Source organism: Paramisgurnus dabryanus, chromosome 24 (genome assembly GCF_030506205.2).
Source record: "Paramisgurnus dabryanus chromosome 24, PD_genome_1.1, whole genome shotgun sequence".
Taxonomy (NCBI): Eukaryota; Metazoa; Chordata; class Actinopteri; order Cypriniformes; family Cobitidae; genus Paramisgurnus; species Paramisgurnus dabryanus.
Genome location: NC_133360.1, coordinates 20,172,326 through 20,244,414, shown reverse-complemented (window position 1 = coordinate 20,244,414; position 72,089 = coordinate 20,172,326).

Genomic DNA, 72,089 nt, shown 5'->3' with positions numbered 1-72,089 from the left:
ATTCTATAACATGTAATTATAATTGTATAAACGTTTTATGTTCTAGCACACGTAAAGCTCAAATAATCTCAGCAAACACAATTGAACTGCTGATGAACCTTCGCTGTTTACCGTGCATGCACTTTGAGTCGTTCCTCTGTGTGTTCTCAATTTGACCAGTTTAGACCTAAATGGGCATTAGAAAAAAAGATTTACCCGTTAATATGGTGCGCACATCTGAGTTACAATCAGGCGAGAGCAAAAATGTAATCTCAGTGGGATTTAACATCATCTGCTTTCAAATAAATGGATTACGCGTTTAGGAATGGTGTGGGTCACACAAAAACTCAAAGGCTTAAAACTGAGACTGAATTTGGCATACAGATTTCCATTGCGCAATTTCTATGTGGCACATTAGCTCAGATAAACTTAGATTTTTTAAAGACTCTTCACATGTTTTTCCATATAGCGACACTTCATGTCCACGGACTTTACAGCCTGCATTAAAAAACATAAAGGAATGATGAAATGCTGTGTTTTGAAACATACATTAAATAAATTCAAAGCAGACACATGCACAGACCTGTTGAAGTTTGGCCGTAACGTTTCTGTTTATTTTAAAGATCGCATCTCAAGGTGCTAAGCTCAACGTTCCACTCAAAAGCCCTATTGGGATAAAGAAGCCTCTGCTAAAGTAATGTCTGTCTCATCAGCTCTGAGAAAGCAGCTGTTTTCATTTCCCACACGTCGGCCGGACATAGATCTCATTCACACGTAACCCTTTACAAAAACGCAAAAGTCATGTACGCAGCACTGCCGCAATATACCATTCCTTCACCTGGAAAAGTCATCCTTCTAACCCCACCAGATCTTGTGTCTTGTCCATGTGATTAATGTTTCCTTTCCTCTGCCGTGAATTACTAAAGTCTGTGGAAATGGCTTCAAAAATAGCGCGAGGACTTTTTAGGAAAATGGCCCCTGTTTCGTCTCACATCCGTCGACAACGCCGTCCGCCCACCTTTTACGCTGTCATTAAACGGGTTATTGATGATTATTCTACAGACCCCTGTAGCCCCCTTGCATCTTTCAATGCCTCGAAGCTCTTCTTTAAAAAATTGGATGCCGGTGTCAGAATAAGGTCAGCAGATGAACCCGAGGGACATTGTACAGTTTATGCAATGTGGTCGGAGAACGTGACATCCATAAAACATCTAAAGTGTGAGGTGCTAAGCTACTTGTTAGGCGGAGATAAAAATTAATTGCGTTGACTAGCATAACTCTTAATCTCTAAAGGAATAAATGCGCAAGTAGATGTAGGTAAAGACACCAAAAACTAAGCACAAGGTAAAAAGACAAGTTAGTAAAAAACTCAAGTAAAAGCCATGACTTTAAAATGAACTTGAATAAAACCTTAATATTCATATTTATTAAAATTTATATATATATATATATATATATATATATATATAGAAAAAGTAAATTATCTCGTGAGTTAAAGCAACACTAAAGAGTTTTTTTTACCTTAAAATAACGTTTCCACTCGAAACAAGGTGAACGGAACTTTCACATTCGCTTTGCAGCCCTCTATCGGCCAAAACCACACTAAAGAAGTTTCCAACCATCGGGTCGCGGTCCTGTAGTTCGAGTAAAAACTACAAAAACTTGCTTTACAGCAGACCTGCAATCCAATCAGATCCAGCTATGCTGCAGTAGGCTAAATTATTTACGACAGTGGTAATGAACAATTCCTCTTCCAACCTGTAGGGGGAGCATAGACCAAAAACTCTTTAGTTTTGCTTTAAAGCTCATGTAACACATGCTGTTTCTGCATTTCTGATGTTTATCTGGAGTACTTATAGACCAATTTCGTGTTTGCAAACAGAGATGACGTTTTTTGTGGGCGGAGCCAAACTGGTGGCAGAAAGTGACTGCTCCGCAGTAGGGTTGTGAAGTGTTTTATCATTAAACCGTGATTTTTATGGATCCGGTGTTCGGTCGAAGTCTGATTCCCCTATGTTTCCCTTAAGTGCGCTGTTTCTTATAGCGTTTTAATCACGTTACGTTTATTTTTTAGATAGATAAAAAGTTTAAATGGCTTGGCTACTGATATGCATGTATGTAATGTATATGTATTGTTGTTTTTTGCTAAATCAATTATTTTTACAGTCTGAATCGCTAAAGTACATATAAAAGCAACACTATCATGTATTATATATAATAGCGTTTATTAAATATTTCATAATTTTCCTGTTTTCTATTTCTTCCTTATATTTGTCTTACGTGTTTGTTCTAAAACTATTATAAAAGTATTATGTTTGAACATACATTAAAAAGGCCTGTTTATATATTAATAACACTTTACATAATGTGTGTGTGCTATATTTATATATTTATTAAGTATGTTAACATAATAATTTTAGAACAAACAGGAAGAAGACATAAGCTAAGATATAAGGAAGTAAAATAAATAATAGAAAACGAAAAAATTATGAAATATTAAAAAAAATTGTGATATTATTGCTTTTTCAGTATAAAAAAAAACATTTATTCGGAATAAATTATAATTGTAACGTGATAAAAGCGCTATGAGAGAAACATAGAGGGAACAGACTTCGACAGGACACCGGACATCTTCTCTACTTATTTTCTATTCTAATTATTAAAAGATTTCCAGATGATTTCCTCGCTCCATTCTGTCCGTTTAGGGCTTATTGTAATCATAAACACCTATGTTTATCTTCAAATGATGTCTTCGACGATGGTATTTTATAAAAATGAAAGCCATCTTTTTTGGCATTCTTATTCTGACCCTTAACAGCACAACAGGACATTTTCTAGTGAGTTATCTTGCTCTTTTCACTCGTGTCTAATTCATTTCCACTGTTTTTCTGCAACCGCATTGCGTGCGCAGCTTGCAGTGACATAACTGTGACGTCTACTCTAAATTGGTCTATAGAGTAGTATTACATCCTTTATATCTCCGAAGAGTCTTTAGTTTAATCAGATTTATAAAAGAAAGATTAGCTTTAACGAATCTTTCCGATAACGTAAAAAAAATGAAGAAGGAGGAGTTACTCCTGCAGGACGAGCGAGTACAAGTCATGCAACACTATACAACACTGTTTTAACTTATGATTCACTACATGTTCGTGTCATTTATATAATATGCACTCGCCTATTTCCAACATAAGACAGAGGTCTTACTGACCCCATGCAACTTATGACCCGGTTGGGAAAATCCAGCGTATCAAACACACACGCAAAACTCTACTGCTACCCCTATAAAATAAACTATATCCATTGTTTTCATAAGGCTGGCTTTCTTCTCCTTACATCCAAAACACACCTCTTCATTCGTGCCATTGTTGAGTTTTGAAATTAAACAAAGCTGTGTCCCATGATATGATTTGCAAGTTCTAGCATCTCCCGCTGATTGATGAGTGGGCGGGGTTTTCCAGGGCAAGTGCCCATATAAAGAAGTGATACGTATAGAACAACCCAGTCTCACCCCATTTCGTCAATATTTGACGACACTTGACCATTCGTCATATGTTGACGTGAAGGGTATACCTTTCGCGTCATTTTTTGACGAACTGGGGACTTCAATACTATTACGTCCGTTGCATTCTCTTTCCTATTTTATTACCATTTGCGCGTCGGTTTAGGGTTAGATTTACATAATGACATCCCTACCCAAACCTAACTCTAACCCCAACGCCAGGTGACAACTGTTTCTAACCCCAACGCCAGGTGACAACTGTTTAATTTCGCGTACACTGTTTAATTTCGCGTACACTGTTTAATTTTGCGTAATCTAACCCTAAACCGACGCGCAAATGGTAATAAAATAGGAAAGAGAATGCAACGGACGTAATAGTATTGGAGTCCCCAGTTCGTCAAAAAATGATGCGAAAGGTATACCCTTCACGTCAACATATGACGAATGGTCAAGTGTCGTCAAATATTGACGAAATGGGGTGAGACTGTGTTACATAGAAACCCCTGAAACGTCAGCTGTACCTTCAATGGAAAAAAACTTTCCGAAACTTGTACGAACCCTGGCGAAGTGCATTCGGCACAACACTCTGTAACACACCCAACTGCTTTTTTGACACTTTGCCTACATTTAGCATGAGGAAACCACTCTAAAGCTGTGTTAATAAGTCAGAATGCTTGAAATACCATTGAACCACCCCTTTAAAGTATCCACTTTGTTTTAATTTTTTATTTTTTTATTTTTTTGTAAATATTCTCCAAAATCTAAATATAAGTAAAAAAGCTAAATCTTAGCTATTTGTTTTTATTTTATATAGTTTCTTATGTTTTGTTAATTATCAATGTAAAAAATCAACACATCTCATGGCAATTTGTACACATTTTACGAAGTGGCTAATTTGTATTCATTCATTTGTACAACCACATTTGTACATTTTTGTATGATTTGCTTTTGCCCCTGAGATGTTGGTGATAGGGGTGGGGTTTCGTTATTGTTTCTTTATGATAATTGTATGTTTTTATGTTTAAATTTATACGAATTCGCCAACTCATAAAAAGTATTAATTCTTGTGAGAAACAAACCCTATAAATGTACTTTCCAAGGTCCATCCCTGCACAATTGTTATAGTAGAAAGAAGCGTATGTTTTCCAATCTTGCTATTTAAAATATTTAAAAACCTTTGTCTGACTTTTCATTTTAGCTTACTTAGTTTGATTTCCACAGCCAGGGCAAAAAAATCATCATTGTAGTTTATTTTTTCTATACATTATATTCGTAAACATTCCTGTATTTACCAAAATACTTTCGGGCAAGGTTATGTTTTCTTGTAGGCTACACATCAAAAACTAATTTAACGCTTAAGCAAGCAAAGCGGCATTACTATTACACCCCTATCCAGTTATAATGAACAAAGCCTGACTGACAGTCACTGTGAGATCTGCACTCTTGGAAATTGTCCCGTAATAGTCAATGAAGCTGTCTACACCGCCCAATAAACATCTTATTTACATCATGTCTACACCTTGTTGATTAGAATGGGATGCATTCTGGTTTAGTTGCGTCATTTGCTTGTGGTTTATATAGGGCTTACACTGTTTACCTTGTAAACAAGATGCACAGCATTTACTGAAACCAACATAATTCAAAATAAACCAACATCTTTTTTTACTTGATATACTAACCGGACATTGTGTGCCCAAATGATAACATTGCAACTTAGCAAAATTATAAGTAAAACAGATCGAACTTTTATGGGTTAACCACGGCAGCCTTACATTTTATTTCTTATCCAGCTTTTTTGAAAAGCCCCGCATTATAGCGGTTAAATGGGAGGCAAAGGTCATTTCATGTTTCGTGAACAACCTTTTATTACTACTTTAGATTTTCATACTTCAGATTGTACACTTTACATTTTTGAACCAATTTGTACATTTAAACAAATCGATTAAACTAACCGAAAGCGTCTCTGCCCACCATTTGACCTCTTCATTTTCTTCATTTTTTTCTGTACACAAGCTTTAAAACTTGTCATCAAAGTTCCTTTCAGCCAATAGAGCAGTAGTTAACCTCTGACCCCTCACCCACTATGGCCTTTCGGAAGTGGGCGCTCTTAATTTTTGAAAGCTGACAGTTTTTTGTAAAGGAAGCCCTTCAGAGGGATTGCTACGGAAGGAGGCAAAGTCAACGTGAGGAGAATAGGGTGATTTGAAAGACCCTTAATTTGCAGTGTCCCTCTAGACGCACTCCTATCAATCTTCTTGTACCGGTCAGACCTTTAATATTTGCCAACAATTCATTGCGAGGCCCGGTGTTTACACACCACGGCTTACTTGCCGGTAATTAGAGCCCTAAAATCCTCCCCCACGTTTCTTCTCAGCATCACGGTGCCTTACTTTGCTCGCTCACTATTGGTCAAAATCAGTTTGTCTAATGAAACATGCCAAACGTGTCCTTTGGCCAACCCATTTCCTTGTTTTCTTGTGGCATGTGCTTGCCCTATAATCAGGCCCATTAGCGTTTGCCCAATCTGCAGATGTTTTCCAGATTTTCTTTGCTGATTTTGGTGGGAATTGGATTACTAAATAGATAAATATGTTAAATGGAACCAAGACAGTTAAACTCTTACTAGCAGCTATAAAGAAAATCAAAGTGGCTGGAATATTTGGTAAATGAACATGCAAGGAATGGGGTTGTATAACCAATTCCTGTTTTCCTTTATTACCATAGGTAGGACATTATGTTAGCAGTGCAAAGGTCATGGGGTTCAATCCCAGGGAAGAAATATATACCTTGTAATGCACTGTAAGTTGTTCAAATCACAGTAAGCAATTTTGCATTTAAAAGACATCTAATAGCTGTCCAAACCAGCCCAGTCCTACGAAATTTCGTTCCATAGTCATGTAAATATTTTATTATTTTTTCGTGATATTGTCATGAATTTCCGCGTTTTTTCCTTTTTTTTTTTTTTTTTTTTTTTTTTTTTTATTATTAGAGAACATATGAACATTAATACAGAAAACAGGCATCAAAATAGAAACTTCCAAAGTTGAATAACAAAATAAAAATAAAATAAAATAGAAGACATTCACAGGACGCCAAATACAGACTCATAGACATTAACAATACATGTACCTTTTACATTTTTAACAAGTTTAAGAGACTTCATTAAAAGAGTGATTTCTTTTAAGAAAACCAGGTGTAAAGGATGAGATTTTAACAATCTACATTTGTGAATAAAGAATTTGCCATACAAAATGAAGAAATTTACCAAATTGTAAATGTTTTTATCATCATTCTCAAAGTAACAAATAATATCTTTCATATTAAATGTTATGACTGTGTTAGTTTTAGTTGATAGGACAGAAAAACATTCATTCCAAAATGCCTGAACATTTTGGCAATCAAAAAATAAATGACATAAAGACTCCTCAGTATTATTACAAAATGAACATTCGTTCCCAATGTCCATAAATTTAGAAAGTAGTAAATTAGTTGGGTATATTTTGTGCAATATCTTCAAATGAATTTCTCTCACTTTATTTGAAATACAAAATTTATAGGGCAGCAACCATGCTTTACACCAAATTACATCTCTTAGAATGGAATTCCAATAAAATTTTCCTCTTGGAGTAACTCTCTTCCTTTCATGAAAAACTTGTCTAATATCTTTATTAGTGCATTTTTTTTCAAAAATATTTTTACCATTTATAAGAAAGTTACAATCTTTATTATCAATCTTATAATAAGTCATATGGCTGCTCATTAAATTAATAAGCCCAGAAGGGATAGCTTTGACTACTGCTGAAAATTCTTTAGGTTTTACAGGAAAACAAAATTTCAACAAAAAAGAATCATAAGAATATATTTTAAACGATGAATCAAATAAATCACTTAAATAGATTAAACCATAATTTAACCATTTCTCCAAGAATATACTTTTACCTTTAATTGTGATTAATTCGTTATTCCAAATTTTCATTTTGTGAGGAGAAAAATTGTGTACAAAGCACAATTTCCAGGCTAAGAGTGCTTGCTCATGAAATTTTGATAATTTTAGGGGTAATTTTGAAGGCAAAAAATTACAAGTCAAAAGAAAGTCAAGACCACCCACAATCTTAAAAACATTATGGGGAATAAAAAACCATATAGAGTCAGGAGAAACAACACATTTTTTAACCCAATTGATCTTAATCCGCGTTTTTTCCTGATCATACACAAATTTTTGTTTACGTGTCATTGTCACGTATTGGTTACTCAACTGTTTTGTCCTATTTTCTTACCATTGTCGCTTCATTTAGGGTTAGATTTACATAAAATGACATCCTTACCCAAACCCAACTCTAACCCTAACGCCATGCGACAATGGTTTAAAAATCGGAAAATATAAAAAATAAATCTGATTTTTTTTATAAACCAATACTTATAGTGACATCCTAATGCAAACACCAAATCTAACCCTAAACCGAAGCAACAATGGTTTGAGAAAAGGAAAAAGCAGTTGAGTAACCAATACGTGACAATGACACGTAAACAGAAATTCGTGATACGATCACAAAAAAACGCAGAAATTTGCGACAATAGCACGAAAAAAGAATTAAAAAATGTATGTGACTTTATCACGAAATTTCATGAGACTGGGTTTTCAGTGAAATTTAATAAACGTCTAACCATAGCCTAAAAGTGAATAAAATAAATAAATAAATAAATGAAAGAAAACACCCTGTAATCAATGTTGACTTTGTTTAATGGAATATCATCAATGGTAAAATGACAGCTTTTGCTTGCTGGGTATGTTGCTTTGGTTTAACCATTAATCACTAAGTCTAACTATCTACACTCTCAGAAAAAATGGTACAACAAGGTCCAAAAGTTGTCACTGAAGCGGTTCCTTTTCAAAAAGTACACTTTTGTGCCTAAAGGGTGCATACTGGTTCTTCAAAGGGACACATTGGTACCTTAAAGATTCATACTGGTTCCTCAAAAGTACATATCTGTACCAAAATGGTACATATTCAGACCTTTTAAAAAGGTACCGTCTTAGTGACAACTTTTGTACCTTTTTTTCTGAGAGTGTACTTGTTACCACGTCAAGTTTGCCGCTTTAACATTTTGAGTTAACTCGCTTCATTCTAGTCATTTAGACATTCACGCGGAAATTTGCGTCATTGGAGGTTCTTATGCGATTCTGCTCGCTTCATGTAATCTCATCACTACTAGAGCAAGCTCCTGATTGGTTAACATGGCGCGTTTTTTTGCCAAAGTTACAATTTTTCAACCCGGCCATCAGCCGCAAATTCACGTCAAACGCAAAATGCACAAAAAGCACAATTTGCGTCTACCATGGCAAACGCCTCATTCGTGCCGCGATACCTCCAGACGCGCGTCAAGTCGTCTTTACATTGACTTAACATTGAAATCACTCGCGCTTGACGCCTCTATCGCGGCTGGTCTGAACGCAGCATTAGAGATTTAGATTGATTTTTTTGGTGATATCAGAAAAAAGTCCTGTTTACCATTTGCACCCCAAATCATTATTTTTGTAATGTATCGTGTACTGGCTAAATTCATATGAAATGTTGCTAATGTGGAAAACAAATTGAAGTAAGACTATGTTGGGTTCACAACTAAGACTTTTTCTATTGTAGTGGTGCTCCTGTAGATCAAATGATATAGAATTGCATTAGCAGCAGAAAGTTTGTGGGTTCGATTTTTCGAATTTGCATTAAGTCTTGTAAAATTGTGCTTTCAGAAATCCGATTTGTTTTTTTTTTTCAAACAGATTCTTTCCACACCATCAGAACAGATTTCACACATTTCTATTCATCAAACACTCCATCAGTGTGTGAAACTCGCATAGCGCTACGGTTAAGTAGCAAAGCACTGAAATGAGTCAGCGTCGCAGTCAGCAATGCAAAATTGCATTTGTAGTCCACCAAAATTTGTTGCCACATAAAGGTCAAACTCTTTTACTTTCCTCCCAGGGGAATTAAGTGAGTTAATGCATTTTCTTTATGATAATGAACTGAAGGTAAGATCCTGGGGTGTGGGTCTTTCTGCTTAAAGTGGGTGCTTACCTCAAAACTAGGCTCTGGAAAGCAAAGAGGGTTTGAATCATCAATAAAGTGCTTTGACTGTCAGACACTGCTGGTGTTTAAGTGCTGACTTGCTTTTGAATGCCCTCACCGGTCTTTTATCCATTAATCACGGCAAAGAGATCAGTACCACTTATTCATGGTTATCTAGTAGTGAATAAATCAACAGGAACGGGGACGGTTTGCTGTATGGGTGGCGCACATTCGGGCGAATTAAGCCTCTAACCTCTATTTGCATTGGTAATTAAAACATTTGATGAAGCTGCATATCAGATACTTTGTACATTCACGGGTCAATTTTTTGAGAGTAAATATGATAAAGTATGGTTTACAGAGCGATACGCTTTAATTCAGTGAGGGTTGGAGGTAACCAAGCATAAGGGCAGATGGTACTGAGTGGCCATGTGGTCTCAATTTTCGTTGTGCAGACATTATTTACTGGCTTTGGAGTCAGGAAATAATAGAGTCACGTAAGAGGAAACTCTGTTCTGTAGACATGTTGCACTTTTAATGATACCACGCTAAAGCTCGCGATGGATTTTGCCAACAGCACCTTTTTATTTCTGACAGGATTATTACCTTCTGGTGCTTGACCTCATCAAACGAAAAACATTGCAGTCGGTTGGATTCCTTCTCTGCAAGACTTAAAAGCAGGCCTACAGAGTTTATGCTGACCTTTTAGTTAAGTACTATTATTTTCTCCCATCCTTTCAACCCCAAGAAAGTTTTCTTAGTCGGAGCACATCATGTTTAGTGGGAAGAATAAAGCCGGTTTTTGCATGTGCTTGGCAATAGATGCTTGTACCAAAAAATTGAAGAGGGAACACCATCCTTTCTACCTTTACATAACTTTCTAGATTTACATATCTTTCTAAAAAAAAAAAGAGTAACACTGTTGTCTTTGCTACACTTCAAATGTAATTATTGTGGTAACAACAAAACATCATGCATAATTGCATGCAACTAACTGTCAAGGCCATTATATTTTAATATATTTTTCCATAAACGTGTATTAAATGAATCCCATAATAGTCTATTTTCTTTATTTCATAGTTTTTCTCTTGGTTGCACTGCTTCCAGTAGAGTATATTTATGATTGAGCATTTATCCAATCATATTTAACCCAGCGACAGGTGTAAAATACAGTAATATCTATTTTACTTTGCAATTAAAGGCACACCGCAGAACTTTTTGCACCAGGGGGCGTATAGCACGTCTAGCGCCCCTAGAGGCCACAAGCGCCGCAGCACTGTCGCAAAGGAAAAAAAGACAACTCTTTAGGTCACAAAGTCTGCGGTGTGCCTTCCAGCATTTCATAGCGATTTCATAGCTCACGTTTACAAGCCAGTTGTAGCGGTGGTCACTTGGTTAAAGTGTATATTTTAATTGCCTTAAAGGGGAAATGAACCCGGATTGCCCGTGTCGTAGGTCTGTGACACTAACACAGCACCACAAAGTCACATGATATACTGTAAATCACTCTCTACACTCCCCAATTAGCCTTCAGCTAAATTCACATAAAAAATTGTGTTCGGGTGCCAGACAGGACTTATATATGCAAGCAATATAACATTACTTACTAGTCCAAAAGCATGAAGGCCAAGTCAGCTAGTGAAGAGAGAAACTAAGCTTTTCGAACCCCTCCTCCTCCTTTAGCTCAAGCCAGCGAGCGAACGCTGGCCCAATATTGATCCTCGTCCTTCTTTTATTCTTAGTTTCTATTTCTTAGTTGCTGCTTTGGTCATGACAAAAACATCAGGAAAACAAATAGTTGCTCTCTCATGTTTTTTTGTAGGTTTTTTTTGTGCTCGGGTTACTACCTGAAACCCCAAGTTTAAAAGTATGAGTAAAGGCGATACAGACCCCGTCAGGCTATGGTAGACATGCCATTCAATCTATTTTAAGTCGATGTACGATCACAAGGGTCTTGAAAATATATTATGAAGGTCGAAAAAGTGTCACTTTATACTGTTGATGTGTTTTTTTATTGCCGTGATGTCAAAATAATGGTATTACGAAATTGATTAATTCAGATAGGACACCACTGAAGGCGTAGGTGTGAAATGCACAGACCGGCACTGCCAAAACCAAACCCTAACTCCAACCCTGCATGTTTTTAATTATTATTTCTTAGTACTAATGTATAATTATACTATAACAATGACTTTAACCCCTTCGGACCCTGCATCCACTGGAATGGACATTGCATGTTTTGTTCTTCAAACCAATAAAAATGCTGATCAACCAATTAAAATAAGGCACACTGATTAAACTCTGCATAAAGATGTCTAAAGGGGTTAACATTTAGGTTCATTGCAAAAAAAGCTGCTCTGCTGGCACATTCAGGAGGCTTCCTTAATACTTTTAAATTACAAAAACTTCTTATTCAACTTTTTTACGCTTCTCTTGGTAATGCAACGTCACTTTGGAGTCACGGTAAAATGACATCCTGACAAATGTTAGATCAGCCACTGACCCGAGCGCTTTACCTTAAAATGTGTATTAAAGAAAAATACAGTACTAACTTACCACGTACGCCTTCAGTAGGAATGAAATCAGGGACCTACTGCTAAAACTAACCAGCTTAACATTGATTCCACTGTTTTAGAATGCTATAGACCTCAATACATAACACAATGCACGTACCAGGGGCGTTGCTAGATATAAATCTCTACTGGGGCACAGGCCCCCCATTATTTTTTACTTTTTTCTTGAGAGCCTGCAGTGTCCATAAGTGTGCAACACTTCTATACAATTTCCTTTGCTTAACCCACTATTCCAACACTGCAACAAGTACTGGGAAAGAAAAAAACATGTATTTAAAAATATTTAAGTATTATAAGTATAAGTATCTTCATATGATTAACATTATTATGTTTGGAGGCATAAAATGTTTGAAAAAAATAACAGCAGAAAAAAATATTTTGATGCACATTTGCATTTTACATAACATTGATTAATAACTTATTTTTACAACAATATTTTTCTTTTTATGACTGCTACTAAAATAACCTATCTTAGTTACTGCTAACTGTTTATGTAATGTCTTATAGCTAGTGAACTAAATATTAATTTCATATCTGAAAATACAGAAGTATAACACATTCATTATGTTGATTTTCTCAGCAACAATGCAATTCCATAGACTTGAGTTATGACCTCTAGAATAGACTATTGTAACTCGTTACTCGGGGGATGCCATGCAAATCAGGTAAACAAGCTACAGCTGGTTCAAAACGCCGCTGCAAGAGTGCTTACTCAATCTAAAAAGTATGACCACATTAGTCCAATTCTGGCATCTTTACACTGGCTACCAGTTAAATATCGCATACAATTTAAAATATTACTAATCACCTACAAAGCCTTAAATGACCTAGCGCCCTCATATATTAAATAACTACTATCAGAATACAATCCACCACGTAAACTGCGATCACAAAATTCTGGTCACTTAATTATCCCTAGAATATCAAAGTGTCTAAAGGTGGTAGATCCTTTTCCTACTTGGCCCCTATGCTCTGAAATGATTTACCAAATAATGTTCAAGTTTCAGACACAGTCGAGCAATTTAAATCTAAACTTAAGACATTCTTCTTTAACAAAGCATTCACATAAAATGTCTAGTAAATGTACTTTTCCTGCAGTAGTTATTTTGTCTAGAACAAAGCACTCACATACCTCATATGGGTAATATACTATTGCCGCAATAGTTAGCCTGTCTGAACCCGAGCTGACTTAAACCACTATAATGTATGACACTTGCATTACATGCGAACGGGCCCTACGCTAATAGAACTCTGTTTTTGTTTCCCTGTCTCATCCTCGACCCCGAGGACAATGAGACAAACAGACCCAGCTCCTGTTGCTGTGAAGGTCATCGCACCACTGATCTACTGGCTGTCCTTCAATGTGATGCCCAGCCGATGCGCGATGCGCGACCGGCTGAACCAGTTTAATCCGCTTACCTGCTTCCTATCCCTACCGTGTCTATATATATATATATATATATATATAAATATATATTAATTTCTCCCAAGGGTTTTTGTCCTTCTAGGAGTTTTTCCCACCGGGTTTTCTCCTAGGGGTTTTTTTCATCCCAGGGAGAGTCTTAACTTAGCACTTTACTGTATACGTTACATTATTAATACGCTCGCTTGTACGGTTTAACCTTAGCCGCTATATTCTACGTCTTATATTATCTATTGATTTTCTGTGTTCTCTTCTACATCTACTCATGTAAAGCTGCTTTGCATCAATTAACAATTGTGAAAAGGGCTATATAAATAAAATTGAATTGAATTGAATTGAGTGAGGTTTTCCTGAGATTTTTCCTCTAATGTTTAAGACCTGACTGGGTAAACATGTAATTTACCTTACCTCCTTAAACTCATCATCTTTCATTTAGGCTTCCCTTTGCCTGCTTTGCACAAAACATTTCTGAAGCCCATCACATGAGCCAATAACCATAGAGTCAAAAAAAGATTATTATTATTATTCAGAAACTTACTTTGGTCTCGTCATGTTTTTTATTAATCTCGTCATGTTTTCATAAGTCAACTCAATCGCGTAGCCTTACCTGGACTTTTGTTTGCGGCTGCGCATGTCTGAAAAGACGCGCACGCATGAATTGGTGCGTGCACGCATCAGTGCGACTTCTGCGTCGCTTTTTCAAACGTGAATTGAGTAACTACATTGCATATAGATCCGTTTTGCCTCGATTATATTTGAAAATTAATACACCAGTTAACTGCAAAAATGTAAACTTGAGATTTACATTGGGGCACAGAAGATTTACAGTGGGGCATAGCAACGCCCCTGGCACGTACACAATCTCACTATAATCACAAGAGCATTAGCATGAACTGTCATCTTCTAATGTTAGTTTCAAATTGTAAAAAACTGTATATCCGTATTTTAAACTCTTGTTTAGCTAGCTACATAATAACTAATTAACGGTTCCGCTGTTGTTCCCCTTTAGTACAGAGATCTGTGATCCCCACAATAATGCAACATACACTGTCAGAAAACAATGGTCCAAAATCAGTCCCTAGGTGTCACTGGGATGGTACCCTACCTAAAAGCATTTGCACCATAAAAGTTCATATTGTACCACAAAAGTACTATGTCTATACCTAAATGGTACATATTAGGACCTTTTTTATATGGTACTGCCCCAATGATTAGAAACCATTTGTGGACCTTTTTTTAAGTTGCAGATGAATTCAGTCTGCATCCTTACATAGACTCTATTTCTGGAATTATGCAGTCAATCTCTTTTCCTGAGATTTGTTTTATTATTTTACCTCTAAATGTCATTCTTTTATGATGTTCTTCATTTTCTCATCTCTCTTATTTACATACTGCTGACTCTCTTAAAATACCTCTATCATATCAATAGGGGGCTGTTCGGTTCACACATATATAAGGGATTTGTGTTTTTGGAAAAATCCTTTAAACAATGAAAGTTTGTCTTGTTCATGAGAAATGATTAATGGCAGTGTTGACTTTTAAAAACGTTAAATGTTCTGCATTATTCACATTTAAGATTCATGACACAATTTTGTAACCATAAGAATATATTTTAAGGGATAGTTCACCCAGAAATGAAAATGCATTACTTATTTACCCTCATGTTGTTCTAAAGCTTCGATTTTCTTTATTTTTTTACACGAAGTTGACGACACCCATTGACTTGAGTAAAGTTTTACCTACTTTAGAAATAAGTGAGTGCCTTCAACTGATTTTTTATTTTTGGGTGAACTATCCCTTTAACCGAGCTTGAGTGCTATTAAAAATTAGAAATTTTAAGAATTTTGAAAATTGTCTTATTCAGCCTATATGACAAATTTATGATAAAATGTACCATATCATTGCCTATAAAACATTATTATTTTTTTATTCTTTCCCTGCCATTGATGAGTTATCTCGTCAATTAAGTGAAAAAAATTGCGTAAAAACATGTTCCTGGTGAAGTTTAATGTTAATCTGTAATTCCATGATTATCCACTAGACTTACCCAATTTATAAAAAAACTGAAGCAAAAAAAAAAAAAAATATTAATATTAAACTTTGTATATGTTTTGATACTCATTCTGAATATGAATGATCTCTAACAAAATTCCTTCACAAAAATGCAATTATTTCAGCTATTTTTTTTTTTTTTTAGAAAAAAATATAGATAAAATATAGTTTTGTTTGTTTGAAAGCAGAAGGTCTGTTCTTTCATTTGGTATATTTGTATATTTTAGAATAACATCTTTCTGAAATGCATTTTGTGAAAATTTCGTGAAATTCACAAAAAAAAAATGCTGCAACTTTTTTTTTTAAATGGCTGGCGGAAGAATTAAAATCAATGTTTATTTTAAGGACATTTTTTTATTTTTGCTTATATTTCACAAAAACTGTGTTTATCATTGACTCCCATAGGGCAAAATGTTAAACAGTCCCTCATTTGTAAGCCACTTTGAATAAAACATATGTCAAATTTAAATGTAATGCAAATAGTTTTGTATAACAACTTTAGCAGTTTTTCAAGTAACTCATGCCATCTTTCCTGACATCTCACTTAACAAACAAACTAATAACCATCAAGAACATTTATATTAACGATCCAGTACCTGGCACGACCCTACCGCGATTACTAAAGGTCCAATAAACAGCTTTCATCTTTCCACGTCTGGCACATGCAGCAGGGTGCATCCCAACAGACCTCCAGCCAAAACAGGCCGTCCCGTTTACCATTTGCTTGGCACAGAACAGCTCAAGTGCCATTGTGACTTAATGTGTTTCGTGCCAGCAACCTCTTGATCCGAACGCCGGCCCCTGACACTGACTCCCAGGTACTTACAGCCCACGCCGCAGATGGGGAGCCGTACGCGACACAGACTCAGCTTCCAAGTCAATTATCGCACCGCTGGTCCCGGGTGAGACACCAATCTAGTATATGCCAACGCGATGCTCCTTGTCTCGCTCAGTGCAATTATAGAAACCTATTGGAGTGGGCAGAAAAACTCGAAAGAACATGAACAACAAGAGCGGTTGAATCCGAGCACTTTATGTCTAAACAACTTTAAGCTTTTAGCCTTGACAGCAAGATTCAGAAGTTTCTCAGGAAAAACTAACAAGCTTTGGGACTTTGAGCGAAGCCTCTCTTTTAACCGTATTAAGCGAGCGGTCAAGAACATAATGCAAAAGCCAGCTAAGATTACACAGATAAAAGTTTAAAGAGGCACTTGATCGCTGCAAATTGCTCTGTTTATTTAGTTCCTTCTTCACTTCATTACGCTATATTGATTAACTCTCTTTGTGTGCTTGCATTTTGACACACAGCAATTTGCTGTCATTATCGTTGTTGATGTGTTTTTGCTGCCCGCTTTGTCTCTGAATGCAACATAAAATAAATACCTAAAACATTCAACTGAATGTTTTTCACTTTGTGGAAAATAAAGACTTTAATATTTGCTTTCAGACAAAATGTACATTATCCATAGAAAACCCAACAACAGATTCTGGAACTGGAAATTTTTACATTTTGGCCAATTTTTCGGACTGGTCCATATGTTGGTCTATATTTTCCCAAACACTGCTTTTCCTACCATTTACATTTATGCAATTGGCAGATGCATACCCAGCAAGAAATGTTGCATTTATAGACATCTGGCCTAAAAAAAATGTTGGGCTGTTTAATAATCATATAACTAAAGCCTAAAAAAACGAAATAAGATAAATAAATCAAAGAAACCAAACACCTTGTCATTACTGTTGACTTGGCTTACATAATGGAATATCATGGATCTCACAAGTTATTTTGGCAAACACGTAACCAATTTTATGTTTTAAATTATGGCTAATGCTTGCTGAACAATTTATAATTGTATCAGTACTTGTGTTCACTGGGAATCAACCCACAACATTTTGTACTGCTGAAGCAAAGCTCCACCTGCAGAGCTGCTCATGTTTGGGTATTAGTGATCTTCAGTGGCTCATGTCACAGTGCCAAATGCACTGCTACACTGTAAGTCTTGCATGAATCCATTACAAATAAAGACTGAATGCATTTCTAATGCACTTATGTACAGTTAGCAAGATTACATCGATCTGATTTTTTATGGAGACATTCAAAGGCAATTGAAATGACACCATAATGTTGAGTCCTGGTGCCCGGCAGGATACTCGGCAGCCAACTGCTCCAACTGATGGAGTCCCTGTTCTGTCGCCATAGCATGACAGAAAACTCAATTACCCCTCTTCCCACCCCACCCAACCCGACAGAACAACCTTGTTTATTGGAGATTGATGTTGGCCGGCTTTGTCCAGGGACCAGCTGTCTTACCTTCATAATGGCCTCAGAGGGACTCAACATTCAACATCCAGTCAGGCCAATTGTGTCAATATTCATGGCGCCAATAGTTTATCAGATTAGCTATTTTGATCAATTGAAAGCAGAAAATTGAGTAATGTTTGAGCACAATTAAGCACACTTAACCACGCACCTTTGCTTGTTATTTATCCTCTTCTGAACGTTAATGCATCTGCCGCTGGATCGTTTCGGCAGTTATTGCTTTCGTTCGACTCATTGAAATTGATCATTAGTGTGCTCTCATGAACTGACATCATAATCCTGTGTCAGACGGCTGTTATGTGCACCATAACATTTTTTCTGCCTCATTTTCTACCAAGTAAAGGCGATTCTGCAGTCATTTTGCTCAATTAAAGTCCTTTTACAATTTCAGACATTTTATAATTTCAGAGATCACTGAGGTGTTGCCATTCGTTCGAGTACATTTAAACTACTGTAGACTTTGAAAATGTTCATCTATGTTTTTCAAAATTACCTTCTGTCTATTCAATGTGCACTCGGGTGCCTCAAAACCTGAATCCCAAAATGAAATATCTGTGTTATATTATTGACCTTCACATTTTTCAAACGCTTGTTTTGAAGCTAAAAACTATAAATATTTGAAATCTTTGCAGATCTTTTCATACAGCAATGGGTCACAGTGACCATCTAACTATGAAGCCTCATAAATGTAGTCATGTACCATTATGCAACTCTTCATACAATAATACATTTACATTTATGCATTTGGCAGATGCTTTTTTCCCGAAAGTGGCCCAAATCTGCCTTTTTCCCAAATGTGACTCATATCTGATTTTATTATGACAGTCTGAACAGCACAAATACGATTTTGTTTTATTGCAATGTGATTTCTGTCTGAATGGCCATGTCGCATTTCACATTTTCTTTTGCGCATGTGGGTCACATCAGGGGGGTATCAGTGCCGCGCCGTTCTAAAAAAATCGAACATATTGTTTTCTATGAGTATACGCAGACCGGCGCCGCCAGGTGGCGCCTGTCCGCACCGCCCAGCTGTGACTCAGGAAGTTGCTCAAATCCCTGTTGCGCCACACAGCACCACTCACATAGTTTAACATTAAATAACATCATATTTGTCCCAAATCATTAACGATTAACATTGGCTGCTAACGTATATTTTGCATTTTGAAGTAGACGCTATCTGACGAAGCTCGCGCTGTTTATTGTGCACTTCCGGTTTACAATACCTCCGAGTTGTCCTAGACGCGACTTGACGTGGCCTGACGCTGAGCTGCACGGCTGGTGTGCGATTCCCTTAAGTTGTACACGAGACTGATGGCAGTCGCATTTAAATGATAATTGTTGTTCACAGCGCAAAAAAATCCAAACTGTGCATTAAAGCGGACATATTATGAAAATCAACTTTTGCCATGTTTTAGTGCTATAATTGGGTCCCCAGTGCTTCTATCAACCAAGAAAATGTGAAAAAGAACAACCCATTAACTTAGTTTAGGTAAACTATTCTCTTCAAGCATGTGAAAAAAATTGGTAATTGAAATTTGGCTCCCCCTGTGATGTTAGAAGAGGATAATACCGCCCCTTTATCTGCACTATCCAACCAAAGCACTGCCATTTAGTGCAGAGATCAGCTCATTTGCATATAAGGACACACCTAAAAGCGGCACATTTTTGCTCACACCTACAATAGTGGCAGTTTTAACATGTTATAATAAATTACTTATATGATATTATGAGCTAGAACTTCACATATGTACTCTGGGGACACCAAAGGTTTATTTGACATCTTAAAAATGTCCCCTTTAATGCAGGGTTCACACCAGACGCTGTAGAGGCGGCCGTGTTAACCAATCAGGACCTTGCTGTAGTAAAGACGTGATTACAGGAAGCGAGCGGAGTCTCAGGAGAGTGGCAGAGGCCCCTCCCATGACGCAAATTAGAATTTCACACGCTGCTTTCACGCGCGAATGACGCGAGTAAACTCAAATGTTCTAGCGTCCAACTACGCGGGAATAGCGTGTTTTTGCTGCTTTTACCATGGGTGGTGTGAAAGCACCATAAGAACCTGCAGTGTGAATTGTGCATTTCAGGGTATATTCCGCATGTGTTCACTGGGTTCAACCCATGACGTTTTGCGCTACTAACGCAATGCTCTTCCACTGAGCTGTACAGGAGCACGTAACAGGCCAAAATTCCTAATACCTTATCAAAGCTCAGGATTGAACAAGATGTAAAGTTAAAATAAATAAAAAAATAAAACTCTTATCTTTTTTTGGAGGTGAGCCGCCATGCTCACTATGGACATTGTTGCCATTGTATGAAAAATTAAAAGAGAGTTTTCAAAACCAACATGCAAAAACATCTTAGGGCGAACTCACATTACTGTATACTTAACCAGACCAAAACACACCCGAGTGCGATTGTCCCCCACTGGTCTGTAAACTTTATGATCCATACCAGAGTTTGCTTATGCGATTGTTTTGAAGAAAAAATGGAAGATATTTGTGATGGAGTTCATCGTAATTATGAGTTTGTGGCTTATTAGGTAATAAACTGCTCCTAATATGGTTTTAAATCTCTCTCTCTGTGATTTAATGATATAAACTGATCGGTCTACACAGCACGCATGATGTCAAACACACCTCTGTAACCCGGGGTCATTTGGGATGTGGTGACACGTGGCTGCATGTATCTGTGCTGCACGTTTCAAAATGTTTAACAGTGACTGCTGAAGTTAACGCATGTGAACCAAAGCAAACCGTGCCATAGACTACCTCTGCAACCCTTGTACGGTATCGAGTTATCACACAAGCCAAATTAGCTGTACTTTGGGGGTCAAACGTTACTGGGTACTGTACGCATAGTGTGAGTACACCCTTAGTGTTCTTAGAAAGTCTTTCAGGAAAAAATAGTGATCTCTTTTTGCAACCAAACGAGTTCCACTCAATAGGACTGGATGCACCTCATTTACAACTATCGGCTCTTTGATCTTCAGAAAGTTTAAACTGTCGGAAGTATGTGCAATGTGGAGTTGACAGTCTAATTATCCAAGCAAAAAAAGTTTCCTCATTGCAAAACGTCTGAATCCACAAACCTGCCTCTACACGTTGCTTTATACAATATGTGAGGTGAGCCAAATTTCAGATTTTATCAGTTATCTGATGATTTGTGATTTAAGAGAAATTATTATTTCACATGGAAGAATAAATCAATCGTTGGTTGTTGAATTGTAACTACCAGCTATTCATAATGTAAAGTAATATTTGTAATAACGTAATAGTGACAACAAATATTTACGCACCATCATGTTTTACTAAACCTGTATGATTTTTTTTATTCTGTTAATACAAAATAAAATATTTTAATAAAATAAAACATCTTTAATTTGTTGACTTCCATTGACTTCCAATGTATGTTTGTGTTACAATGGAACTCATTGGGTGCCGCCAACTGTGTGGTTACCATCATTTATGAAAAATATATTTAACAGATTAAAGAAACTCATACCATATCAAAACAAAATGTCAATGGGTGCCGCCAACTGTGTGGTTACCCATCATTTATGAAAAATATATTTAAAAGATTAAATAACTCATATCGTATTAAAACAAAAAGTCAATGATGACAGAATTTTAATTTTGGGGTGAACTATCCCTTTGAAGCAATTGTAAAGGTGTGGTGTTGAAATAAAGTGATATTGAAATAATTTAATCACAAGTGTATTTAATGTAGAAAGAATCAGGTGACAAAAATAGGAATAAGCCACAGCCGAAACCAGTTAAACGTCTAATAGGTAAATGTGTACAATGTTAAAACAAGAGGTGACAAAGGAAAGGGTGGAACTAAAGCGGAGACAGGTGCAGGACAATAAGTTACTATGGAGATCAATGATAGAACAGGAAGAAAAGGTGAACATGACAACAAAGGAACAAAATAGAAAATAAAAGAAAACATACTGGATAAAACAAGATTGAGCACTTTTATTATTATGTAAAGGGGAGACAATGCAACTCTAAACATGGTGACGGATGTCCCGTGCTGGTTAAAAGTCATCAATCTATAAATACAGAAATATGGCAGAATGTGACAGCTATAGTATTTAAATATGTTTTACAAGCAGAGCAGAATGTGATACACTCTTTCACACAGAATTTAGGTAAACTACCATGAATTTACCCGAATTATACTAGCAGTAAATGTGCTGTTCACACACGCGGTGACATTTCATCGTTTTACCAGTAAGATATCATTAAGTACCAAAATACAGGAAAACTTTTTGTGAGAAAGCGGAAGTTAACTCTATGTGATTAGGCCAGAGGCACGAGGCCACAAGCATCAGCGCCGTAATGATATAGACTGATATGAAAAAAATTAGGGAAAAAAAAGGAAACTAAAAAACAACAATTTAGTGATTTTAAAATACTCTTTGTTGGGGAACTACTTTCTTCCACCACAGATTTGAAGGCCAGAATGACAGGTATACAAATCGGCTGTTTGTTTCAAATGTCAAATTATATGTCAATAGACGGAAAAGCCATTTCTCAGTATTACCATTTCTTAGGGCTCTATCATACACCCAGCGCAATGCAGCGCAATGGGTGAACAAGTGTCTTTTGCTATTTTCAACCCGGCGCAATTATCATTTTCACGCTTAGCACCACGTTGTTTAAATAGCAAATGTATTTGCACCCAATTTTGCGCCTATGGGCGTTCTGCTGTGTTCAGGTGCATTGCTTGCTCATTGCTATTTTGAAGCAACTAAAATAGACTACGCCATTGACCAACAAAAACCTGGTCTAAAGTGTAAAGTCAATGTTGTATTTGTTATTTAATGAGCACGTTAGTAATATGCACCTATAAATGGGACGACAATGCGCGTTTGCTTATCACATACATAAATGCGCAGCAGCACATAAATGTTTTAAAATATGAAAATTAAAAGGATTCAAATGTAAAAGATTATTATTGAGTCTCTTAAATCTACAGATTTATTGTATATGATGACTTTGTACCTGTGGATATGATGAGAACCTTTTTTAAGTAAATACTTTTCAAAACACTCTCCACATGTGTAAAAAGAAAATGACATTTAAAGGTTTTAATACCAAAAAGTAACAGTTTCAATACAAATGAAAACAACGAAATGTTTTAAATATCAGTCTTAAACTGGTGGTCTTCTTCCTCCGCTCTACAAATTCCGACATACGGACTCTGGGAACGCCAAAGACTTTTTACAAATTAAATTTTTTTATCATATGACCCCTTTAAGGGCCAGATTTGCTAACAGCTTGTGCAAACCATCATTTTGGCGTTAAATAACGACTGAACTTACTAAAGACACGCAGTAGATATTTAGCTCTGAAAAGGTGTTATTTTTGCGACCTTATTTGTGGAAGTTTTCTTTTTAGAAGCAACATTAATGCGAGGAGAGTATTAAATTAATACAGGGAGTATAACATTTTGCCAGAGGAACATACTTTTAAAAAATATATATAGTTCGCCAAGTTATGCTATGTTTAATTTGATGGAGAAAAGAGGAGGAGAAGTCACAAGGAGAAGTCAAATCAGGTATTTCAAAACTTCTTTTACCCTTCATCTTTCGTCCTCCGGTTCTTTTACTAAGCTGGAATTTCATACCCCGCAGTCCGCATTTTCATTGTGATGCCCTGCCGAGGTCTTTTATTTGCGACCCTGTACTAAATTGCGCTGCTCTTATAGATTGCAATGGTCATTATAGAAATGTGCTTATGTCATTATTGTGCCTGTGTATTTTATTTGCGCCTTTGTAGTAAATCACACGCAAATGTTCCACTACGGCGCTTATTTGGAATTGAGCTCTCACATCCTTTTTAGTAAATGCCCTACTAAAATCTCAATTTAAGTTTCTGATAATTAAAGTGTGCAAATAAGTTAAATTATTCTGTTCAAATATAAAGAGAAACAACATGTGTTAAGACATTCACTATAAATACAGAAGACATCATACGGGACAAAATATGTTAGCCAAAAACAATGCAAAAGTTTTTTCAGCGGGAATGAATATCATTATTTGAAGATTATTTATAGTTAATAAACTTTGTGTCTTTAGAAGCTATTCAGGTTCATTAAAAATAGTCAGATCGTTCTTGAGTTGGAAATATTGCGTTTTGGAGCATGCAGCGCATTTACTTACGACGGCTAATAATTTAATGATAAGATTAAAATAACAAAGTAGTCCTTTTTACAATGTTTTCCTCACAAAAATCAATCTTAGGTAAATGACTGGACAAACAAAAGACATTTTTATTAAAAGTAATTGAGATCAAAGCAAAATCTAAATCATTTCACGTACCCCCTGGAAACTCTTCACGTACCCCCGGTTGGGAATCACTGGTTTAGTGGTTCATGTAGATTGTCTACAAATCGGAAGGTTGGTGGTTCAATCCCTGGCTCCATCTGACCCAGGCTGCTCCCGACAAGCTGGATGGCGCCTTGCATGGAAGCGCTATATAAATGCAGTCCATCCATCCAACCCTTTTTGGCTGTGTGCTTGGCGCACAAACCATTTTTCCCGTCGTTAAATTAGCAAAAGATTAGTTCAGTCGAGAATATATATGTATGTGAGACATAGTTTGTTATTGCAGGGGTAAACGCGTCATCTGTATCAAAACTCTATCAAAATTGGCCCGAATCACATTTTGACGTTGTCCGTTTTAATGCCAATAATCCTTATTCTTTGTTCACACATAGCGCTTACCAGTAAATTACTGATAATCTCACAAACTCTCTTACTGGTAAAATAGGTTGCACTTATTTACCAGAAAGGTTCTGTTCACACATGATCTGTTAACCAAGCATCACAAGCAATACAAAAAGCACCTGCTATAAAAACAGACTTGACTCAACCAGAATTACCAGTGCTACATTGGAGACATAGGTTGTTTGATATTTCAGGAGACCATTTTTGAATGACACCTCAGATTGCTGTGTGGCAAAGCAAAATGTGTTTTGTTACAGACTGCAACTTGTTGCCACATTACTAGAAAAGCAATGCTATTCTGAACAGCAGAGCTTCTTACATATACCTCACAAAAAAAAACATCTTTTTACATCTACAAAGTTGCCTGCGAAATCAACATATGATTAACTACGCATTTTAGCGTTGAACATTTAAAACACATTTTTAGTTGCATCAATTTTTTATTTAAGTTAGTCACGCCCACACTGTCAGACAGGCATTAGATAAATCGTTCACTTCCTGAGGTAACTAGAAATACCAAACACAACATTTGACTCTGAGAAGAGGATGAGGAGGAAGGTGTGGTCAGAGGGACATGATAAAGAGGGGAGGCTGAATCTCATGGACAGTTGGCGGAGGTCACACTCTCTCACCTTGGGAGTTCTTGGCGGAAAATCTCTGACAGGTTTACACATTTCCAGCCTCTTATGCACAAATAAACATGCACACGCTGGACAGCTTGGAGGTTTGGACGCGCTCTGTGGGGAATTCCAGGCTAATGCTAATGCCAGTTCATCATTTTAGCGATGGACCAAACAGCAACAAATCTGCAGAGACTGCATATGGTACAAGGTTAAAAAGTTATTGGCCTAACAGCATTATAAATTGACTCTGGCTGAGATTCACGTTTGCTGTACATATTTGAGCAACGTGGCAGTGACCTTAACAGTCAGGTGCACATGTGTGATGCATACCAGCTTTGCGATTGAGACAATTTGTGACCCTGTCTGTGAAACCCAGCTAAAGTCATTTTTAATGATTTACTCTTTTCTACATAAAATCATTATGGGGTGGTTTCCCAGAAAGGGATTAGCTTAAGCCAGGACTACACCTTAGATGAATTATGAATTATAACTAGTTTGAACAAACATGCCTTATGAAAAACATTACTTGTGTGCATTTTGAGGCAAAACAAAGGGCACTGATGTATTTTAAGATATGTCAGTGCAAGCTTTTTCAGTTTGGACAGCTCTTACATTTATTTTAGTCTTGGACTGGTCTTATACCTGTCTGGGAAACCGCCTCAATGTAAGAACATTCTGTGAAAGTATAACCTTGGTATTTTTAATATTAACGTTATTAATGTTTTTTAAGCAGATAAAAAATAATAACTATTGTATGGTGGAAGAGCACTTGAAAGAAGTGCCATCGTCATTTCTGTTTCATGAATTTTGTTTCATGGTAAATAATACAAATAGTAAAGATGCTAATGTTATTCCACATCAAAGCAAGTAGATTTCGCATTGAATATTAAATGAAATCACCACAGTTTTTTTTATAATTTACTATGTTTTTACCTCAACTTAGACAATTTAATATTTGCCCATCTTTTTTCAATGCATGCACTTCATCTTTGTACAGAGAATGGTGAATGTGTTAGCATTTATCCTAGCCCAATTTATTTATTAGTATCCCAACATAGTAAATAAAAACATAGTTTTTTACCTTTAAATCAAGAACAACTTCGATTCCAGCTGTCATTACAAATCATGTTTGCATATAAACAGAGAGTGTGATTTAAAAACCTCCTAAACATAGAGAATAGAAAACAAACTTAAATACATTTAAAAGCCATGTTTAGACATATAGACCGCATTTACGACATCAAACAATTCAGTTTTACTGTCTTTGACAGAGATTCATATCCATAATTAAAATAGGTAAGTATGGGATTTTCCATTTCTGATTACTGATATTTTTGTCATTGCTTTTTAAGAATTGATGCTCAAACCCAATCTCAAGGCAATGAGTCACAAAATATTTGATTTATTTATTTATGTTCATGGACACGATTTTCATTTTTAATTCATTTTCGATTAACACAAATGTCTTTTTCATGTCCCATTTTATGTTTCTCATTTTTTTTACCATTGTCGCTTGGGTTTAGAATGACTTTCTGTTAAATTTCAGGCCTAACCCAACTCTAACCTCAAACGACAAAAATCTGAAAAAAATTAGAAACCAATCCATATAATAACATGCTAAACCAAACCCCAAATCTAACCCCATCCCCAAGCGACAATGGTTTAAAAATAGAAAGAAAAAATACATAAAATGACATGAAAAGAAACGTCTCGGTTACGGATGTAACCCTCGTTCCCTGAAGGAGGGAACGGAGACGTCACGTCGTGACCGACGAATTGGGAACTCGCTTAGAGAGACCAATCTGCTTCGAATACTACTAAAACGCCAATGAACTTGGCATTGAGATATTTGCATAATGCTGGCGCCGCCCCGCCAGGTGCGTATATAAGCAGCAGGTGCAAATAGGGAAATTAGCTTCTTTTTCGCTGAGAAAGCCGGAAAGTGTGACCGGCCGTAACAGCAGGTGGCAGCACCTGTGGCGACGGGACGTGACGTCTCCGTTCCCTCCTTCAGGGAACGAGGGTTACATCCGTAACCGAGACGTTCCCTTTCAGTCGGTCACTACGACGTCACGTCGTGACCGACGAATTGGGAATCCCTACCAAAACACCACTAGGGGCTGACCTCTTCCAGTGTCTGCGTAAAGCCCTCCGGTTCCACTTAAGGAGGAGGAGATAGGTTTTAAGGCAGAAGGCCGGGCACTAGATGTTCCATAACCCCACAGTAGTGCCAGCGACTGGGAAGCGCCCTACCTGAGCGGGATAGGAACGCTGCGGAAGCCACCGCCCCTCTTAAGGGCTAATGGTGGGCGAAAGTCAACCGTAGTTGAGGAATAAAGACAGCCGTGGCTGTGTAAGCAAAGCAGTGCTCTGCTAAGGGAAACGTGGGCTGGTAGGATTAACCCCACGGAAAAATACTCACAAAGGAACCCGTTGGGACACAATGTGGAGCCCGAGCCAGACACGTAGGTTCGCGAGGATACAGCTAGTGAAAGGCTGACAGCCAATGCTCCGCAACAAAGGCTGCCAAGGCAGCGGAGGAAGAGCAATTCAAACCATTACGCATTTTTGCTCTGAAGGCCTTCCATACTGACACAGTTATGAAGCATCAGTTGGAGGCTGCAAGCCGACCTGCGAGTCTGCTCTCCGTGCCCTCCCTGGTGAGGAAAGAACACGAGAGGATACAGGCTCGATACGAACACTGTAAAATCTAATGAACGTATTAGGTGTCGCCCAACCAGCAGCTCTACAGATGTCTGTTAGCGAGGAACCACGAGCTAGAGCCCAAGATGAGGCAACGCTCCGTGTGGAGTGCGCTCTCAAATTAAAGGGGCAAGGAATACCCTGAAGATTATAAGCCAGGGCGATAGTATCAACTATCCAATGAGACATCCTCTGCTTAGTGACAGCTCTCCCTTTCTGCTGGCCACCATAACAAACAAAGAGCTGGTCTGAGGTCCTGAGGCTTTGCGTGCGATCCACGTAGAGTCGCAGTGCGCGTACGGGGCACAACAAAGCCATGGTTGGGTCTGCGTCCTCCGGGGGCAGCGCTTGCAAGCTCACCACCTTATCTCTGAAGGGAGTGGTGGGAACTTTGGGCACGTAGCCTGGTCTGGGTCTCAGTGAGACAGCAGGACCAAACTAAAAGCACGACTCGTCAACAGAGAATGCATGTAAATCCCCTACTCTCTTCATGGAGGCCAATGCTATCAGGGTCAGAGTTTTCATTGATAAAAACATCAGACTCGTAGACTGCAGAGGCTCAAAAGGGAGACCTGAAGGCTTCAGCACCATGGACAGGTCTCAGGAGGAAAGAGGGAGGGCGCGAGGGGTTTAGCCTGCGAGCGCCTCTTAAATGTAATAATTAAATCATGCTGGCCAACTGATCTGCCGTTGATAAGAGAGTGATGAGCAGAAATAGCGGCGATATCAACTTTAATGGCGGAGGGACAGCCTACCATCTAACCTATGTTAAAGATATAAAAGCACAATGTTAATGGGCATTCTCTGGGGTCCTCGCGTTGCGAAGAGCACCGGGTGACGAAAAAGGTTTCTTTAAGCGCGTAAGCCCGTCTTGTGGACGGTGCTCGAACCGCGTCGATGGTGTTAGATACCGCTTGCGATAAATCACCTAAACCTTGCGCGCGCTCAACGACCATACATGGAAATCCCACAGGTCGGGGCGCGGGTGCCATAATGTGCCCCTTCCTTGAGAAAGAAGTTTTTCCTCAGGGGAAATCGTCAGGGAGGGGCTGTCGCGAGGAGCATTAACTCTGAAAACCAATTCCTGGTAGTCCAGTACGGGGCGACTAATAAAAGGCTCTCCTCGTCCTGCCTGACTTTGCACAGTGTCTGCGCAATAAAGCTCACTGGAAGGAATGCGTATTTACGCACCCCCCGCGGCCAGCTGTGTGCCAACGCATCCACGCCGAGGCTGCCCTCGGTTAGTGAATAAAATAGGCGACAGTGGGTATCGTCCGGCGACGCAAACAGATCTATCTACGCACAACCGAACTTCTTCCAAATTAGCTGGACCGTCTGGAGGTGGAGTCGCCATTCGCCGGGGGCGCAGCTCGGGAAGCGCGTCTGCCGCTGTATTGAGCGAACCCGGGATGTAAATGGCACGAAGGGACCTCAGATGCTTCTGACTCCAAAGGAGGAGATGACGAGCGAGATGCGACAGGTGACGAGAGCGCAAAACCGCCTTAACGGTAAATAACGCAACAGTCGCAATGTTATTGGTGTCGGCTAATACATCCTTCCCTCGCATCTCCATAGCGGAGCGTACAAGTCCCAGATATACAGCGCACCGCTCGCGGCAGTTGGGGTGCTATGCACACCCCTGAGACTGCAAGCCCGTCATACGTGGCTGATCATCCCGTGCTGAGGGCATTGCAATATACAGAATGCCAGGAGACCCCTCAGGGGCATATCTTCTATTGGAAATGCCGGGTCTACCACGGGGAAAAATTTAAATGACACGCAGGTGCAATGTTTACACGGTGTATGTCGGTGTGCCACGCTCTCCTCGAGACTCGATCGTAAGCCAACGCTGAAGCGGTCTCATATGAAGCAGCTCGGGCGGCGTCACAGTCGCAGCATGCTGTCATATGTCCAGGAGCTTCTGAAATTGTTTCAGAGGGACCGCGTACTTCCCTCGAATTAAACCGAGGCAAGTCAGAACTGACTGGTTGCGCGCTCTTGTTAAACACGCCAATTAGTCGATCGAGTCTTATTTCCATACTGAGAAAAAGGATCCTCTGCACGGGGCAAAGTTGCTCTTTCCCAGTCGACCTGAAGACTTAAACGAGCGAGATGCCAAAGCATTAACTCTCTGTGTTCGCTCACGTCTGCCAAGAACGGGCTATTATAAGTCGACGTAGAAAAAAGCAGAATGCGAACAACGCTCTCTCTCTGACATTTTAATGCCGTGACTAGCACATGGAGACACGGAGAGAGAGAGACAGCTCGAATGGTGTACTTCGTATTAATATGCCCACCCCACGACGCAGAGCGAAAAACGGTCTAAAGCGAGGGGAGATGGACACATAAAGTACACGTCTACAGGTCTATGGCTGCAAACCGATCTGAATATTGAAATACGAGCCTCGGCGTTATCATCCAAAAAGAACACCTTCGTAGAGCCGGTGCGTAAATCAAATCGGTCGTAACCCGCCGCGTATTTTGGGTACTATGAGATAAAGGCTGGAAAAACCCTATCATCATCATCTCGGTAAGAGGGACCGGCTCGAACATCCTTCGCCAACAGGATATCGACTTTTGCACGCAGTACATGTGCATCGGACGCTTTCACTACAGTGAAACGAAAGCCCGAATTTTGGGGTGTGCCGGATTCGTAACCGAGGCGGATCGTGCGTAAAACCCAACGAAACGGGCTGGGAACTGAAGCCAAGCACCCAGGCACCGTACGAGGAGAAATAACGACACTACCGAAGTACCCGCGGTGGGGCAGCGAAGCGAGACAGGTGGGACTGCCGGTGCGTCTGCTGTGACAGCATAAACATCTACAGTATGTGTGTGTGACACTGACCTGAGCCCGCTGAGGGTGACGGTCGTCTGGTCTCCTCTGCGGAGAGCGCAGACTCCGATAAGGGTGCTGGTGGTCCGGTCTCCTCAGCGGAGAGCTCGGACTCCTCAGGTCACCCGCTGGCGATAGAGGAGAGGTAGGGTGAGCTGGTGTGTGCCCGCTCACGGCTCTCTCGATCCTCTGGAGACCTGGAGAGGGAAGAGGAATGCACTCTATGTGTGGTTAGTGGGTACCGGCTAAACAGCCGGTGGAACATATGCAAACCAAGGATTTTCCACCCGACCCTCTATCGGGGGAAGGAGCTCCATCTCCTGAAGAGTGATCCTCTGCCAATCCGGGTCGCCCTTCACTGGCCACTTAAACTCCCGATTTTCACGGGAAGCGGCTAAGCGGGCGGGGCGAGCTGCTGACGACCGGTTCCCCTGCGCTGCCGAGATGGGGTCCGAGGAGGGGAACGGAGGTGGTCGCCGCAGGACGCCGACGGCGAGAGGCAGACTGAGGAGCCGGCGTGGTGGACCAAGGGCAGCTCTGTTCCGCCGGGGCATGACCTAGGAGATCGCCTCAGTCTGTGCAGCGGAGCTGTACGACTCCCCTGGCTCGCCGAAGAGGCCGGTCTGTGAGACAGGAGCATTCAAGTTGTTCTCGTCTGCGTCCGTCATGTCAGCCAGACACAGCCAAAGGTGGCGATCTTGAACCACTGAGGTGGACATCGCACGACTGAAGGTCGCGGCCTCCCTGGTAAATCCTTTGTGAGCCTGCAGCAACGTTATTACGTGCAGGGCTGAAGCCGCCTCTCCGGCATGCCTGATGGGCAGCGTCCGTAACCGGACGACTGTCTACAAACACGGGAGGGAAGGGTTGGGTGGTCCCTCCAGGAACGCATCCCGCTCCACTGAAGGGGTCCCCGCCCTTAGCGGCTCCGTTGGTGAGGGAGGTGAGGGGTGAAAGCTGAACGGCCGGACGGCCGCAAATCACGTCAGCTCTTCGTGCCGTCGGGGAAGAAAGGCACAGGAGGAGAGGACTGAGAGGCCCGAGCAGCTCCGAAGTACCAATCATGTGGGCGGGACGGTTCGGGCGGAGAGGGGTTAACCTTTCCAACTCTACCGTCTCCGCCGCTAGCGGGCACGGCCGCCATCTCCGGAACGACTCTGCCTCGGAGGAAAAATGGACACCCCTCTGATGCTGCAGAAGTGACGGGACCAGAAGGAGGTCCAATGGATTCGGCAGACATCGTAGAACACGACTCTGCAGTCTCCACCGGAGCCTCAACCGGCTGAGGATGAGAAGGCCGGTAGGTGGAGGACGCATCCTCCGTCCTACTCAGCGTAGTGACGCGAAGGGCGCCCTGCGAGCGCTTGACAGCCGCACCATGGCGGCGTCAGCACTGCAAAGGCGCGGACAGCGTTCCCGTAGAAACGACAGTCGTCTCCGCAATCCAAGAGGGTTATGCTCTCACAGAGAGAACAGAAACTCTCCACGAACGCAGCCCCGGAGTGCTCAATGCCTGAGCACGAAGACAGCGCTCGTGACCGTCACTGGAACCCTTATACTTCTCGCATCCAAGATCGCACGGGCGAAAAGCTATCCTGAAAAGGACGCTGATCCCCGCATATACGAGAGAGTGGCTGCCTTTAACAAGGCACAAAGCTCTCTCGTATCACTCTTTTAGGGAAATTCACTCAGATGCTTAGTTGATGAGCGCACAGGAAGGCAACGCACACACTAAACTCAAAACAATAAACAGATGTAGAGCCGTGGAATAAGCGAAGCGTCCGCTGTGATACTGCTAGTTCAACCAACTTCAGCAATCAAATCCCAACAGAGTAAAGTAGCTTCTCAGTAGCAGATACTGCAGGCTTTCGAAGCGAATAAAAGCTAATTTCCCTATTTGCACCTGCTGCTTATATACGCACCTGGCGGGGCGGCGCCAGCATTATGCAAATATCTCAATGCCAAGTTCATTGGCGTTTTAGTAGTATTCGAAGCAGATTGGTCTCTCTAAGCGAGTTCCCAATTCGTCGGTCACGACGTGACGTCGTAGTGACCGACTGAAAGGGAACTCATTAACATTAAATAGGAAAACCGTGTCCATGAACACGAATAATAAAATTTCGTGAAATGCTTTGAGATAGGGTTGGGTCAGCCTGATCTCACGTGAATTCGTACATATTTTACGAGTTGGCCAATTCGTATGAATTAGTACGAAGTGAATAGTGCAAAAAATATGATTATCATAAAAAAACTAAAATGAAACCAAGCCCCTAACCCCAACATCACAGGGGTCAAGGCAAATCGTAAAAAAATTACAAATGTGGTTGTTCAAATGAATACAAATTAGCCACCTCGTAAAATGCGTACGAACTGCCCTGAGATATCATTGGTTGGGTGCTCAGATACATGTGAATATTTAGAAATTCTACAATCTTGTGAAATTCTATGTATTTATTGACTTCTTAATACTTACATCAAATTATTTAATTAATGCTTCAAGCTGAACAAACTCAATAAATATGTATCAAAAGTTAGCGCAGCCCTAAAGTCTAAACATGGACTTGCTGAACTATTTTAGCCTTGTAAAAATGGGGATTTTTTTCCCTTTCCTGCCCTGTAGATAATAAAACACTTTAAGATCATTTTTACTCTTGATATCCTTTAATTTATTTTTAAAAGGTTCCACTTGTAAGACCTCATCCGCCTGTTTAAGTAGATCAGCGAGTAGATATACCAGATTGTTATGGCGGCCGTGGAAAATTCTCAGCTCTTAAACATAAAAGACAGGCAATAACAGGCTAATGCGTAAAGGTGATGAATAATTTACAGAGCTGCAGACTTGCAGCTGATATAATGCGACAGTTCATTCAAATTCATGTCAAGGCAAAGCCTCTCCCTCTTAACCTCCAATCAGAAGCAGAGACTCGGCTTGTTCCAGTAGCAAAGGCTAAAAGCAAGAACACGAATCAAAACGCTTAGCTATGCTACGCTAATGGCATTGATCAACGCATACTCTGGCACATGTTTCCAGTAGCACACCCTGATAACTGAGAGACTGTCAAAGTAATGAGTATCGATTAGGATTTGTCACGCTAGAACTCTTTGGAGGGGTTAAAGGAACCGGGAATCATACTCATCTGAGCTGCAAAAACCTGCAGCATGACTGGAGTGCATTTGTGGGAAGCAAAAGCTGTCAGTTAATGTGGTTAGATTGGGCAGTTACATTTACACTAGTGAAGGTTTGCAACTGTTGTATTCTTGTGTGCCTATATTAGCTACAGTTACAATGCTCGTTGGAATGCTTGATTCTGGTTGACCAGTCGCAATATTTGCAGGTATTTTTCTGAGAATAACCAAAGCTATCTCACAAGAATTCGTACATATTTTACAAGTTGGCTAATTCGTATGAATTCATACGAAGGTAATCGTGCAAAAACGTATGATTCTCGTGAAAAACAATAACAACGAAACCAAACCCCCAACCCCGCATCAAACCCCAACGTCACAGGCAAATCGTACAAAAACGTATGAATGTGGTCGTATGAATTAATACAAATTAGCCCACTCATAAAATCTGTACGAATTCTCATGAGATAGCGTTGGTTATTCTCCAAAAAACTACCGGTCAAAACTAATTACACACAATAACCTGGATCCTGCATTCATTCATCATTTTGAAAGGTACAGTTTAATATTACACAAAATTTAATATAAAGATGTATTTTAAAAACATACAAATATAGACATTATATTTACAAATGATTAAACTTAATAGTGTGTTTGTGACATTCAAACGTCTTATCTTATGTTAAAACCGAAAGTAAACATGTTTTCCTCACGGAAGGTCTACTTAAACTGTCTGGGTTATTTCTGTGTTAACAACTGGATACTTATACATTATCCCTTATGGTGCATTCACACCAGACACGGAAAAGGCGGCCACCACGAGTGATACATGTTAAGTCAATGCAAAGACGCAAATAGGCATCCTGTGGCGTGGTAAGCGCGGATGGCGCGAATTAAGCATTGCCACAAGTTAAAAAATCGGAACTTTGGTGAATTTTCAGGCCTCGTTAACCAATCAGGAGTTTGTTCTAGCAGTCACGTAATTACAGGAAGGGAGCGGAGGCAGGAAAACAAAACAACAATGGAAGAAAATCATCATCGCTACACGAGACGTCTTCCTACTTTTACAGGAATTTAAAGGATCTTGTTTGAAAGAAAGTGAGTGAGGAGGTCGAACAATCTGGTAAGTTTATTCAATTTGAGGTATATAAGCCCCTCCCATGAAATTCACATGAAGCAAGTAAACTCAAAATGTTCAAGCATTCAACCACGCGCGAATAGTGCATTTTTGTTGCCTCTTCCGCATCTGGTGTGAACGCACAGTTACTTATCACCACCTTAATAGACTACAGCCCACGTGATCAAATAGCCTCGCGCACGCATTTTGGCAACGGAAGTGGTGTTATTACCCATTGGTTCTAACGTGTTAGCAACTCAGAAAGTTTATCAAAACAGTTTCCCAGCATCAAAATATTTGGTTGTTGCGTTTGGTTGCACTAATATAATATACGTATGTATGTCACGGCTAGGGGCTGGCTACCAAACCTAAAGCCACGCCCCTTCTCAACTTCCACCTCGAGGAGGTCCCCAAAGCCAACCCAATGACCAAACAACACGAGAGCAGGTAAGTATTAAAACAAACTTTATTTAAATATTTAAAATAACTGGGGGAATGGGGAAGGGGCAATTAAAACTAGCTTCCTCTCTCTGCCTTCCGGGCAGACCACAGCACGGGAAAGTGGCAAAAGGGGGAAGAGGGCAACGGGGGTTCCAGGGGCGGGTGACCCAGGTAATGAGCGGAAAGGGACAGGGAACACAGGCTCCTGCCAACTCCGCTATCCGTGGCGCCCTCCTCTTCTCTCTCTGCTCACTCCACTGGGTGTTTCTTTCCACAGGCTTCGACTGGGACACGAAGACTCGTTTGGCCTGGACGGGGATCGTCCTCACCTGTCAGTTTGCTGGTAGCTCTTGGTAAGTATGGTCTTTTTCCACAGGTCACTCTCCTAACATCCACACCCGTCTTATCTCTCTCTGTACAGGCCGCTTGGACACAACGACACAGTTAGTGCAACTTGGATACTTCTCACCTCTCTGCTGCTTACAGCTCGGGCATATGTGACTGTCCACAGTTCGTTCTACTGACGTTCACTCTTGTTCTCTCTCTTCCTTTACAGGCAGCTTGGACACAATAACACAGTTAGTGCAACTTGGATACTTCTCACCTCTCTGCTGTTTACAGCTCGGGCATATGTGACTGTCCACAGTCCGTTCTACTGACGTTCACTCTTGTTCTCTCTCTTCCTTTACAGGCAGCTTGGACACAATAACACAGTTAGTGCAACTTGGACACTTCTCGCCTCTCTGCTGTTTACAGCTCGGGCATATGTGACGGTCCACAGTCCGTTCTACTGACGTTCACTCTTGTTCTCTCTCTTCCTTTACAGGCAGCTTGAACACAACAGCACAGTTAGTGCAACTTGGATACTTCTCACCTCTCTGCTGCTTACAGCTCGGGCATATGTGACTGTCCACAGTTCGTTCTACTGACGTTCACTCTTGTTCTCTCTCTTCCTTTACAGGCAGCTTGGACACAATAACACAGTTAGTGCAACTTGGATACTTCTCACCGCTCTGCTGTTTGCAACTCTGGGTAAGTGCAGCTTTTCCTCAGCTCGCTATGCAGTGTTTTGGTCGACAATGCACGGGGGCGGCTTACGACAGCTGGCCCGCACAGAAGGGCAACGGCGACGATTTCCCCAGGGGGCGCCGGGGGCCAAAACCCTCTCGGCGAATTCGCTGGTCAGCAGGGGGGGTGAACCGTCACACCGTCTCACCGGGCCGAGCGCTGCCCTGTCCTCAATGCCCGTAGGCCGATCGAATACCAGAAAGGGGCGCCCCTTTGTAGAGACCACGGGGCGGCGGAACTCCTTCACCCCTCACTCTGCCACAGATAGAACACACAGGTAAAGTAGCAATATACAGGTTCGTGTTTGTACTCACACACACACACTGCCAGCTTCCAGGTCTTCACTGCCGCACTCTGAAACTGTCAACACACCGACGGGGCAACTTCCAAGGCCCACACCGTCACTGTTCACTTAAATCGCACACAGCATACAATAGTTAATGTTACACACAGCCGTCAGCCTCTCCGTCTCTTCCTCAGTGGAGGGGATGATGCGGGGTACGTCTGACAAGACACACAGCACTTGCACAGCAACCCACAGCAAATACACAGCACCACTTCAACGTGAAAAGGTTTTCAAATGACATGGACTCACCCACCACACTACAGGTGCACACACGAGACGCCCAGCGTCCTCCACTTCGCTAAGGGCAGACGGGGGCGATGACGCTACGGCCGGGACTTTTAGGTCTGCTGCTATGGCGAATGCAATCCACTTACTCCTGCGGCTCACCTACCACGCTCGATCGGGGGTAGGGCCGCTTTCCTCTCCCTGGAGGCGTTCAATAATACACAGGTTAGTAGTATGTTTTCGGATCAACTCCAGAGCCAATACTCACAGCGGTCCTCTTGGTAAATAGTTCACAAACTGCTTCGTTTACTTCCTCCTTGGTTACTCCAAGCGTGTCACAATCTCCATTGTTTTCTTCTACCCACAGGGTTTCTTCTTACAGTAGCATCCACAAAGCGTCCTCGTGGTGCAGTGCTCCTTTAAATATCACAGCTCCGTCCTTTTCGCCTCTCTTGGCTGCCGCACTCTTTCCTCTTGCTATAAGCACTCCGTGGATCAACGGCGCCCTCCGGCTCCTCCAAGGACGGAGCGTGTGAATTTTCTCTGCCCTAGGCAGCAAATGGAGCTTGCGCCCAAAAACAACTCTCCCCTGTGTGCTGCTACAGCTCAATTTATGTGGCCCGTCCTCATTCCTTTCTCTAATCAGAGCTGCTGCATAAATTGGCTGCACCTGTGGCTCGTTGCTTCCTGATTCATGTTGCCGGGGAGACCAGGAAGTAAAGGGTGCGTTTAAAAATTTTGTCCGGGCGGAACCTCTCCTCTCCATTTTCGGTTCCGCCCTAAGTCACCCTGTGACATGTATATGGACACTTTATATTTGGCCATCTGCTAACGTATTTTATCCACTCCACTATAGTACACAGATCTGGTAGCTGTTTTGAAAAAAGTTGATAAAGTCAACTTTTTAAAATAACTTTCTCTGTCTGTGTTGCTTCACTGCTGATTCTCGCCATACTTCCGTTGACAAACGGCATACTTATGTTGCATCATCATTGACAGTAAAAGGGTCTATGGCAGGGTTCCCCAAATCTTCCCCTGGAGGGCCGGAGCACTGAAGAGTTTAGCTCCAACCCTGATCAAACACACCTGAGCAAGCTAATCAATAGGTGTGTTTGAGATCATCCGGCGCTGCGCAGACCAATCGAAAAGGTTTGCCGCTTGCAGTCGAGGGAGGAACTGAAGACGGAGCCGTCAAGCCGGACACCTGCTGCTTGCCGTAGTGAAGTGTGCGCTGTGTTTCCTTGTTTTTAATCGCAAATGAAGTGAATTAGATGCTGAATTTGATAAAAACGAACATTTTAATAAAAAGTTGCAACCAGAAACATTTTATATCGAATATTTTAATTGCTGATTATACTGTATACCCGAAAATAACGGGAAACAAGCCTATATTATTAAAATACCAAGAGAGTTTGTTATTTTCATTTTTATTTCATTACACGACACAATATAACATATTTAAGCATATTAAAGTGATTTTTTCCTGTTTTAAAACATGAATTTATAATTTTTATTAGTGGAACAAAAGATTGGATTAAACTTGAAACGCACGTGATCGGTGTCATCAGTGAGGCGACCAATCACGTAAAGCTGTGTCGTCATCACAACTCCGTGCAGCCGCTCTGGAGAAGCTGCACCGGCTGAGCTAGCCGGCTACTCTCGAAACGCTCTCGCGGTTCTTAAAAACCATATGACACAGTCACGTGCCTGCAGCGCCAGCTTAAGTCGGACAAAGCTACTAACCGGAATGCACTGCTTCAAGTCAGCCGCCGATCGGTCTGCGCAGCGCCGCATGAAGTCGAACACACCTAATGTCTTCATGATCACTAGACAATCACAGGTGGGTAAGTTTGATTAGGGTTGGACTCTGAAACTCTGTAGTGCTCCGGCCCTCCAGGGGAAGATTTGGGGAACCCTGGTCTATAGTAAAAAAACTCACATGACGTGCACCACAAGTGATTGGCACAAAAGATCATGTGTCTTGAACTGATGCCCCATGATTCAAGCCATGTTAAAGTTATCATAATTACAAGATAACCTGTGATGTATAATCAGAGGTGTTCAAATACTTATTATGGATTTCTATAGCAACTGTATTACATTTTTTGTTCATTTTCGCAATTAATTTGTGTTAAGCTATTAGTCTAAATTGACAAAAGTTAAAAAATTATCAATTACTAAATTGAAATCATATAATGTACAGTAACTACTCTGAAATGTACAAGTGTAAAATGAATCATATAATTACGATAAATCTGAAATGACATTATTAACCCTGAGTACTGATGATCAATTACGTATGGAATAATGTATAGGCAGCAGGTTGTTATCAAATATATAAGCCCCGACAGTGTGATAAGGACCCGACGTGAAGCGAAGGATCTTGTATCACACTGAAGGAGCTTATTTTGCGATAACAACCTGCTCCATATACATTATCCTGCTTATTTCATGGCTATTTACCTCATAAGTAAGGTTAGGAAGATTAAATACTAGTTTGAAATATTTTATTTGCTCACTTTTAATGAATGCAGACCTTCTGCGAGGAAAACCTGTTTACTTTTGTTTTTAGATAAGGCAAGACATGAACACAACATTTGGTTTAATCATTTGTAAATATAATGTCATGCTGTATATGTTATTAAAAGACATATTTATATTTTATTTGTGTAATATTAAACTGAACCTGTCAAAATGATTTGCAGCATCCGGGTAACCGTGTGTTTTTAGTTTCAAGTGGTTGTTATCTTGGAATAACATACCTTGGTATGTGTCGCGACTGGCCAATCAGAATCAAGCATTTTAATGTGCTGTGAAATAAAGCTTATTAATGTGTGGCATTATATTTTATGCAAAGCCGTAAGCAGTATAAATACAATTGAACTGTTTAGAGTTCGTTTACAGTTAGTCACTTTACATGTCAGTTTAAGTATATGTTCTTGGCACGCATTGAAGTGGACCAGACATTGTTGCTATAATTACAAGTCTGGTTCTGTGAGTCTAACAATGGATTGGATTTTCATTTGTTTTGTTGGAGAAGCGCTCAAGACAGACTATCTGGTTAACATGGAAGAAAATGATATATACATTCCTTGGAAATGGTCGGCCTGCCAGCTGAATGGGGTAAGGACAAGAGCTGTTGGCAAGCGAACATGATATTCCTCCCTCAGGGAGACAACAGATGTGTTTAATTCATCACCTGGTTTTGCTGAGATGCAACTGATGTCAAGTGGAAATGTATTTGCTCCAGTGTGTATTAACAGGGACAAATAGATGTGAAAAGGAGAGGCAGAGGAAAGAGAAGAACGCTGTTGAATAGAATGTTATCAGCGAGTAAACTCTTTGCGGATCCATAATTTTCCCTGAAATGTTCTGATTTAAATTTGGCAATGGCATATCACAAGAAATCATTTTGACACCACTGTACAAAAGCTTACTGCTTTCATTTTTAAGTATGGTTATTTGCTGCTGGTTGCTTACTGGGAGACTGCTGACATTAGCTCAGCTTAGCTTTGCTTAGGATTTTGTAAATTCTGTTAATAAAGCTTTTATCAAATGGTCCAGCTAATATCTTAAATGGCACCTATTTTGCAAAATCCACTTTTACAAGGTGTTTGAAGAAAAATGTGTGTTGGCAGTATATGAACACAACCACTCTATTATACCATTATACTAAAACAGTCTTATAGACATGCCATTTTGATTCTCTTGTTAATGTGAGGTCACACTGATAAAACCCTGCCTAAAGTCACTGACTGTCAATCCTGCATAACATCTTGGTTACATATGCAACCCTCGTTCCCTGAAGGGAACGAACGGAGACGTCACGTCAATGACCGACATATTTGGAACTCGCTAGAGAGACCTACATGCTTCGAGAAACATTCAAAGAGCCAATGAATGATGTCATGCAGTATTTGCATCTGCTGGCGTCGCTCTGTAGTATAAAACAAGGAGCAGGTGTACTGCATAATCCACTATTTTCGTGGAGAAAGCCGAAAATCTAGTGCACGGCTGGCTCAGCAGTGGTACAACAAGCTGTGGCAATGAGCTGTGATGTCGCCATTCCCTTCCTTAAAGGGATAGTTCGGCCAAAAACGATCTTAAACTCATGATTTCCCCCACCTCAAGCTGTCCGAGTTGCATATGTCCATCGTTTTTCAGACAAACACATTTTCGGATATTTAGAAAATATTTTAGATCTTTCAGTTGATTAAATTTAATGTTACGGGGTCCACCCATAGTCCACGACCTTCAAGTCCAAAAAAAGTGCGTCCATCCTTCACAAATTAAATCCAAACGGCTCCAGGATGATAAACAAAGGTCTTCTGAGGGTAATCCGTGCGGTGTTGTTGTAGAAATATCCATATTTAAAACTTTATTAACGAAAATAAATACCTTCCGGTAGCGCCACCATCTTAGTCGCGTCCGTATTCAGGAGAGAGTATTAGCGTAGTGTACGCACTTTTCTTAGTGACGTATGACAAATTTTGGCCGAACTATCCCTTTAAGGAAACTAGTGGGTTACATACGAAACTAAGACGTTCCCTTTCAGATGGTAACTTTGACATCACGTTGATGAACAACGTATTGGGAATTTCTACATAGCTCCACAGGTGCTGCCCCTTCCAGTGCCCTGCATAAACCTTCCGCCCCTTGTTTTTAGAGTAGGCGGAAAAGGGTGTTATGCAGAGAGGCCAGTCACTACTTGTTCCCACTAGAGTAATCTTAGATAACACTGGGAAGCGTACTCATCTCGGCAGTGGCTGGGACTGCTGCGGAGCCACATCCCTTAGAGATTTCTTAGGTGGTATTTACAATATGGAATAATCACAGAGGGTTTTTCTGCATATCGAGGTCTCAGGTGTGGCTTTCTAATGAGACTACACCGGTACAGAGACCGCAGAGGAAAAAATCATGGGCTTAGTTTTTACTTCACAGACTTTACACATATGGAATCACCTGGGGAGCTCATATGGACACCTAGCCTTAGCACAGGTTTTCAAGAATTCAACTGATGAAAGGTTAGCAGCAGACGCTCCGCCACGTCTGACTGCCAAGGGCATTGGAGGAAGTACCAAATTCTACAATAAAGGATTTTTGGCAGTAATGTAGTGCCATAAGGGTTTGAGGTCAGAACACAGGAGGAAACTGGCTCGACACAAACACTAGAATCTAGTAAATGCGTTAGGTGTCCCCCAGCCTGCAGCTCTACAAATGCCTGTCAACATGGCGCCACAAGCCAATGGCTAAGATGACGCTGTACTCTAAGTAAAGTATGCCCTTACCTTGAGCGGACATGGCATGCGGCATGCCTTGCTTCTAGCTAGAGTAATAGTGTCCACTATTCAGTGTTTTTCGTTCTCTGCTTGGGGACAGCTTTTTCCGGTCTGCTGTTCTCGAAACAGAGAAAGAGCTGGTCTGAGGTTCTGAAGCTTCGCTTTCGGTCCACATACAGTTGCAGAGTGCGTATGGGACACAACAAAGCTAGGGCGGGTAGCACTGCCTCCCAGGGTGCAGTGTTTGCAGGTTCACCACCTAAGCATAAGTCATTGACCAAAGCAGCATTCAGGTCCCCTTCTCTCTTTATCAGGGCAAATGCAACCAGGTTCAACGTTTTCATGGGCTAAAACTTGAACTTGACCTCAACTGACTGCAATGCCCGAAGGGGAGTCCTAGAGTGGTTTCCGTACAAGGGACAAGTCCCAAGAGGGTATAGTGGGGAACAGAGGTGGGTTAAAGCCCCTTGCGCCCCGAAGAAACCTGATGACCAGGATGCTGCGACCTACCTGCTTTAGGGATATGGTGGACAGAGATTGCAGTGATATACTTAAATCGTGCAGGGCAACAGCCTTCGCTCCAACTGATTGCTGCAAGAAATAGCACAACACAAATCGAGGATCTTCTCAGTGAGATCAACACCACTTGACGAACAGGTTTCACTTCCATCTCGCAAAAGGTGTTTCGTGTGCACTACCTACAGTTTCTGTGCAAGTAGGCCCACTTGGGGGACCCAGAAGTCAGCTGTGCACCTGTGCCTTTGTGTAAAGGTCTACATGGAAGACCCGAGGACCCGACCTGGGACCCGTATGGGTCTAATATTTCAACTACAACAAAATCTTAGATGAACTGTCGCATTCATTTTTTCTATGACTGCGTTAAAATTTTATAATTGGTTGCTCCAGCCAGGCAGCTAATGTGATTGTGCTCTTGTAATGTTTCTATGCCTTCCAGTAAGGAGCTGACGCAAATACTTTAACTTTGACAATTAATTGGCTCTTTTATTTAGAAGGCGGAACTTATTCCGTGTTTTGCATTGTACTTTGCACTTTCTCCAATTTTATAATAATATTATAAATTAACCGTCTTGTTATATCCAAAGTTTTCCCCGCAGACTCTGCTCAAAGAGCACAGATATGATAGCAAAGAAGTAAAGCTAAAGTCAGCAGCCATGGCACTGAACAAGCAATCGTAATTATAGTCCAAATGTGCAAACAGCAAAATTATTAAAAGTTTATTCATCGCTGTGACTAAAAGTGGATTTTTAAAGCTGAAATAAGTGGATCAAACTTTTCAATTGGCAAGAGTGGAATAACATGGATGGAACTTTCTTGGAAAGAAGGATTATGCATCACAGGACGTGGGTAAGACAAAAAGTTTAATTTTCACTACTTGTTTATTAACTTATTAATAGCATTTAGCTGAAGATCATTTCCTGGACGGGTTCAGGTCCAGCTTTTTAATAATAGACGGATCCGCGTCGATTCTGGGTCCAACTTTCAAAATAATAGATGGGTCCGGGTCGGTTCAGTGTAGCACATTTACAGGTCTTTTCGGTCCGGGTACAATTTTTTTGGACCCGTGTAGACCTCTACCTCTGTGTCTGAGTTCCCTCAGTCAGGGAGGAATATCGGTGACAATGAAAGGTTTCTAGAAAAGTAAACAGGTTTACATGAGTCACTCTGAACCATCAGCTGGACCACCTGGGGGGTGGAGTCGCCAATTTCCAGGACGTGTTGCCCAGAAGGGCGGGGTGCCTGAGCACTAGGATCCTGTTATTGCATAGCTACTCTCGAGTGGTTGACATATTTTAGAATGCGAATACCGTGTTCTCTCAGGGGATCAATGGCCACCTCTGCACCTTTTGTGAGATGCTGGGTGACAGGGACAGCCAGAGGGCAAGACTGATATGCTTGCCCCTCAAACGCAAGCGGAGAAATAACCATGTTTTGGGGGAAAATCAAGAAATTCTAATTATACGTCCTTCAGGTCAATGGCTGCAAACCATTTTTCATTTTTCTCAAGGAGTTTTGGTTTCATGTAAGTTTTCTTAATTATGCTCATGTCCAAAAGGCATCTGACAATGAACTTGGGTAAGAACCTGAACCCATATTATTGTTTTGTCTCGCAATGTTTTGATAAATGGTGACAGGTGAATCTGACACATTCAGCAATGAACTGTGAAACAGTTATCACGGTTCTTTGGTATGACATGCTCTGACGTCAATGTTTACCAGCAACAAAATTCATTCAAGCACAGTCAGCAGATGACTCCGAGCCGGATCTGCACCAGATCCACACCAAGGTCAGCAGCTCCGGTGCAGATCCATTGCAGATCTGGCCCGGAGATAACAGGAAAATTATGCACAAATATCTCACACTTGGTTGAGATTTCAACCTCATTCATGGGATGCTTTTGTAAGCAGTGTGCCAGCTCATGAAAACAAGCTTTCACAGTTATGTACAATAAAGCACTTATGCTATCAGTACTATGCTATCAATATTCTTCTTTGTTTATACACCTTCATTTTGTAAGTACTCAACCTGTCACAGTTACAGATACAATTGTACATTTCAACAGGATGTAATTAAGCAGCGAGCAACGGCATAAATATTTATGCCATGCACTTTATTACGATATTAAACTCAACCATGTACGATGACAGGAATTTGCAGTCCAACCGGGTATGAAGGCAAGAGATAAGACAACTAAATAGCTGACTACACAGATCACTTAATAGGCAGTATGTTATTGCTGTAAAAGCTGTAGAAATGTTGATAGCATGATTAATGTTGTTTTATCTCGAGTGAACTCTATATTCACATTCCATTTTTATGTCACTTCATGTGTATAATAGTGCAATTATGGTAATTCAGGCAGGTTAAGTGGACGACTGTTAATGTATGATTGTTTTTATATAATTCAACGATAACTTGCAATTGCAGAGACTATTTGTCAGCCTTTACAATTCAGTGCTTTTGCTATGATTTTCAACCTGTGTTGTTCAACTGTGCTTTTTAGACAACAATGCTTTTCTGAGGTATAAAGAAGTCTGCAAACACACAAATAAATATATAAGCTTGCACTATTGTTTGGACAGCTCTTTGAATGGCAAATAGAAATTGTTACAAATGTTGTCTGGATTTGAACCAATGAAACAGCAAAATCATCAGTCTGAACTGTATGCCTGTCTGTTTTGAGAAAACAGTTTGTTTTTCCAGACACAATTTTATCTTATGTTGTTCTTGCATTCAGTTTTTATCTTCTCTCCTTGGCTTTCTTTCCATCTTGAACTTGATTTATTATTTGTTCCCCAGGGACAAACAGGCTGGATATGGACATAGAAACATCTTGTCATATATACACTCACCTAAAGGATTATTAGGAACACCTGTTAAATTTTTATTAATGCGATTATCTAATCAGTTGCTTCAATGCATATAGGGGTGTGGTCCTGGTCAAGACAATCTCCTGAACTGCAAACTAAATGTCAGAATGGGAAAGAAAGGTAATTTAAGCAATTTTGAGCGTGGCATGGTTGTTGGTGCCAGACGGGCCGGTCTGAGTATTACACAATCCGCTCAGTTACTGGGATTTTCACACAGAATCATTTCTTGGGTTTACAAAGAATGCTGTGAAAAGGGAAAAACATCCAGTATGCGGCAGTCCTGTGGGCAAAAATGCCTTGTTGATGCTAGAGGTCAGAGGAGAATGGGCCGACTGATTCAAGCTGATAGAAGAGCAGCTTTGACTGAAATAACCACTCGTTACAACCGAGGTATGCAGCAAAGCATTTGTGAAGCCACAACACGCACAACCTTGAGGCGGATGGGCTACAACAGCAGAAGACCCCACCGGGTACCACTCATCTCCAAATAGGAAAAAGAGGCAACAATTTGCACGAGCTCACCAAAATTTGACAGATGAAGACCGGAAAACTGTTGCCTGGTCTGATGAGTCTCAATTTCTGTTGAGACATTACACATGAAAGGCTTTTTCTGGTACATTCGACATTTTAGCTGGTGAATAGCTTTTTATTATTAGAGTGCATTTTGTTTCTTGTTTTGCTTGCCAAATAATAATGGCCACAAATGATTTCACTCATTGCTGTAATTTATCAATTAAATGTCATGTGGTAGTTCAAGGGCAGAAGAGAATTTTAACTTGATTTTAAGCATTCTTAAAAGATCCTTACAAATTCCAGAATTGGAATGTATGTAAACATCATATTAATGTAACATTAGAAATATCCTTAGAATATAAACAGATAGTTAGGAACGTGTACACTAAAGTGTTTAAATGCTTATGAAAACACCAGACAGATGCCAACTGTGGGCACTTGCCAATGGGTTCTTTGGTTGCTATGATACTTCTGTTCTGTTTAAACGTCGTTGTACGATGCACAGGTTGGTTGTTGTGGTATTTGTCCCGCCCCTCCTCCACTGCGATTGGCCGAATGGTCGAATGAAAAGTGACATTGACGAGCTAAGCGTTTCACCCAAAGTTTAACATTTGTCAACTCTGGCCCCTGAGTGCGGAAAAACGCCTGCTGATGGCGCTTTTGAAAAGCATGGTGCTTCCATTAGAAACCATTAAAAACATATGCCGGCCGCAGACACAAGCGTCTTGGTGTACACACCCCCGTGCTGTATTTATATTTACATATTCACAATGTTTACAGTAATGCATGTCTGTGAAATCCAGGCTAAAATCTCATAATATAATGATGAGATTTGAAGCATCAAAGTTTGATTTCAGTCATTCATTTCACATTGATTTCCATCTTTAAAATGATCTTTCTCAGTTAATATTAAGGTAATTTTTACACAATGTTCTTTACATTATTTAATATGATTGTATGTAGAAAACAGCAAATCACAAATATTTTTTTTTTAGCCAGATGCTCAGATTTGGCAAACGTTTTTTTATCCAAAGCATCTTGCAGTGCATTACAAAGCATGCATTTTATCAGTATGTGGGGCAGCAACAAAAACGGTTTGGCAAGATGAGAAATTCAAAAATCGTGTTTTAAAAGCATGCATCAGGTTCCTTTCACTGCACATAGTGTATTTATGTTAATTTTATGCAATAAAAAATACATTTGCACCATTTTCATTGAAGTTATGACTGAATGGACCTGAAAATGTCAAATGGTGTACAGTTACCGCCAATTGCGCCAAAGAATAAGAAATATTAAATATTTTATCCAACTTGATGCCATGCAAGTGTAATCAAAAAATAAATAAATAAATCATTTTAAAATCTAATTTTAAAAAGTTATTTCTGTTTTTGTAATATTTTATTAATTAATATTTTTTATGCTGCAAACAGCTCTGTTTTCTAAATGATCTTTGTCAAATTATGTAATAATGTATGTAAAAATCATATTACACTAAACTAGATTATTATATTTTATTCCACATTTTTTATGAATATATTTATATTTTCATAAAAAATACTAGTTACACCACATTGAAATTTTTGCAATTATCCCCAAATATTCTTTCAAAATGAAATAAAATCAGAAATTTTAGAATTGGTCGTCAAAAAGAGAATGTATGCAAGTAATCTGCAATTATTTTTATTTTTTTTATATTTTAACCCTTTTACATTTAATTGAACCATACGGACACAAAATAATTAACGTCACGTCATCGACCCACGTGTGTTTTTTGGGATTAAACCCATCAACTTTTGTGCTACTTATGTAATGCTCTACCAGTTGCACCACAGGAACACTAAAACAGCACAGATAAAACCTCTTCATCTAGTTTCAATGTTCCTCTTCATCTATGTATACAGTATTACTGCACAAAATGACTAGTGATCTGTTACAGCTTACATTTCAGGGAAAGATGTGAATCATATTCTATAATTATTTTATTTGTACTTTATGTTTCATCACAACAACGCATTGCTGACATTAGATTTCAGACATAACATTTGAAATATACAATAATGTCTTCCGCATACTAAACCTAATTGTTTCCAAGTAATTTACCAAATGTGATGTGTGGTGTTGCTCCATTGATCATGTATAATGTAGTCATATAAGAGATTACATTTAACACACACAAACCGTTTCTTATAATCAAAAACAAATTTATTCTGTGTAATGAAATTCCAGTTTTGAATGAACCCACAGCCCCTCTGTAATGCAAGACGCAGCCCACACTAAGAAACGCAGCTGGCTTGTTTAACATCATCACGAACCACAAAATCCCTGAATCACTATGGGAGTCACCTTACTCATGATATGAATCACAATACATGAATTCATTTGTACAAAGCTGATATTGTTCAATTTTTACACAATTTTTCACAAACACAAAAGTCTGCATTTCTCATCTATGTATTTTTTCATAGTCAATCTGGTTACCCATGTGCCTGTATACAGTAGCTTGGTGGCATTGTGTTATAGCAGCACAAAAGGTCAAGGGTTAAAACTCATTATGTTTTTTCTTTTTATAAATCACTTTAATTTTCATTTCACCACACCATCTTACTGTCTGTTACCTTTCAAATGTATATTTTAATATGGCATTGCATCATTTGATTTATAACAAAGTGTGTATAAGGCACCCGTTTTATAAAAAGATACAGCTGACAGAACAGAGTACATTGTCTGGGCCTGAGCTCTGTTAATAAGAGACTCTGCAAGCTCAGGCGTAACACCGTCCAGGTAAACGAGTCCCGGGGCGTCACGATTTCCACCGCTTTGGGTTCATCTTGTCGAGGGATTAGCCAGTGTCTGTGATCACAGAGAGTACAGGACATTTCCCTACCCAGCCCCACAGAACGCTGTATTTCTTTGTAGTCATTTCATGCTCAAATAAATAACTCCAAATGTGGGGCAGTGCCCCACAATCCTTCCTCTCTCTTCCTCCTCACATCCTCTGTTTTCCGTCTCCATGTGGATGAGCACGAGCGCTGTCTTTTCAAGGGGTGGGGCGAGGGATTACGTTAAGCCTAAACTCGGAGAGACCGGCCCTTATCTTGCCGGCAGCAGCTCAGAGCACTAGAGAGAAAAGAGGGAGAGAGAGAGTTTTGGAAGATACTGCGGGGTTTCATGCGAAAGACAAAAGCCAGTAAGCGTAGCTAACGGGAATACACAATATATCCATTCGCTTTCTGCTATCTCAGTCGGCTGATTTGCTCATCTTTGGCACTCATTTGCTGTCTGTTTTCTTAGATATATAAGAGTAGTTTTATTACGAATCTATGCATGTTTAGAGACGTGGTTTTGTGTCATGGGCGTTAATCAGGGCGTTAATGTGTCATGGGTAAACGCCATGTTTAATTTGATATTTCAAATAAAAGAAATGTGGTGCTTTTAATATATATATTTTTTTGTATGCATATTCACGGCTACAAATGATTTTCAAGAAAAAAAAAATGTTAGTATTTTTGTCTTGTTTTCAGTAAAAATATCTAAAAATTCTAAATAAAGATGCTTTTTCTTGATGAGCAAAACGACCCAAGAAAATAAGTCTAGTATTCAGACCAAAATTATCAAATTTAATCAATTTTGTGAATAAAACAAGCAAAAAAAATCAAGAAAAATTTTCTTACCCCATTGGCAGATTTTTTTTGCGTGTTTTATGCACAAAATCACTTAAAGTCTAAAAACAACACTTATTTTCTTGCACTGCAAAAAAATAATTTTCAAGAAAAAAATTCTAAGTATTTTTGTCTTGTTTTCAGTAAAAATATCTAAAAATTCTTAAATAAAGATGCTTTTTCTTGATGAGCAAAAATGGGGTAAGCAAATTTTTCTTGGATTTTTCTTGAATTTAGTGTTTAAGAAAAATGTTCAAGATTTTTTTTGCTTCCCCCATTGGCAGATTTTTTTGCTTGTTTTATGAACAAAATCACTTAAATTTGATAATTTTGGTCTCAAAACTAGACTTATATTCTTGGGTCGATTTGCTCATCAAGAAAAAGCATCTCAATTTAAGAAATTTTAAATATTTTTACTATAAAAATAATTTTTTGCAGTGTGGGTGGTTTTGCTCATCAAGAAAAGCACCTTAATTTAAGAATTTTTATATTTTTAATGAAAACAAGACAAAAATAGTAAGAATTGTTTTTCTTGAAAATCATTTTTTGCAGTGTTCAAGATGGTACATATTAAGACCTTTTTAAAATATACATTCCTTGTGAAAACTTTTGTACCTTTATTTCTGAGAATGTACAGCACCAATGTGAGTCACATGAAAGAGTTTTAGATCCATTAGATCCAAGCAGCTTCTACAGAATAAAAACTAGCCATTTTCTTTTGGATTCATATGTGGAACATCCTGTTACAAACTCTCAAACGATTTCCAGTCAGTTGTCATCTCCATCGTAAAAGAAAATAGCCTGACAAAGAAAACCTTACAATCAATATAAAATCCATTTCAACTCTGTAATGTATTATTTCAGAGTGAAAAAGTATATTAAACTAGAAAAACTGTCAATCTAAAAGGCGCTTCTACTGTAGATCCATTGGGTTTCTTTTGGGATTATCCAACAAAAGTAGCAGGTCAGAGACAACCTTATATCTGAGGAGGAAATGCGTGACATCATATTGTATAAGCCAAGAAAATGCACCAGATCCTTTTACTTAGGACACACAACTACTTTGTCCTTTCCTAGTTTTCCAAATCCTCTATTATGTCTACAATATTCATAATTACCGTGTCACTATTACAACCCACCACTTTATTTCTGTTTCCGGAATGAAATCGTCCCTATGGTTGGCCATGACAATAGATGGACAGCCACACGAACAAGGGCCCACTATATCAGACCGCCACCCCATTCACCTGCCCTAATTACTTTGGCCCTTTGGGGCTTGCGATCCTGTGAGAAGCCTGGGCCCCTGGAGCCCTCAAGAAACTCAGATTTCCAAACTGCTTTTATACAAGTACCAGACTCCTAAAAACAGCAGAATGAACCTAGGCACTTTTGGGACTAGTTACGAGTGCTCATGCATTCATATGTATAGTATAAATGTCTCTTATACACCCCAGAACCAAGTGATTTATGATTTAAATAACTTGTAAAAAAAACATTTAAGAGATAGGTCAGTTAAGTTTGGCCGTGTGTACCATAAGTGTACCGTTTCTGGATTGTTACTATTTGTTGTTAAGCCGCATTAACTTTCAGCATTGCTTAAAGCTCAACTCTGAACTTCATAAAATATGAGCTGTGATTTATTGGGCACTCAAAGCGACAAAAATAAGCCACAGTCATCAAACATCACAAGAGGTTTTTTTCTATTACTTGGTCGAACGTGGGTTTTTTGAAGAATTAATCATAAAAGCTTTACCCGGGGCTTTTTGTCTTTGGAGTGGCGACAGTCTTAAAAAAAGACTACTCTGTCAAACAATACAACTCCGCTATACAGTAGAGTGAATTAAAATGAGAAATGAACTGCTAAAACTTGTCCTATTTATTTTCCTCAAAGACCAAATCTTTCTTCTGTACCAGGAAACAGCACATTTTAGTCTAGCGTATATAAACTTATGTTAAAGCCTACCTTTCGAAACCAAACATTTTGACAAACGTAAGTGCATCGGAAGGAAGCATACATTGGCATATAGACATTTAAGGTTTTCCCTTACCTGGTAAATAGGGAGGCGGCAGGGGTAGCATGAATGATCTACAGGACAATGGCTCTTTCTTAGTAACTATCCTGATCCTATCAGGTCATTCCTGGCCATGCAGATGAAAGCATGTCCATAATTGGAGGCAGGAGGGGGGCTGATGGACATAATGAAAGCTAAGAGAGAAAGTAAGAGAAGTGGAACAGAAATGCTTTTAATTCCCTTAAATAAGGCCGATGAAAACAGCAGTTGGGTAAGCCAGGCTCTCCCACCCATTCAATCACAATATGACTTGACTGACAAGACAGCGACACTAGATTCCCATGATAATGACCTGGCATTGTTGCATGCTTTGTCTCGGTATAGTTTAACGCTTTGGCGGCAACCTTGATCCACAACTTAGTCGAAGCAGTTACTTGTCAATCTCATCTCTGGACTTGGATATTTAGGGCTAGATTGTGATTCCATTGGTCCAATAACATCCAATACCAAATGTAACTGTTTCTCATGTGTGATTTGTTTATTTATTTATTTATTTACACCATTCCAACATCCAAGGCTATATTCATGGCAATAACCGGATAAAGTCAGGAAAGAGCAATTTGGGTAAATAATCTAACCTGCATGTTTTTGGACTGTGGTAGGAAATCGGAGTACATGGAGACCCATGCTGACAAAGGGAGAACATGCGAAGTCCTGACCGAGCTGAGGCTCAAACCTGGGACATTCTTGCTGTGGGGTGACAGAGTCACCATGCCACTCTTGTTCTTATATGTGGCACGAATAAGAACATTTTATGGAGAATCTATTCAGACCTGGAGTGAAGGGGATACATTTCATTAAATAACAACATTAATTTTGATCCATTAGCTATTCCTTTCTTGTTTCTATTGTTGGGTTATATTTCACGAGTCAAAGACTACTTTAACTACTAAAATCACTGCTTTTAAGTTACATTTTCCTTAAAAAGGTATATTGAAACAACATGAGGTTAAGTAAATGATCTTGTTTATGTTAAACGTCTAACCCAGAACAAAATCTCTCCCACTTTGGGAGCATACAGTATACGTAAATCCTTAATTCTTCCTTTGTAGTACATAAAACGAGTGTCCTCCATTATCCAATGGAATTCAAGTAGGAATGCAACCATGTTATCTCTTTCTCTAATCTCCAAAAACGTAGTTTCTTGTTTCCTTGTTCTGACTTCATAAAAGTGTGCAGTAAAAGAGCTTTTAACCCCCCTTCTGAGTGCTACACCTGAATCCATCTGAGCTGTAAATCCTAAAGAGATGTTGCATCAAAGGAGCCACAATGAGAATACAGCTACCTTCAATGCCACAGTGGAGAGAGCGGGAGAGAGAGAGAGAGAGAGAGAGAGAGAGAGAGGGAGAAAGAGAGAGAAGGCGGCTGACCAGGTTGAAAATGAAGGATTTTTACATTGACATTCATCTTGAGTGGTTGTGGGCATATCACATGTTTTGTCTTGAATTGTGCATGGTAGAAAAGTCATCCTTATCTTGCTACAAACATTTACTATACTGTTAAAATGTGTGCCAAGTCTATCCCTGTTCTAACTCAACCAACTGTAGGGTTGTGCATGGTAAGTTTTAGTTATTGGGTAGTTTTAACTTTAAAACATAAAGGGACAGTTTCCCGGACAGGGTTTAGATTAATCCAGGATTATGCCTTAGTTATATTAGGACATTTAAATAGTTTTTTCAAAAAAAAATCATACAAAAAACAATACCGGTGTGCATCTTGAGACAAAGCAATGGCACTGATATATGTTAAAATTCTTCAGTGCAAGATGTTTCTAAATAAGGCAGCTCAAATATGCATTTTGGTCTGGGACTAAACCGCCCCAAAGGTTAGATTCATCTAGGCTTTAGTTATATTAGGGCATTTAAGTAATTTTTACAAACATACCTTAAAGGACAAGTTCGGTATTTTACACTTAAAGCCCTGTTTTCAGATTGTTTATGGTGAAATGGAACGGTTTTGACTGAAATGTCGACATATGCGGCTGCCCTGAGAATTTTCGCGTGTTTGTGTTTCACCTCACACCTTTACAATGGGTTTAATGGTGCACTGAAACAATCCTTCCTAAAATGCATTAAACATTTGTTTACAAAGAAGTGAAACTCATCGAGTGGTCAGGGGTGTTCACTGATATGCTCACACAAAAATCGCTGCAAAAGATGCTTTCCAACAGGTGTTTTTCCATTTTTCCAAACGCCTCACACCCGTACATTCTTCCGCTGAGAGCTTGAATAATAGACACTCCAGCCCAGGTGGTGGCACTAATCCGCCATTGCCAATTGCAAGAATAGAAACAAAGTTCCCGGCGCGGAGTAATATCGTACCTCACAGCACATCTAATACATGTCAATGGAGTTGGCAAAAACTACGATAAAACCTGCTGGAATGCGTCTTTTGCAGCGATTTTTGTGTGAGCATACTAGTGAACACCCCTGACCACTCGGTGAGTTTCACGTCTTTGTAAACGAAAGTTTAATGCTTTTAGAAAGGATTGTTCCAGTGCACCATTAAACCCATTGTAAAGGTGGGAGGTGAAACACAAACACCCAAAAATTCTCGGGGCAGCCGCATATGTCCAAATTTCAGTCAAAACCGTTCTATTTCATCATAAACAATCTGAAAACAGGGCTCAAATAAAACAGGGTAAAATACCGAACTTGTCCTTAAAAAAAAAGAAAAAACATTACTGATGTGCATTTTGAAACAAAACAATGGCACTGATGTATGTTAAGATCTGTTAGTGCAAGATTAAGGCAGCTAAAACATGCATTTTAGTCAGGGACTAGTTTAAGCCCTGTCTGGGAAATTACCCTATTGAGAAAACATGCATTATGTTTAACCAGAAAATGTCAGTATTGCTTAATGGTCAAAACATGGTGCTAGTGTGTTACCAAGGCATTGCTATAGTTTGTGGTTGCTATGGTGTTCTAAATGCTTGCCTACTAGCCCAGTGTTCTTCAACCCTGGTCCTCGAAGAACCCCCTTCCAGAAATGTTTAGATGTCTCCTTATTTAAAACACCTGAACCAACTCATCATCAGCCTCCTTCCAGAATGTCACTCTAACAAGCTAATGAGTTAAATCAGGTGTGTTAATTAAGGAGACATCTAAAACATTCTGGAAGGGGGTCCTCAAGGACCGAGGTTGAAAAACACTGTACTAGCCCATGTCCAAATGCCCACACCTTAAGTTGCATTCAGACTAGCAGTAGCTGAGCAATATGATCTCATTGGTTTCAATAGAAACTTGGCGACTTCCGGCAACACAAGCAACATTGACCATTGGCGACTTGATGGGGTGTAACCAGTCGCACGGCAAAATTGAGAATGTTTAACTTCATACAAATTATGAGCGACTTTCAAGAGCAACAACCAATGAGAACGAAGCAGTGGAGTTCATGTCATCCTTCTCTTGTCAGTTACTGGAGTGGATGCTCTTTTGTTTATGAGAACCAGATATAGAAACGCCTCTTTTGAAAGAGACGAGCGACACACAGCGACAAAGTCACTTATAATGTGAATGTACCTTTAGTGTTTATGATATTCTGGTTTCAAGAAATGACTCAGGTCTTTTCTTCAACCTAGGACTATGCAAATTTTCACTCATTTCATCATTCACCAGCTGAGAAGCAAGTGTCTGATTGTAAAACAATACAGTATATTGTAACAAATTATTATTATTGTGTGTGTAAAGATTATTCTATTAGCATCACAAAGGTCTTAGCTTCGAATTCAAGTGAACACGTTTAAAAAAGAAAAAGTTTTTTATATATAAATGACAAATGCATAAATGTTAATATAATTCCAACACCAATATTTCTGTTTTTTCCTATTTTAGCCTCAAAACATGTGCCTATACCATAAATATGAGTTATAATTTAACCTAAATAAAAGCCCCCTTCACATCAAGAACCATAACTATAAAAATAACTACAATATAACAATATTAGCCTTTACTCCAACCAACATTGTTTGTTCTTCCGTTTTTTTTTTTTTTTTTTTTTTTTTTAAGTTTTAAATGTGCAAGTCCTTTAAAGTTAAACAGATTTTGATTGGTAATATTTTTTAGCATTCATCACATGGAAAAATGAAAGAGTATCCCAATAATCTTTTATATGTGTCATTTATCATTACAGTTGTGGTGGGGACTAAAAATGTATTTTCCTAAAATTTTCCTAAAATAAAAACATAAACGAAAGGTATTATATAAAATAAAGATTATTATTATTATTATAAAAAATATATATATTGTCCTTGGTGGGAACGGTTTAAGGCAGAGAGAAATATAACAAGGAATAATAAGAAATGTTTTAGAATGTCACGTCCATTTCATCTCATCTCCAATAATCAAATCCCATTGCAAACACAAAGCTAATTTATTTCGCAGCAACAGAATCCTCACGATGTCGCAGCAAGACAGACTGCTGTAATTATTCGGAGACCCCTTCACCTGTGACAGGCAGCTTAAGGGCCCCAGATATCCGCAAAGCAATCGCTTCGAAACGCTTGCTCCCTCTCGGTTACCATAACGGCTGCCGAGTTGCGATCTGCCCCCTAATCCCCAGCCTTGTTCGCTTCAGAGACCTCTGACAGTCGCAGCTGATGGCTTGGCAAGAGGCTTCGTTTCCAGCCCGGCAAATAACTAGCAAGCGCCCTCCATCCAAATGAACTCCTTTTTCATGAGCGTAGGAACTTCCTCCCCCTTCCTCCCAAAAAGTGAATATGTCTTGTTCAGTCAAGGGTGAAAATTAAACTCCTATTGTACACTACTTATTACAAATTGTATAAGCTCCTTCAATCTTCGTGGTAAGTCAGGTGCCAGTGACCACATTTGCATTTTCTAAAGCGATGGAGAATGGGAAAGCTTTTTAGGAAGCTGTCAAAAATCTTTCAGGCTTTAGTAGAATGCATTTATTACCAACATGGATCTTTTTAAGTTTAATATATGGTCGGTAATCTGAACCGTTAATGTGATTTACAGCACATTTCGAAGGGAAACGTTTGCAGATGTCCCTCGAGGTTCGAGAAGAATATCCTCTTTCAACAGCGTGGACTTCATCAACACAAATATCCATATAAAACCGATTATATCTGACTTTTTTAATCTTGTATTGACAATGAAGACAAGTAAGCCGACTTTAAAATAATAAAAGGACATCCGATCATGATGGTGACGATAGCCATGTTGCTGACATACAACAGCCTCGCGGTTACAAGCAAAAGTATATAATGATTCAGCCAACGGTCAGTACAGAAATATTAGCCCCAGCTCACACAGGGAGACAACAAGTGATTAAATGGCCACGGCGATCCAAGAAAGGCTCCGAAAGTAGGACAGATGAAACCCGAACCCCGAGTAAAAGACAACGGCGCTTGTTAGTTTAGGGAAAAAATACGATCGCATAAAACGAAAGCGCCACTGTGTCAAACTTTTTTCCCCCTGCTATTCTTGGAGAAGGTTCCAGGAAGCAGTGAGTTTCATCTCGAACAAGCCCTTTTTTGTGTTCACGTTGCCCTGAATTCCTATAAAGGTCAATGGGAGAGCGAGCCAGATATACTGGAGTCTCGCTCCTTTACTTTTAACAGTCACAAAGAGGATCTACAGTTTCATGCTGTGCGTGTGATTGGTTGGATAGGGCCGGATTTGATATGATGTAAGTTGTGCATGTTGTGCACGAATGTGCATGAGTCTGGATGGGATATAAAATGGAGCAAGAGTTTTCCTGACAACAGAGCAAGTGGGTGTACGTGTGGTTTTTTTGTGTGTGTGTCTACAAACCTAAGCCACTGTAAGTGTGGGCACATGGGCTCTAAAGGTGATTGACACTTCTTTTTACACCGGGCAAAAAGGCGCCGTAATGAACCTCCCGTATCCAACTGAAATTTCAAACAGCCTTGAACCGCACAAAAGGCTGCCTGCCAACCTCTCCTGCGGCCCACCGCCATGTGGCGGCGTGGAGACGACATTGCCCTCTGTTTTTCTCTCACTCCCCTTCAGCCCTTGTCCACCCCCACGCGTAACACTGTCTTTCTGAGATGTACGACACTTTCACTGAGAGCTTTAGAGAGGTGCACTTAATCCGCTGTGGTGTCTACATGTTACTTTCTGTTCGCCAGCACATCCTTTAACGCTCTTTATTTTACTGTGGCTGCACTGGATACATGCAGCATATCACAACGTGACAATATTAGATGGGGTGATAAGAATTAATACCAAATTGCACTTCACCAACATGAAAAAAAAAACATATAGACTACCGATAAACATTTTATGGTTATGTAACATTTACATAAATGCATTTACTGTAGCATACGTATGTTTCCTGGGTATTGAACCAACAACCTTTGATTTTCTAATGCAATTCGTTACCAAGAAAGGTACAGAAGCACAGTGTTATTTTACAATTATATTATTATATAATATTATTATTCATAAATGTTATCAATCAACAAAATTGTCTATACTACACATGTCCCACATATAGGACCATGTCAAGGTATGTGACATGTTTGTCAAAATGCATACTTGAAATGTGACCTTTGCATTTAAGGGATTACTCCACTTTCATTAAAAAATCCCGATAAATTACTCATCACCATGTCATCCAAGAAGGTTATGTTTTTTTGTTCAGTCGAGAAGAAATTAAGATTTTTGAGGAAAACAATCCACAATTTGTTTCTACATAGTTGTCTTTAGTGAACAGTTTACAGTTTCAAACGCGGTTTAAATTTGCAGTTTCACTGCTGCTTCAAATGTCTCTAAACGATCCCAAATTAGGCATAAAGATCTTATCTTGAGAAACGATCGCCATTTTCGCCAAAAAATTAAATAAAATATGTACTATTAAACCACAACTTCTCATCTTGCAATAGCCCGTGATGCGGCAACGTATGGAAAAACTACCGCTCGAGTGTTTGCACTGAAAAAAAGATTTTCAAGAAAAACATTTCTCAGTATTTTTGTCTTGTTTTCTGTAAAAATATCTAAAAATCCTGAAATTAAGATGCTTTTTCTTGATGAGCAAAACTACCCAAGTCTAGTTTATAGACCAAAAATATCAAATGTAAGTGATTTTGTGCATAAAACAAGCAAAAAAATCTACCGAGCCCCTAAAGTGACACTGGAGTAAAAATAATCTAAAGTTTAGTTTCATGTGCTCACGTGAAACTTTCATGTGTTCACGTGAAACTTGATCATGTGCAGAATTTTTTTTAAGTTTAGTTTCGCGTGCTCCCATGAAACTATCGCGTGCTCGCGTGAAACTATCGTGCGCGACGTGAAACTTTCGCTTTCACGTGCGTGCGCGATAGTTTCAGGTGAGCACGCAATATTAAACTTTTAAAAAAATTCTTCACATGAAGGTTTCGCGTGAGCACATGAAAGTTTCACGTGAGCACATGAAACGTAACTTTATTTAATTTTTGCTCGATGTCCCCTTAGGGGCTCCAAAAAAAGCTAATTTTTCTTGAATTTAGTGTTTAAGAAAAAATTTTAAACATGTTTTGCCTACCCCATTGGCAGATTTTTTCTTATTTTATGCACAAAATCACTTAAATTTTATATTTTTGGTATAAAAACTAGACTTATTTTCTTTGGTCGTTTTGCTCATCAAGAAAAAGCATCTTAATTTAAGAATTTTTAGATAAATTTACTGAAAACAAGACAAAAATACTAAGATTTTTTTTTCTTTAAAATAATTTTTTGCAGTGCAAGTGTACATTAAGAGGACGGCTCCAATATTCTTGTATGAGGAATGATAATAATGTCTTTGTGTCCGTTTATTGTTTAAAATGGTACGCAGGTGGCGTTTCATATATGTAACGCGTAACCTTTCGATGTGCTTACGTAATATATAAAGTCACACTTGCGTCACACAGCTAATGTACGAAGTTGGGAAGTTGTGGTTTAAAAGTACATTTTTTTCTTTTTTTTTTGTGAAAATGACAACAGTTGTTAGATAAGACTTATGCCTCGGTTGGAATCATTTAGAGTCCTTTGAAGCTGCATTAAAACTGCAATTTTAAACTGCACAAAAACTGAAAACTTTCGACTGAACAAAGAAAGACATGGGCATCTTGGATAACATGGGGGTGAGTAAAATATCAGGAATTTTTATGAAAGTGGAGTAATCCCTCCCAGTCATACCTGTCAACATTATGATTTAAAAATAAGGGAAATTTCCCGAACCCTAACAATCCCCCCTTTTCATTACTACGCAAGGAACTGGATGGGTACACTGCAAAAAAGGACTTTCTTACTTAGAATTGTTGTCTTGTTTTCAGTACAAATATCGAACAATTCTTGAATCAGGACATATTTGATATCTTGATGAGCAAAATGACCTAAGAAAATAAGTCTAGTTTTTCGACAAAAAAATAAGTGAATTATGTGCTTAAAACAAGCAAAAAATTAAAACAGCAAACAAGGTATGAAAAAACACGTTTTTCATAAACACTCAATTCCAGAAAAATAAAGTTAAATTTTTATACACCACTGGCAGATGATTTTCCTTGTTTAATTCACAAATTCACTTAGATTTAAAAAAAATTTATGTCTAAAATTTAGACATATATTTTTAGGTAATTTTCCTCATCAGAAAAATGCATGTTGATATAAGATTTTTTTTATATTTCTATTGAAAACAAGACAAGGTGCTCAAGATCACCTCAGTCACAACCTGCCAGCCATGAGACACAAACTGGCAACTGTCAGATTACAAACCTGACTCTATAACCACTAGGCTACAAAAAACCCAGCTTTTGAATCTTATCTAAAAATGTAAATCACAGTATGTTTTTGAAGTTAATTAAAAGAACAACACACTTTATGCTACTTTCATAATGTCATATGAAGCATGCATAATGTAAAACGGGATGTGTGACAGCTGGTTGGAGCGACGATGTTGGAAAAACAAACAAATTTGGCAGATGCTTTCATCTGAAGCAACTTGTTTAGATCTATAAGTGTATTACAAGATATACATTTTAATTTTTTATCAGTATGTGTTCCTAATTTCAAATCCATGACCTTTTGTCTTACTGCAATGCTCAACCACTAAGCTACACAGGAGCACTTTTAACATATTCTGTTTCCAATTAACAGTTTAAGTCTACCCTTAAGCTTACAGCTGGTTTATATATTGTAAGTGAACATTCGTAAATAAAGTACAGTTGTTATGCTTTCAGTAAAGAAACCGAAAGCTTAGGAAGCTGACTTGTTGCCTCTCTGCCTCATGAGGCGGCATGAAGGCAGCTCTGGGAAATGCATTCGGACAGACTTTATAGGCAGCGTAATGGAGTTATTGTGATAACCAATCCCAATTGAAAACCAAAATACAAATTTCTCACTAGAAATGCAAATAAAGAGTGTAAAAAGTGAAAATATAACTTAATTTACACTAAATTTGTGCTCCAGCTGCTTTTGAACTCGACCAGGCTTGACCAATCACATTCCCCGCGCACACAATTGTGGGACAGGACAATGAAGGTATCTCAGGAGACAGGAAGTAAACCAAACATTGAATTTGTTTACTTCATGCATTGGAATGCTGCCTCCAAAGGATGCAGCCACAATGTCGTTCCTTTAATCTGCATCCACACAGGTGCGTAAATTAAATCTGTCTGCCTCCATTAATCTCCAGCTCTGTGTTTAACCCTGTTCACCATTTTCATATCATAACATTGGCGCACATAAATAGGCTGTTTCCTCTATTCAGTTACGATTATTTTCACCATATTAGCAGATTAGCATACAAGCTGACCTTTCCTGGAGTCAAGCCAAAGCGCAAACCGCCTCCTTCCTGTTTCCTGTTACAGTCGCTCGGGCAGGTGTTCCTACATCGACTCACACTCCCGCAAACCTCCACACAGCGTACTCGTGATTAATAACACTGACCCCATCAACCAGCACCATCCATATTTAATATAGATTTACTGCAAATGAGAAAATATTTCAAAGATCTCCGAACGCAGAGACGGTGGATCTCGCCCAGCTGTAGCTGTAGGTCATGAGACGGTGTGGGAGGGGTGTAATTGCACGCCAGGCAGATTACTCCATACGCTATGGAGAGGTCTGGTTTATGTTCTAGCGTCTTTTATCTCTCCATGAATATGTGCAAGTTTTTCCCAGGTCATCCATCAGACTGTTGGTGAATATGTGAGAACAGAGATGATGTTGAACATGACACGAGAGCGTGCCAAGTTGCTTAGAGGAGGAGAGAGGGGAAGATATAAAATTTGGATTGTAAACACTTAGTTGAAAGGCGAGCCAAAGAATAAACATTACTAAGACGTGTGTGCGATTTAACGATCGATCCAACAAACGAAATTCTTGGTCTGATTTGTTGCAGTGCAAAATTCTGTGCTTATTTTTGTCTAGACCTATAAATCAATAAAGTGTTGAATACAGTTGCATAAAAATACAACATAATTCATAACCAAGACATCACAGAGAGGACCCTGTATACCGTCATGGCTGTGTTTAATATATATTTATGATAAAAAAAATGTACTGAAAGTGTAAAAATAAGCCTGATAATTATGCTTTATGGCTAATAGAAACAATGCACCAAATACAAACTTTTGCCCTATTGAAAGACAGCAACATTTTCATCCCAGCTAAAAAGCTGTGTAGCGCCATCTATTGCACACACCATAACTTTTTGTAGTTGCTATGCGCCTTCTATGCAGCATGGTCTGCATACAGTACATTCAAGGTCATGACACCATTAACTACACGCCTTTTACCCGAACCACACAGATTTTTTTTATCATCTTGGACTTCCTTCTTTGTCCCACAACCTTTGACATGAGCAATATTTACGACTGCCCTACAAAGAAAGAGCTCATCCATTTCTGAATGTTTTCACACATAATCGAGCCTCACAACCGCAGTCCATCACTGATAACTGGTGTCAAATCTGTTCCCGAGGAGTCTGTCGAGTTATGGAATGTATTTGAGGGTCAGACGGTGTGGACGCTCGGCCTATCAGTGTCTTGTTGAGTGTGGGGCCGTTTCTGCTGCTTTGTTCGTACAGTTTGTCAAAGGGTGTGAGACATTGTGTCTCGGCGAGAGAGCCAGCCGTCTGGCTACACTCAACCGCACGACCATTTCTAAAGTGCAGCGAGAAAGCGGGGCAGCGACCTTGTTATCTTTCTTAGAGGGACACTTCATTTATGAGCCTGGGAATTTATAGGCATTTCGAGAGGGTGACATTGAGTCAGCCGAGTTATGAACTCACAACCACTGCATGGGCCATTTGGTTTGGTGCGGGTACGATGTAAAGCGCTGGGCTTTTTATTCTCGTCTGTTTTCATATTGAGACTAAATGACTAATTAAGCAATTAAGTAGTCTGAGATTAATTTGGAGACAATTTTTATTTTCAAAAGGGAGTGTAGCACAATGAAAGGAGATTTCCACAGTGCGGCCGCGATAAAAATAATGAATGAGGCCAATTTATCGGAAGAGTTGCGAAAGTGAATTTCATTGTTTAAAAACTTCTTCAGTACCACTTCTCCAGTCGTATCCATGGCTTTTTCATTAATGTTTAATTAATATGATTTTACTCATAACTAATACTGTAGCAGCACCGGTCTCGCACTGGAACCAAAGAAAGTCAGACGTGCTTTTTTGAGTAGATATGTCATGGCTTTACAAAGCTGTCTAATGCACAATTATTGGTGCACAATTATGTTTTTGGTTTACGGTGCTTACAAGGTATCATTTATATCAATACCACAAACTGTACATTCAATACTTAAGATTAAAAAGCCTAACATTAAATATGAATAGTGAAGCCTTGAAAAACACCGCAGATGAGACTCTTTTATGCCAGTGCATAATATTAATGGTGTAAATATTTTATGCTTATAAGATTTGTGTGGACTATTGCATATTTAACCTTTGTCTGAAGGCATACTGGGAAACCAAAAGCATGTCAACATTCAGAACTGGGGTTTTTCTAAGTATGTATTTTGACTGTTATAAATGCTGTGACTGTTTCGACTGGTCCAACATGTTTTGCTTTTCTTAGAAGTTGCTTTAGCTTTAGATCTCTGTTTTGTTTAATTCATGCATCAACCTTTTCTCAGGTGATACTCCAAAAAGTCCTTATGAGAACACTTTGAAAAAGCTGGGTTATTTTTAACCCATTATGGGTAAATATCGGACAGAACACACCGCTAGGTTAAAATTGACAAAATGCTGGGTGGTTTTAACTCAACTGAACTGCTGGGTTATTATAACAACAACCCAACATTGGGTCATTTTTAACCCAGCATGTTTTCTGTCCAATATTTTCCCATTATGGGTTAAAAATAACCCAGCAATTTTTTAAGTGAAATAATATGAATAGAAACCAAAGGATACATTTTTGGTTCTGTATAAATCTAATTAAAAAAATGAATGCAGATATTGGTATGTTGGCAAATGGACACCAGACACTAAGACATTGTCAAGAGCTCAAGAATTGTAAAGAATTAACATCTGCTGTCTAGAGCCTAAACAGAGCTATAAATTATATTTTTCTCTTCTGGTTCAGGATGGAAATATGTACAAAGAAGCATGCATTTCATTATATGCGACAAATAAAATAAAATAAAACAGCTCAGCTTTCTATCCCACTGTCCTTTAAAATGATACTGTAGGGCCCATAAATACAATTGGCCCATATTAACATATGGTAATGGTTGATTTTGTAATAGAATGGTATTCTGGATATGCACCAGGGTTCTACCATTTTTAATAAGTTAATTGTGGCAAATGAACTAAGGTATTTTCATCCTAAACGCTTAAGTGTGCACTGAAAAAACGAACTTTTTGGTGTAGGAATATTTATTAGATTAACTCTCAATTTCTACATAATAATCAAGGCCGCCTTAATGCACGGGCTTACCTGGGCTGAAGCCCAGGGGCCTCCCAAGTTCAGGGGCCTCCCAAGTTCACGTTCATATTGTTTTGTAACTTGTCAGGTTATCTGTCAATCACTCTAACTGCACGTTACATGGCTGCTGATTGGTCCGTGGTAACTTACCGTGAATAAAATATCAGACGTAACAGATTTTTCTATTCCGCGTAATGTAATTAAGTGCGCGTTGTCAACTTGGCATTCCTGCATGTTAGACTGAGTGTGACAGAGAAACGGGAAATAATCCACCATCAAATGAAAGAGTAATTTCTAAAATTTCATAATAAGCACTAGTGAGGTGCAGGTCTCTCTCTCTTTCGCGCGCGCTCTCTCTGTGCTCGTGCAGCTGAGTCTCTGGCATGCAGAAGCCTCTCCAACTCTGCGCAAGATACTGTGCCGCCAAATAAAGAAAGGAGTTCCCGAACATATTAATGCTGTTCGTTGTAAAGTTTAAGTTTACTCGCGTTTATATCAGTGACCCGTGCGCAGCTGGAGCAATGTAGTTTGACGCGATGTAAGCTCACAGTACACACATCTGTTGGTTTAGAAAGACGACGCAACGGTAAATGTGCAAGTCAAAGCGCGACAAGACCATCTCTAATGATCATCCCCTGATCGCACCATTCATATTAATAATGTCCTTATCTAAAGATCTTATATACATGTATGTTCCCTGTCTGTTTTGTGCATATTCATACGTGTTCGTTTTACATGCGTAGTATGCATAAATACTAAATACAATGCATACTATATCTTCAATAGCCTACAAAATAAATAACTGATTAAAAAACAAGATTCTGTCTATAAAGACTTATCTTTTGATAACATTAATGCATTTTCACTTTAAAACTAACTTTAACTTCTTATATTTTTAAAACTGTGGTGAGCATTTAGTTAGTGTGCAATTTTCTGCAAATTTGTATATTCCAAAAACTATAATAAACATAAAGATATATAAACATATACTCTCATACATTTTGGTTTTATTTCACCACAAGTTGCTGTGTGTGGTTGTTAAATAAAGTGTCTTGTGTTTATGCTCAAGTGGGCTCAGTGATATGTTAATAATGATTTTATGGTGTTTTCTGGGTCAAAGAGGGAAAACTCACTGTTGTATGTATTGAAAGAAACTAATGCATTTTGTGATGAAGATTACCTAGATATTACACTTTTTTTTTAAATGAGACTATAAATTGAGGGGATGGGGGGCCTCCAAAACCTCTCAGCCCCAGGGCCTCACATTAGGTTAAGGCGGCCCTGATAATAATATTAACATTTATTGAGAACTAGATTTTCCTAAGTAAAATGATGATAAATACACAATTAATTCATGTAAAAAATGAACTGTGTGGGAATAGTAAGTCTTATTAGATATTTTCTTGTATTATTTAATTGTTTTATAGTCACTGCACATAGTCCTAAAATAATTAAGTAAATTTTAAATCCATTTAACTAAAAAATCTAAGTAAAATTTACTTACATTTATTTGCACATGTTGTAAGGAATACCTACAATTCTTTGTGCCTGAATATTTTTATTTTTTTAAGCTTTATCACATAATAAGAACTGATAAGAACTTACTTAAATATTTGTTAGCAAAATGTCATAAAGGTTTAAGCTCTAATATTATTGATATTGTTTTGTTGTAAATAATTATTTTGTGAAGTCACCGGTCAGGTGATCAGTGTTTCTTTACATGAACCCTGTTCAGAACATTGTATTGTAATTATTTATTTAATATTATTAGGACAGCAATGCTTCAATTTTCAAAAAAAAGCTAATAGACTTTACCTAAACGATTAAAATAAATCTAACTTCTAAATAAAATAATTAAGTAACATTTAATTAATTATTTAACATATGTTTTATGATGCAATTTTAAGTACATTTTTTTTGATTTTAGTAGGTAAGTTTTACTTATAAAAAGCAGTAAATTTTACTTAAAAAAAGTTTGTGCAAATTGTAACGAGGATTTTTTTAAAGTAAATTTTACAAGTTGTTTTTTTCAGTGTGTAAGTATGTCTACCAAATTACTAACAATACTAATTAGTAGTGATTTCTAATAATATTCATATCACACTAATATTTGATTGGTGCCCAGTAAGCTCAATTGGAAATATTTTGTGAACAGGAGAAAATGTATTGTGTGCCGTGTCAAGCATGCATATAAATTCTTGACTGAAATGTTGCACATTAAAATTTTCTGTAGAAATAACAGTATTACTGGCAGCTGTTTGTCAGTAACTCTCTGTTGTTTTAAATTGATGTTATTTACTGGCAACAGTTTGTTCAAAGTTAAATGAATAATAAACATTAACCCATAATGGGTAAATATTGGTCAGAACACATCACTGGGTTAAAATTGAACCTGTCTAAAATGTATTGTCTTTGTCTTTACAGAATAAAAGTAAAATAACAGCCTCGTGCAAAGCATTCTGGGAACCAAAATCTGAAGGAAAAAATTATTTTAGTTTTTTCATAGGCCAACATATAGCTGTGCCAAACAGATTAATTTTGCTTAGTAAAAAAAAATCTTATTTTAAAAAATACTATCTTTGAAATAGATGACTTTTTTAGGAAAAACAGCCAAAAATTGTAATGACACGAACTGAGCGGAAGCAATTGCAGGTGAAAACACAATGTTTATTTATAAACACAGAGAGAGAAAAGACACAAGCAGGAAATGTCCGGTGTTGTTGGCAATGGTGACGAGGACTACGGTGGTAGATGATTATTGAGTGCGGCGTTGGTGGAGTGGTGAGCAGTGGTAAATCCAGACTGTGCACGGAACATCCACACGGAGACGACGACGACAATAAACAATCCACAATGCGACTCGTAATCCAAGACAGAGACGAAGAACCACACAACACGAGGACCAAACAGAAAGTGATCATCTGGCAGGGAACAGAGAGTCATGTGAGTATTTATGGAGGAGATGTAATGATGAGCAGCTGGAGCGAGGCAATCAACACACAGGTGAGCGGCATCAGCCTAACGAGCACATGGCAGAGCTGTGAGTAACAAACACACACACAAACATGACACGGAGGAAACAGTGGATTTCCTACCGTGACAGTACCCCCTCCCCTAGGAACGCCCCTTGACGTTCCCAGCCTGCTTTACCTGTTGATTGTAAACATCAATAAGGCGGTGATCCAGTATGTCCCGAGCAGGAACCCACCTTCTCTCCTCCGGACCGTAACCTTCCCAATCCACCAAGTACTGAAATCCGCGTCCCCTCCGTCTGGAGTCCAGAATACGATTAACCGAATAAGTCGGTTCCCCATTAACGAGACGAGGCGGGGGGGGAACCGGGGCAGGCGGATTAAGACGGGAAAAAATCACCGGTTTAATTTTGGAGACGTGGAACACTGGGTGAACCCTCCTGTACGCCGGAGGAAGGCTCAGACGCACTGTTACCGGATTAATGATTTTGGTAACAGAAAACGGGCCAATAAATTTGGGAGCAAGTTTATTCGAGACGGAACGCATCGGAATGTTCTGGGTAGAAAGCCACACTCTTTGACCGACGACGTAACGGGGAGGCTTCGACCGGTGGCGATCGGCCTTAGCCTTGGTGCGTGACCTCACCTGGAGCAGAGCTCTACGAGCTCTGGTCCAGGTGCGGTGGCACCTCTGGACTAATGCGTGTGCGGAGGGGACCGAAACCTCGGATTCCAGACTAGAAAAATTTGGTGGTTGGTAACCTAGACTACACTTAAAAGGAGACATGCCCGTGGATGACACTGGCAGAGAGTTGTGTGCGTACTCCACAACTGAGAGTTGTTGACTCCAGGACGAAGGATTCTTGGAAACCAAACATCGTAACACCCTCTCGACATCCTGATTGGCTCGCTCGGTTTGGCCATTGCTCTGGGGATGGAACCCTGAAGAAAGACTAACAGTCGCTCCTAGCAATTTGCAAAACTCACGCCAAAATTTGGATACGAATTGGGGACCTCTGTCAGAGACCACGTCTGTCGGGAGGCCATGTATACGGAAGACGTGGTCCATGACAGTTACCGCTGTTTCCTTGGCTGAAGGTAATTTGGGCAAGGGAATGAAGTGAGTCGCCTTCGAGAACCGGTCCACTACGGTTAAAATCACCGTATTACCCTGGGAGGGCGGGAGGGCGGTAATAAAGTCTAGCGAGATGTGTGACCAGGGTCTCGAAGGGACTGACAGCGGTAAAAGTAACCCATCTGGAGGACGATTGGAAGTCTTACCAGTGGCACAAACCGAGCAAGCCAAGACGAAATCGTGAGTGTCACGAGCCATACCTGGCCACCAGAATCGTTGCTTAACTAGGAATCTAGTCCTACTAACCCCTGGATGACAGGCAACACTGGAACCATGACCCCACTGAAGGACGTCTGACCGTAACTCCTCCGGCACAAATAAGCGGTTCGGTGGGCAACGGGCCGGGGGCGTTACCCCTTCTAAGGCTGTCAACACCTTCGATTCGACCTCCCATCTGAGCGCGGAGATAATGATGGTCTCCGGTAAAATCCGCTCGGGAGTGGCAGTACGATCGGAACGCTCAAAAAGGCGGGATAAAGCATCGGGTTTGATGTTCTTGGAACCCGGTCGGGTTAAAGGGTACCCCTGACCCTTCAAGCCAGTGACGCCATTCTTCCAGTGCTAACTTGACTGCCAACAACTCTCGATTGCCAATGTCATAATTAACTTCCGCAGGAGATAAGCGATGAGAAAAATACGCGCAAGGATGAACCTTTCCGTCTGAGGATGCGCGCTGGGAAAGCACTGCTCCTACCCCCACCTCTGACGCATCGACCTCCACTATGAATTGACGTGTGCGATCAGGTGAGACGAGAATGGGAGCTGAAACAAAGCAGCTTTTCAGTTTGGCAAACGCAGCCTCGGCTGCGTCTGACCACCTGAACGTCAAACTAGGGGAGGTCAAGGCGGTCAAAGGTGCGGCTAGTTGGCTGAAATTGCGAATGAAACGCCGGTAAAAATTGGCGAACCCCAGAAATCTCTGCAGGGCCTTGCGAGACTCTGGGGATGGCCAATCAACCACAGCCTTAACCTTCTCAGGATCCATGCGAACACCCTCAGTCGAAATGATGTGTCCTAGAAAAGAAACAGACTGTGCATGAAAAACGCATTTTTCCGCCTTGACAAAAAGCCCATTCTCTAGCAACCGCAGAAGCACTCGTCGTACGTGTTGCAAATGTTCCTGGAGAGACGAAGAAAAAATCAGTATGTCATCCAGGTAAACATAAATAAACTGATCTACCATGTCTCGCAACACGTCATTAACGAGTGCTTGGAAGACTGCTGGCGAGTTCGTGAGACCGAAAGGCATCACGCAGTACTCAAAATGGCCACGAGGGGTGTTAAAAGCAGTCTTCCATTCATCCCCCTTCCTGATGCGAACCAAATGATATGCGTTACGTAAGTCCAATTTAGTGAAGAGAGACGCTCCCTGCAACCTCTCGAAGGCTGAAGACATCAACGGCAAAGGATAAGTATTCTTTACCGTTATGTTATTCAGCCCTCGGTAATCAATACAAGGTCGCAAGGATCCGTCCTTCTTCCCCACAAAAAAGAACCCCGCCCCCGCTGGAGAAGAGGAAGGGCGAATGAACCCCGTTGCCAGAGAATCAGAAATGTATTTCTCCATGGCCTCCATCTCAGGAACGGATAGAGAGTATAACTTGCCTTTAGGCGGAAACGTACCTGGCAATAAATCTATGGCACAGTCATAGGGACGATGAGGAGGGAGAGAATCAGCCCGAGACTTACTGAACACCTCCTTCAGGTCGTGGTACTCCGCGGGCACGTTAGCCAAATCCACTGCTTCCCCCTGAAACACAGACTCAGAAACATTAAGACACGCAGAGACAAGACAAGACTTATGACACTCCTCGCTCCAGCTGGTGACTGAGCCCAGTCTCCAGTCGACCTTAGGGTTATGGGTATGGAGCCAGGGATGACCAAGGACGATGGGAGAGAGTGAGATGTCTGTGACAAAAAAGGAGATCTTCTCGGTATGGTTGCCTGAGGTGATAAGAGTGATGGGGGCAGTGGTGTGACTGATGGTGGGTAATTCATGTCCATTGAGAGCGAAGGGTGCAATCTGGTGAGTGAGTGGGATGACGGGGATTTGTAGTTTACGTGCAAGTGAAGAGTCAATGAAATTCCCCTCTGCCCCGGAGTCCAGTAGTGCGTGGTCGGTGTGTGACTTGGTGGACCACCGTAGTTTCACCGGAAGGAGAGTAGATGTCGTCGAGGTCTTGCGAGCAGAGATCCCGCCCGATAGTAGCCTCCGTCTTACTATCGGGCTTGGTCTTTTACCGGACATCTCTGGCAGTTATGACCCGTCTCGCCACAGTACATGCAAAGACCAAGGGATCTCCGCCGGTTCCTCTCCTCCCGGGAAAGCCGAGCTCTACCCACCTGCATGGACTCAGGATCGGGGAGAACGTTGCTGGGTGTCTCGCTGGGAGGGCTGGACGGCTCAGGTCGGCGCTGTATGTTGGTAGATCTCTTACCATGGTCCGCTACGGTCAGTCTAGCGTCGACCCGGATAGCCAGATCCACCAGCCCGTTGAGAGATGTGGGTAGTTCAGAAGTGACGATCTCCCGCTGGATGCGATCCGCAAGCCCATGCAGGAAATGATCCCACTGCGCCTCCTCGTTCCACTTACACTCCGCCGCCAGGGTCCGGAACTCGATAGCGTAGTCGGATACCGTTCGGTTCTCCTGTCTGAGCTCGGTAAGGAGGCGAGCAGCTTCTCTCCCGGCGACGGAGCGATCGAACACCCTCTTCATTTCCTCAGATAAGAGGGTGAACGAAGAACAGCAGGCGTCGTTGTTCTCCCACACCGCCGTCCCCCAGAGGGCAGCCTTGCCCTTCAGTAGGGAGAGAGTAAACGCCACCTTGGTTTCCTCAAGGAAAAACGATCGGGGCTGTTGAGCGAAGTGCAGAGAACAGTGAGACAGAAATGTACGGCAAAAATTTGGCTCACCGGAGTATTTCTCAGGGATCGGTAATCGGGGCTCCGGATGAAAACCACCCCCTGGAGGAGAAGATGGTGCGGGCGGTGTGGGTGGCGCAGTGGGAGGCGAAGGATGAGATGAACGCTGAGAGAGCTCGGACACCTTCGTCACCATTGCATG